Genomic DNA, 72,089 nt, shown 5'->3' on the forward strand with positions numbered 1-72,089 from the left:
TTTTGGGTTTTCATTTTCTTTTCTTTGTAAGGCAAATTGGTGGGATTGACCTGCCTATAGCAGGATCGACCCACCCTATGCAAACATCAATGGAACATTCAAGTTCCTACAATTTTTGATTTCGTTATTTGCTTTTATTCAATATTTTACAATTCATTATGGTTATTTAATCATCAATCTGTATATTCTCATCTATAGATAACTTCATCTTCTGATTTCTTCCGATTTTCAATGTTATGCTGGTATTCCGATTCATGTTGCCTTTTTACTGCTTTTATTAATCAAGATATCTCATTCCATTAGCGTGATTTCATTGTTGCAATAGATATTATTTGATGTTCATTCTGATTTACCATATTGCCTACTGTTTTGTGTTTTGAGCCCTTTAATTTTAGCATTTGTGATAGTCAGAATATTGTAAAAGCATCTTCCACCCTGCAGTTACCTATGGAATTTTGAGGGCCGGACAGTTTGATGCTCTTCCAAACCTGAATGTTACTTTTGTAATCTTTGGGTCTTTGAAGGACTTCACGGTAAGGATGTTACTGTACTTAGTTGAAGTTGCTTGTGATGCTAATTCATACTTATGATAATGCTTTGTGAATCAAACCCTGGCCGTATCATATGCACCTTGACCACTGGGGTTCACACCTCATAAAAAAAAAATCATCATAAACAATGAGACCATCTGCTTGCTGCTTGCTGCTCGACATGGATAAGAATAGTTAATATATTTCTCATATATCAGTTCATGGTCATTTAGGTGGTGACATTTCTTCTTGGACAGCAGCTACAGGTTGCCACCGATTTGAGCTACAAAGTTTTTTTTTTCTTCCACTATAGTAAAAGCTACAGTAGATCTAACAAACACATTAAATTTTGTATGTTATCATGGACAAGGATATTAAGCCAATGCATTCTATTGAAAGGGTATATGTACATGCCCACAGGTAATGTGACTTTGTTCCTTTTAATGTTTCTCATGACAGTTATATGACCCCATTACATCAATTTTGTATTAATTTGCACCTACTTATTGTGAATTGATGTTTCTTTCTTCTAATTTATCGTCTGTATATCATTGGTGTACCTGCTTCTTCTTTATGGCACAATATCAATTTTCCATCCATCAGGTTTCATTTGCATAAAACCATGTTTAAACCGGCCATAGTTACTTTTTTTTTTTTATCAAACCATTGCTTCACATCTGGGTGCTTATGTATATCATTGTTGGTAATTTGCCAAAAACCTCGAGGAATCAACTTTCAGTGGGTAAGTTCAAGTCGGTTTACTCAGGTGACTTACTGCTCGATCTGTACAAATGGTTAAAATATATGCAGGTGGTGTTCCTCGTCAATAGCAGAGGTTGAACTTTTTGACCTCTCTTACTGGGAATATTTGATCATTTTTTGTATGATTCTCTTGCAGTTCTTTAACCCAAAAGGTTTAAAGATGCTGGAAATCATTCCTACTATGGATACATTGGTCAAAAGAGAGGATAAAGTGTTCAATATTCGAAAGTGGTGAGTATGATTCTCTCATATACATAGTGCATTCTTGACATGAAGCAAATTGCTCAAATTAATCTCCCCTGAATCTTCTCTTAAGTTGCTTTTAGTATTCCTGTCAATAAATATCTTGATCAAAAAGCTATGTGTTAATGTCAAACATCGCTCATATGGCCATTCAAATTGTTGTAACTCAGAAGATTGATCATGATGACCTCTGACCTTAGCAAAGTATAAATATAAGCATCATCGGTTGGGCATTGGATTTTGAATAATCTTATAAACCTTTTCGGAAAGGTGTATGCTCTCATTCAATTATATTCATACTGATTTTATCAGTAATTTCCATTGGGTTTGATATGCTCAATTCTGGTAGTTTTTATGCTGAAAGTCCAACAGAGGTGATCAACCATATTGTGCTTTGAGGTAGCATTAGTATCTCTTGAAGGGATTCCATCGATGGCAGAAAGGCGTTGTTTCCTTCTCTTGCTTATCAGGGTTGGAAGTTGTGAAAAGTCCAGTTTGCTGAACAGATGTTAGAGGCCTTGTCTCAGTTATCATTGTGTCTGGCTATGTGCATATATTCATATATCAGATTCTAGAAGGTAGACCCTTTCCCCTATCAACTGCGCCCAGGTATGTCAGAATATTTTTACATGTGTAGTTTTGCATTCAGATTTTGAGATAGTTGTTTCCTTAACATTAAAAGATTCACAATCTATGATTTCAACTATAAAAGCCATTTGCTCATCATTTCGTAAACATCCAGTCCACGTCGTATATTTGCTATTAGACAACTTTTCTTTCTTATGAGACTGTTTATCTGTAGTTCATTACCCTGAATACCATTACTTTACAGAAAATCACCTTTCACAGCACATTTACAGCACTATTGCATTCTTTACGCACAAATTACCACCTTCCTGTTCAGCATTTCTGCATATCTTTTCCCTTGTTTTCTGAGTTCAAGAGGCCCACCTGGAGTTGCAGTTAGTCCTGCGTGGATTCATGGATTTTCAACAGTCTTGCCAGGATTGAGTCTGTTTGTTCTGAGCCATCGTTTTGTTGATGGATTCCTGCTGATGATGCCAGAGTTGTGACACAGCATTTGTTAGTCCATCTTGCAAGAAAGGTAATCCTTTATTAAGGCAGGCCTCAAGCGCAGGGAGGTTTTTTGTTTGTAATGCCTTCCAGTTTGTTGATTAGAGAGTCAAACTCGGGATAGCCAACTGTGGCTATACCCAACCTTCAACCATTATCTATAGCCTTCACATTCACATACTCCAACATTACCCGCACCTCCACAGCCATCACATAGTCTCAGCACTGCTGCAACTATTTGCATATCTATAACAGTGCCCATGCACTGCTATGATTCATACATCCACCACCGAGGCCCAGGCCTCTTCTCTAATGCTTGCAACATTTGCTAAATTTTTGCTGAACCACTGTGTGTGTGCACGGTATGCCATTCACCACACAGTAAACAAACTGTGTAAAAATACATTTTCTCATTTACTTCCAAGGCAAAATTTTGAATCCCTTTTTCACATGTGACTTCTCATGTGATGTTCTATATCCATGTACAAATGTATATATATGTCCATATCCATATGTATATGTGTATATATATGTATATATATATATACATATATATCCATGTATACCTCTATATATTTTCCAAATTATTAATATACATATTTCTACCTATACGTATATACACCCATATGTATATGTACGTATGTATTTACATATATGTGCCATTTTCCATCCTTTTTACCATACATATATTTTCATCATTTGATTTTCATATATATATGATCTTCCTTCTCTTTTCATTACTAACCTGGTTGTTTTTTCAGGAAATATGGAAAAAATATCATTACTTGGGGTTGTACATTTGATTTTATCTATTGTAATAGTTAGATTTGGATGAGAATTTACATTTCCTGCTTTAGGTAGAATGAATGAGCATTATAAAATATCATGAATTGCTTGTTTTCATGCATTTTTGCCTTTATTTCTCAAAATTCTCACAATGGTGAAGCACGAATGGCACATGCACCATTTCGTAAGAGATAATAAATACTAAGTTGATGATCCACATCAATGGCCATAGTCAGGGTGTGGACAAAACTTAGCATTTTTATCTTTTACAAAATAACACTGGATCCACACTGGATCCATTTTCAAAATTCATCATATTTTTCCAAAATATTTTCTTCTTTTATCAGAATTTAACTTAAAATTAACTCAAAATATATACCAATGGCCATAGTCAGGGTATATTGAGGGTTCATTTCATTTTAAATTCTATAAAAGCACAAAAATGTATTTCATTCTTCTCTTGAATTTAAATATAGATTACTATATAATACATTCAATGACCATAGTCAAGGATGTATTATATCTTCAATCTTATTTTAATTCATCTGAGGAATGAAATAGCTTTTCAAATCCAATTTCAAAGTTATTTAAAATTCATTCATCATTTAGAATAGAATTACATCATGTTTAAAAAAAAAAAACTCTTTTTCAAAAACCCAAGTGATTTTTTTTGAACATCTTTCCTATTCCAATTCTACCTCAATTTCAAAGTCCAATTTGACTTTGAAACCATTTTATTAAAACTCCAAAAATTCTAATTCAATTCAAAAATTCAATTTCAAAGTTCCATTTAAACTTTGAAATTCTTGATTCATTCTCAAAATCAAGTTCATCTTCTTATCTTCAAAATTCAAAAACCACAGTTTGAGATTGATGTTGAATCTCAAAAACTTGACCTTTCCTAAATTTTAAATTCAATTTGGGTTTTCAAAAACCCAGATCCATATTCAAAAGTCCCATTTAGACTTTCAAAGCCCAAACCCAAAGTTAAATCTCAACTTGGATCCAAATTTCCAAGTATGAATCCAACTTCCCCTTTGGATCTTAGACCTCAGATCCACATTTCATCTTGGATTCCAAACCTTGGATCAAATCCATTCTAGGATCCAGAACCCAATTCTACATTGGATCTCAGGCTTCAGATCCAAATCCATCTTAGGATCCAGAATCCAATTCTACTGTGGATCTAAGACTTTAGATCCAAATCCATTCTAGGATCCAGAACCCAATTCTACTTTGGGTCTCAGATTCAGATCCAAATTCCAATTCTTAGGATCCATAACCTAATTCTATATTGGATCTCAGACTTCAGATCCAAATCCATTCTAGGATCCAGAATCCAATTCTACTTTGGACCTCAGATTCAATTCCATCTTAAGATCCAGAGTTCAGCTCTATCTTGGATCTCAGATTTCAGATCCAAATACCATCTTGGATTCCAAGTCTTGAACCCAATTCCCCTCAAAATTCCAAATCCAGATCCCACCTTAAATTCCAAAACCAATTCCATTTCATTCCAGATTTCAAATCAAGTTCTCATCTTAAATTCAAAACTCAACTTTGAACTCTGTTCAGAATCCAGATCTTGGATTTAGATTTCATCTTGAAATTTCAAATCAATTCTATCCATGTTCCAATTATATTCAGATTTCCCAATACTATCTTTCTTCGGATTCAATTCTATTTTCATTCCTATTTTGATTCAAAGTCCATTTATGACTTTGAAAATTCCTTTTACCTCAAAACTTCAAAATCATTTTTCAAAAATCCAGATTTATTTTCCCAAGCTCATGATTATTCTAAAGACTTAGAACTTTAATCATAAGTTCTAAGTTAGAAATCATTTCTTCACTTTATCAGATTCACTTGGGAATTTTTCAAAATATTTCCAAAAAGAGCATACATTTGCACAAGCATGATTATTTGTGCATTTAGACTTAGAATAATTTCTTAGATAATTTCTTAGCAAAGCAAAAGGCATTAATTCGACCCTTGGTTCGATTACCCCTGGTAAAGGCGCCAGGAACAGTCGAACCTCGTACCGATGAGCGAATCTCGTCTCTCTAGTTTTTCCGCAAATATTTCAAAACGGAGGCGAGTTATTTCAAAATATTTTCAAAATTAAGGTCAAGTGAGACCCGCAAAAGAGTTCTTCTCCTTCTTTTCTCTTCTTTTCCTCTTCTCTCTTTTCTTTCTGTCTTTTATCTTTCTTCCTTCAAAAAGGAGGAAAATAAGAGGTTGGAAAGGAAAAGAGAAGGAAGAGAGAGAATATTACGAGAGGAAAAAATTTGCGATGATCACAGTTTTGGCGACCGTGATGGGACTCGTCTTCGTCCGGTTGAATCTATGCCTTTTCTTTTGCTTTGATATTATCTAAGTCTTTATTTTTCATATGTCAGCTTCATTTTCATGCAAACCTTAGGAAGCCTAGATTCTGTCCTAAGCTGACATCATTTGCATATAGGATTTAAGTATGGTTTGGTAGGACCATATTGAGGAGATTATTCCATGCTCACATTAGACTTAGGTCTTAAATACAACTCTCCTCAATTCTAAGGATTGAATGCAAAACAATGTATGCAAGTGTATGCTTCTCTTCATTTTAACCTATCTCTTTAGGACTTGCATTAGAGCCATCTGATTTCTTGCATGTTGCACATATTTTGAAAACCTCCTTACCTATATTGTCCTGGTCTTCACGTTGCTGGGCTGTCTCACTGAACCATAGTTCGGGAGAGAGCCTCACAACTGGACCACTTATTTGGGTTCGCGCCCCCCTACCACGTACCTAAGGGCCATAGTCCGAGGTATATCGGTAGGTGCTCAAGGATGTTGGGAAGCCATTACCTTAGAACCGGAGGAATATTTCTATGCCACGTGCTTCGAGCGTCAGCTTGAGTATATCGGCGTATCTTGATTGGAATCAGATGATCTGAACCCTAGAGTTAGGATTAAGGTCCTACAAGCTATTTCAAAATATTGCATTTAGAGTCAGCCTCTAGGGATTGTTGTTTGTGCATCCTTGTTTGTATATCTATGATTATATGATTTTATATTCCCTATATTTTCCAAAACCCTCGGTATATATTATTCAAAATTTCCTCCTTATTTTTAAACCCAGGTGTATTTTCCTTTTCTTCTCTTGATTTCTTCTAATTCTTTTTATCCTGCCTGCAATTCTTTTCTATATTTTTGTTCCTTACCCTCATTTACAATAAGACATCTTTTGTCAGGATATGTCCTTTTCAAAACTTATCTTTACTTGTCTATCTTTTTTTCAGAAAAACAGTGCGGTTGTCGCAAATTTTGGTGACAACCCGATCCCTCGTAATGGGATGTTTTCATTTGTTCAGATTATAATTTCCTCCTTTATTAAAATTTCTTTCTAGATCTTTTCTAAAAAGACCCATTTATGCTCTACAGAGAGTATCAGCGTTATCAGTTGAGACAGGCAAAGCTCAGGAGATTACACTGCTCTAACATCCCAGTTATAAGCAGAAAGAGTAAGGAATGGATTCTCAAAAGTTTGTCAAAAGAGGGGTTCAGGACAGCAAAAGTGAGATCGATCCCGCGATATATCAATTATTCAAAAAGATGATGGTTGAGATCTTGTCTGAACAAGCTGAAGCCAATTGCGGAAAAGCTCCCACAGAAGGAAAGGCACCCGTCACTTTCCCCATGAATAAGCGCATCAATATCGATATAGGAAATTCCAAAGCCAGCAGGGGCAGCCATCAAGGCAACCAGGGCAGCTACTTGGGAGAACATAAAAGCCAGATTGGGAAATATTGTGAAAACCATGATAGACCTCTTCAATACAGTCCTCAGCAAAAAGGCAAGAAGCAAGAAGAACCAAAACGCAACGATTGGAGCAGGGATCGAGATTTCACTCCTTTGGATGAGCCGCTCGACCAAATCCTCGAAAACATGATGGCCAACGGATTACTCAGGCTCCCAAAAGCCGCCAGCCCTTCCACAGTCATGGGAAAATATATAGACCAGTTCTGCGGATACCATCAAGTAATAGGGCATGACACTGAACATTGCTTCGTCTTCAAGAATATCGTCCAGGACTGCCTCGATAAAAATCTCTTTGTCCAAAATAAAGGAGAAAAGCATCCGGATCTCCTGAACATGCAAGATCAGTCCAGCTACCAGGCAAGGGTCAGTGCTTAGCAGAAGCCAAACAAGCCGAAGAAAGCAAAGCATGAAGGCTGGGGTTATGATCGTCAGTTTACCCCTCTAGGTCAGCCGATTGAAGAAGTTCTCCAATACCTGCTCGAGAAAGAAATGATCAAGATCCCAAAGCAGGATGATCCCTCTGTCACCAAAGGAAAATGGAAGAATCGCTTTTGCAAATTTCATCGAGCAAGGGGGCATGACACGGAGAGCTGCTTCGTCCTCAAAAACATTGTGCAGGATTACATTGATAAAGAGCTTCTGGTACCAGAAGAAGGAGAAGAGCAGCTTGCAGTTTCAGCCGGACCTTTTTCAGACCAATCAGAGAATTGAGAATGTCAAGAATTTTTCGCTTTCATCCCTTTCTGTTAGTCACTTTGTAGGGGCAAGTCAGCCCAGTCTTTGTGATTTCTTTCTAGTTAAAATACTTGTAAATATTCAGTTCTGTCATCAACTTTTGCTTATCAATGAAATGTTGATTTTCTTTATATCTTTGATATTCAATACTTTCTTCTTTTTGCTATATTGGGGCATTAAATTCTTTTTCTTTTTCAAAAATACGGGACAATCCTGACATCATTCGTGAGAGAAATGATATTACCTATGAGGGTCTTTCAAAAACCATGAAAATTTTAGTTCAAATATTTTATTACAACCCATTTCAAAGATCAATCCTTGTGTTGATCTCATCAACCCTTGTGTTGATCATATTGATTTCGAATTATTACATTTCAAAGATCGACCTTGGTGTTGATCATATTTTCTAAAAATTTGGTTTTCAAAACATTACATTTCAAAAGATCAATCCTTATGATGATCATACTGATTCTGAACCATTGCATTCAAACATCAACCCTTGTGGTGATCATATTTTCCAAAAAATTAGTTTCAAACCATTACATTCAAAGATCCAGCCTCGTGTTGATCTCATTTTCCAAAGTTTGATTTCATTACATTCAAACATCAACCCTTGTGTTGATCATATTTTCCAAAAAATTAGTTTCAAACCATTACATTCAAAGATCAACCCTTGTGTTGATCTCATTTTCCAAAATTTGATTTCATTACATTCAAACATCAACTCTTGTGTTGATCATATTTTCCTAAAAATTGATTTCAAATCATTTGCATTCAAAGATCAACCCTGGTGCTGATCTCATTTTTCCAAAAATTTGATTTTATTGCATTCAAAGATCAATCCTGGTGTTGATTATGTTTTCTAAAAAATTGATTTCAAATCATTACATTCAAAGATCAACCCCTGTGTTGATCATATTTTCTAAAAATTGATTTTGAATCATTGCATTCCAATATCAACCCTCGTATTGATCATATTTTCTACAAATTAGTTTACAAATCATTGCTTCAAAAAAATTAACCCTCATGATGATCTCTCATGAATGATCCCCTTTCAAAGATTAGCTCTCGTGGTTAATCTTTCTTTCCAAAAATGATTTTCTCATCTTCTTCTCTCATTTTAAAGATCCCACATGCAGGCAGGATCAAACTCTTTTTCTCAACTTTTATCAACCTTTTGTTTATCCATCTTTATCAGTTTTATCAATTTTATTTATTTTTTTAATTATTCATCCATTTTATTAATTCTTCTTGATTCTTATTTCAAAAAATACCCCTTCAGGTTAAGGGATAAACCTGATGCCTCTTTCCCATGAGGTATTTCTTTTTCCTTCTTTTCTTTCTTTCTCCCCCTTTCAGGTTAAGGGATAAACCTGAAACCTCATCTTACGAGGTCCTTCTTTCTTCAGGATAAGGGATAGTCCTGAATGTCTTTCTTCCTCTTTTTAAGCTTCATTAATCTCTGCCAAATCTTTTTCTTTATCTCATTTTATCAATTTTATTTTTTTTTTGTCGATTCTTTATTAATTCTTGCCAAACTTTTATTCCCTTCCCATTCAGGATAAGGGATAATCTTGAAACCCCTCATAGGAGCAACAATGCTACCTGTGAGAATTATTTCCATAAAAATTCCTTGATTCTTCTCTTTCGTCAAATCTCCCATCAATTTCTATCTCTTCTCATTTGTTCTTTTAAATTTTATTTTCTCTCTAATCAAGATAAGGGGGCAATCAGATCATTCAGTCCCCTAAATGGTCATTCTCAATCCCAGGTCCGGTCCTCGCACTGGCAAATTTCCAAAACTCAATCTCTTGTCAAAAACCCGAGTTTTCACTCGGGCTTCTCCCTTTATTCTTTCATTCGAAGTTCTGAGTTCCGACCAGGACTTCCTTTTGAATCCAATCCTCGCATTGGAAATCCTTCATTCCTTTAGAAATCCGAGTTCCAACTCGGGTTTTTCCTTTATTTTTCGTTTGAAGTTCTGAGTTCCGACCAGGACTTCCTTCTGAATCCAATCCTCGCATTGGAAATCCATCATCTCCTTGAAAATCCGAGTTCCAGCTCGGGTTTTTCTTCTATTATTTTCAGTCGAAGTTCTAAGTTCCGACCAGGACTTCCTTTTGAATCCAATCCTCGCATTGAAAATCCTTCATTCCTTTGGAAATCCGAGTTCCAGCTTGGGTTTTTCCTTTATTATTTTCAGTCGAAGTTCTGAGTTTCGACCAGGACTTCCTTTTGAATCCAATCCTTGCATTGGAAATCCTTCATTCTTTTAGAAATCCGAGTTCCAACTCGGGTTTTTCCTTTATTTTTCGTTCGAAGTTTTGAGTTCCGACCAGGACTTCCTTTTGAATCCAATCCTCGCATTGAAAATCCTTCATTCCTTTGGAAATTCGAGTTCCAGCTTGGGTTTTTCCTTTATTATTTTCAGTCGAAGTTCTGAGTTCCGACCAGGACTTCCTTTTGAATCTAATCCTCGCATTGGAAATCCATCGTTTCTTCTTCCCCTTCAGGTTAAGGGATAAAACCTGATATCTCCTGCTAACGAGGTATTTCTTTCCTTCCTTCCCCGTTCATGATAAGGAGATAAATCCTGAAAACGGACCACCACGCAGTTAGGATGTGACGGTCCATTGAATTCAGAATCTTTCATCAAAATTTTGCTTTCCTAGCTCATCTTCCCAATCCAGTCCTCGCACTAGGTTATTTCTCAAATTTTCAATCACATATTGAGCTCATTTTCTGGCCCTCGCACCGATAACTTTCTACATTCAATCTTTTTGATCAAAATCCTTTCTTCTACAAAATTCAAGTTCTGATTTAAAATCTCCCAAAAGCTGATGTATTTCAAACGTCCCAGTTTTTACTGGTCAGGTATTTCAAACGTCCCAGTTTTTACTGGTCAGATATTTCAAATGTCCCAGTTTTTACTGGTCAGGTATTTCCGAAAAAGATCCAACACTCGTTGGTCATGTATTCCAAACGTTCCAGCATCTTGCTGGTCAGGTATTTCAAACGTTCCAGCTTTTGCTGGTCAGGTATTTCAAAAGATCCAACACCCGTTGGGCATGTATTTCAAACGTTCCAGCTTCTTGCTAGTCAGGTATTTCAAACGTTCCAGCTTTTGCTGGTCAGGTATTCCAAAAGATCCAACGCTCGTTGGTCATGTATTTCAAACGTTCCAGCATCTTGCTGGTCAGGTATTTCAAACGTCCCAGCTTTTGCTGGTCAGGTATTTCAAAAGATCCAACACTCGTTGGGCATGTATTTCAAACGTTCCAGCTTCTCGTTGGTCAGGTATTTCAAACGTTCCAACTCTTTGCTGGTCAGATCCAACACTCGTTGGTCATATATTTCAAACGTTCCAGCTTCTCGCTGGTCAGGTATTTCAAACGTCCCAGCTTTTGCTGGTCAGGTATTTCAAAAGATCCAACACCCGTTGGGCATGTATTTCAAACGTTCCAGCTTCTTGCTGGTCAGGTATTTCAAACGTTCCAGCTTTTGCTGGTCAGGTATTTCCAAAAAAAAGATCCAACGCTCATTGGTCATGTATTTCAAACGTTCCAGCTTTTCGCTGGTCAGGTATTTCAAACATTCCAGCTTTTCACTGGTCACGCATTTCAAACGTTCCAGCTTTGCTGGTCATCTATTCCCAAAAAGGACTCAGCTTTTGGTCGTGTATTTTCAAAAGACCCAGCTCTCGCTAGTCATATATCTCAAAAGGTCCCAGCTCACAATTGTCGAGCTCCCAAATCAACCCATTTCCACAAATCAAACCTTCAGGGTGAGATTCCTCCATTCTCTCATTTCCAAACCTACGGTTTTCAAATCTCTCAAATCTATCATTTCTAAAGCCTTCATATCTCCAAAATCTCTCAAATCTATCAATTCTCCAACCTCTGGGTGCAATATCTTCAAAATTTTATCATTTTCTCAACCCTCGGGTTATAAATCTCCCAATTTCGATCATTCTCAAAACCTTCAGAACCTTTTTTTTTTCATAACCAGTCATGTATTTCCCAAAAGATCCAACACCCGTTGGTCATGTATTTCCAAAATGTTCCAGCATTCTGCTGGTCAGGTATTTCAAAAGTTCCAGTTTTTGCTGGTCATGTATTTCAAAGGTTTCAGCTTTCGCTGGTCGGGTATTTCAAACGTTCCAGCTTTCGCTGGTCAGGTATTTCAAAAAGATTCCAACATTTATTGGTCATGCATTTCAAACTATCCAGCTTCTGCTGGTCATGTATTTCAAAGGTTCCAGCTTTTTGTTGGTCATGTATTTCTAAAATCGAAGATTGCAACTCAAGATCTCATCAAAATCTGTATTGAGTGATTATTTCACAAAGAATTCGTGAAAACTTTGCCAATTTGCTAAAAGCATTTTGTTGATTCCAAATACTCTTGCTACACAAAAGGATTTTCTCAGATTACCTCTAATATTTCTTTCCAAAAGGGTGAAACTTTTTGCGAAAAGAGGTAAAATTCAAATCTTTTTCTGTTGATCAACCAAAAGGATGTAAGAAATGTCCTCGATACAATCAATGAAAGAAATATTCAATGATGTTGAAAAGCCAGAAGCAAATTGATATTGATCGTGGCTATGGCGCATGTTTTAAAATGACTTTCTGGCAATCAGGCAGTGGAAATATCTTGAGCTACAAAAAGAACCCACTTAATCCATATCTTCTCATTCTAAAGTTGCAATCAAATATCCGCAAAAGGGATCTCTCAATTGTCATCAAGATGAAGGCGAATTAAGCGAGTAGACCCCCGGGGCCAAAGAAGATTTGAAACATCTCCAAGATGACGGAGTTTGTGACGGATCCTTCCAGGAAAAGTTTAGATCACCGTCGAGATGAAGGCGAGTGTGATGAACCTAACGACAAACCCTAAAAGATATTTGATTTCTGCTATCTAAAACCCCTTTTAAGCCAATACCATCAATAGAATCCCTGAGATAAAAGAAGGATCAGAGCATCTTCAAGATGAAGGAGTTTGTGACGTACCCTTCCCTGAAAAAGAGAGAAAAGTGAGGACTCATCCAAATGAAGGATGATGTAAAAGCCCGAGAAAGCCCAATGACTCAAAAAGAGTGCAAAAAGATCATCATGGGAAAACACCCAGATATCAAACTGCCAAAGTTGCCAGAAGTCATCTTTTTGCTCATGCAAAATTCTTTTATCAATATCTCTTCATTTTTTTGCTTTTATGAAATTAAGAACATTTCTTCTATTCTCATATCAGGGAAATTGATAGCTTCCTTGAAGAAAATCATCAGCGCTAAATTTTTGAATTTGACTCTTAAAACTGAGGAGTTAACCTTGATGTCTTCTTTTAAATCGTTGTAATTTTGAAAAGATTTTTATATGAAAAGCATGTGAAAACCAGACATCAAATAATAAAAACCGGTTCTCACTAGTGGATGAGACTGGGTCGAACTCAGGGAACGGGAATATTTCGTATTCAAGTACACAAATCTAAACTATTCTTTATTGTCGAATTATTGAAATGTAAAATGTTTCAAAAGAGGTAAAAACAACTAACTATTACAACAAATGAATACCCTTCGCAGAGGGCGTAAAGTGCAATATTTACAAACCCAATTAAAATTCTAATTCTAAATTTAAAAGTAAAAATCTTCTAATCTTGCATCTCGTATGTCATGTAGTCACTTCTGCTCCTCTTCTGTGCGATCCTGCACAATTCAAAAGGACACGAGCAGTACAAGAAAAAGAAGTAGAAAATCTACTAAACAGAACATCCAGATTAACTAATTGCTAATACTAAAAAAAAACTAAAATATAGTATGAAAGAACTCTACACTACAAACCAAGATATGCTAATCAGTTAACTAAGCTAATTACAAAACAATTAACAATGAACTCATTACTTAACTAATCATTTAACTAATTTGATTAAAACAGTTAGCAATAGCAATTTCAACAATGAAAAATCATAGTTAAATCATCCAACATACTTTGTATTTCAAGCATCCAAGTCACATTGAAAATCAAACTCTCAAGTTGCAAAAATCCAGCGAATTTTCAAATGAATGTAATCTGTCTTACTTAGAGAATTTCAGACTATAGGATTTAACTATTCATAACCGGCTGGAATAGATCCAGTTCTTCAATCACTGCTGGAATTCAATCACCATTTACAACTCAACATTACAAAGATCAACTACATTAACTTCAATGGATGGCTATCAGAAGTCAGTGACAGCCAACAGAGATCTGTCAAGCACAATCTTCAATCTAATTTCAAACAGTCGATCACTAAAAAAAACAATCAGAGAAAAAAAATCAGTCACCGGAAAAACATTCCAGTAATCAAACTAATTACAAATCAGTTTCTCTAACACTCACATTGAAATCAATTTTTCCAATACTCATTTGAATTTTTAAACAACACTCACATTTACCAGAAACTTCAATAAAATCGGTTTGAAATAACACTCGTGAAATGAAATTTAATTCCAGATAAAGCAGGGGATAACAATCGTGAAATACATTTCACGGTGGCTCAAGAATGAAACCACCGGATTCACCTCTTCACGGTAATCGTGAAGTTGTTCCAGTTAAATCAGGAGATTCTGGCAAGAGGAGTTCATTCAGGCAGAAGCATCACCGGATTAGTATTCCGACAGGCTGGATTTCAATCCAGACCTCCTCTGATCGGTCGATATTAGAGAATCTATCGATGGATTTAGGCGTTACAAAGGGGATTCCGGCAGAAGAACAACAGAAGAAGCACCGGAAGAGGCACTGGCAGATTCCGGCAGAATTTTTTTAGTCTTGCAGATCTAGAATCTCACGGCAGGCTAAGGAGAGTTCCGGCGGCTGAAGCAAGAAATTCCGGCAATGTCATCTGGCCGATCTATATAAAAAAACACAGTTCCGGCAGATCCTATTCCAACAGAGGCAATTGATCCAAACTTCTGATCGATTTAGAAATCAGATCCAATTCATTTTGAAAACAATAATCGTTATGAGTAATAGTAGTTCAATCATATTTCTTCATTTCTTTGCTGGAAACAGTAAACACTTCAATAAAGCAATTTTGATCGATTTAAACCTTTGATTGATCAGACTTCATATAGTCGATCCATCCGATCTGGCTATTCAATCATCCGATTTCAATTACTAGTTGATCAGATGATCAACTAGTCTTTTCCAAAACCATCAGATGATCAAATTCCAACTATTAACCTCTGCTGATGTTTATGCTGAGGCTTTTGCAAAAACTGAATTGCTGCTACTACTACTTTGCAGAAATGATGCTAGATCTTAAAGTACTTACTCTACTATTAATGAAAAACTAATTACTTCAGAAATTAAAAGATGAAAAGAAAACACATGAATGCTATGTAATATATGCTACCTGAAAAACAAGATATAATGCATAAAAAAATTGATCCAAACACTACGGGATATCAAAAAGAAGAAAGAATAAGGAACAAAGAAGAGAAGAGGGAGGAAGGAGAGAGAAAGAGAGAACTTACAGTTTTGGTTGAGAAAAGAAGTTGGAATCCTCTCTCTTGCTTCAGCCTTTGTTGGAATTCTCCACCGGAAAGAAGATGAGAAGAAGAAGGGAAAATAGGGAGAAGAAGAAGAAGAGGTAAGAAGAGGTGGAGAGGAAGGGGAAGAAGAGAGGGATTGGGCAAAAGAGAGAAGACAAGCCTCTCTTCCCTCTACGTATCATATTTAAAGATTTGAACTTTTCTCCATAAGTCCCTCTTCTTTGTAAAATTTCATTTCAAAAACCTCTCTTCAAAAAGTTATTTACAAAATACATCAAAATGACTATGTTTTAGAAAATACAAAACTAAGTCTATTTTAACTCTAATTTTTTTATGATTTTCAAAAAACTAAACTACTACAATTATGTCAAACACTAAAATAGGCATTAAAATGTAAAATAAAACTATTTTTCATGCATTTTCTATTTTTAAATCATTTTAGCACATTTACTCGAAACTAACATAAAATTGGGTTTTTAAATCATTTTCTCATGAAATCATGCATATTTTTATATGAAAAATCCCTAAAATATATGCATGATCAAACCTCATTGGAGGAAATACTCTAGGTAAAAGAGAGAATATCTTAGAACATACGTGCACATTTAGAAGCGTTTGAATCTACTACGATTTTATCTTATTGGCAAATTTTTTTAGCTATTTCAAGAATGAAATACACATTCAATATCCATTTTTGATGCAACCTAGCGTTGTTTATATTTCCCAAAAAGGGTTGCCTTTGAAGAAAGTATCTCTTCCTGTCCCATTACGGCTTTCTCATTGAAAAAATTTCGTATGGACGACCCACTCAGGATAAGGGTCAAACCTGAACCATTTGTGAAAGATTCTTTGATTTCAAAAGCTATTTCAGTCTCAGCAATGAGACGCCCAATTTATTCCCCCTTTTCAAAGCTTTAGGGACTCTATATTTTCTCCTTTCGCAAAAAACCCCTCTCGAATTTGTTCGTCCAAATTCCGAAGGTCCCATCGTGCTTTCTCCACTTTTGAGAAACCTGTATGGTAGATTTTCCCCACTCAGGATAAGGGACAAACCTGAACCATTTGCGAAAGATTCTTTGATTTCAAAAGCTATTTCAGTCTCAGCAATGAGACGCCCAATTTCTTCCCCCTTTTCAAAGCTTTAGGGACTCTATATTTCCTCCTTTCGCAAAAACCCCTCTCGGATTTGTTCGTCCAAATTCCGAAGGTCCCATCGTGCTTTCTCCACATTTGAGAAACATGTATGGTAGATTTCCCCCACTCAGGATAAGGGACAAACCTGAACCATTTGCGAAAGATTCTTTGATTTCAAAAGTTATTTCAGTCTCAGCAATGAGACGCCCAATTTCTTCCCCCTTTTCAAAGCTTTAGGGACTCTATATTTTCTCCTTTCGCAAAAAACCCCTCTCGAATTTGTTCGTCCAAATTCCGAAGGTCCCATCGTGCTTTCTCCACTTTTGAGAAACCTGTATGGTAGATTTTCCCCACTCAGGATAAGGGACAAACCTGAACCATTTGCGAAAGATTCTTTGATTTCAAAAGCTATTTCAGTCTCAGCAATGAGACGCCCAATTTCTTCCCCCTTTTCAAAGCTTTAGGGACTCTATATTTCCTCCTTTCGCAAAAACCCCTCTCGGATTTGTTCGTCCAAATTCCGAAGTTCCCATCGTGCTTTCTCCACTTTTGAGAAACATGTATGGTAGATTTCCCCCACTCAGGATAAGGGACAAACCTGAACCATTTGCGAAAGATTCTTTGATTTCAAAAGCTATTTCAGTCTCAGCAATGAGACGCCCAATTTCTTCCCCCTTTTCAAAGCTTTAGGGACTCTATATTTTCTCCTTTCGCAAAAAACCCCTCTCGAATTTGTTCGTCCAAATTCCGAAGGTCCCATCGTGCTTTCTCCACTTTTGAGAAACCTGTATGGTAGATTTTCTCCACTCAGGATAAGGGACAAACCTGAACCATTTGCGAAAGATTCTTTGATTTAAAAGCTATTTCAGTCTCAGCAATGAGACGCCCAATTTCTTCCCCCTTTTCAAAGCTTTAGGGACTCTATATTTCCTCCTTTCGCAAAAACCCCTCTCGGATTTGTTCGTCCAAATTCCGAAGGTCCCATCGTGCTTTCTCCACTTTTGAGAAACATGTATGGTAGATTTCCCCCACTCAGGATAAGGGACAAACCTGAACCATTTGCAAAAGATTCTTTGATTTCAAAAGCTATTTCAGTCTCAGCAATGAGACGCCCAATTTCTTCCCCCTTTTCAAAGCTTTAGGGACTCTATATTTCCTCCTTTCGTAAAAACCCCTCTCGGATTTGTTCGTCCAAATTCCGAAGGTCCCATCGAGCTTTCTCCATTTTTGAGAAACCTGTATGGTAGATTTCCCCACTCAGGATAAGGGTCAAACCTGAACCATTTGTGAAAGATCATTTAATTTCAAAACCTATTTTAGTCTCAGCAATGAGACGCCCAATTTCTTCCCCCTTTTCAAAGCTTTAGGGACTCTATATTTCCTCCTTTCGCAAAAAACCCCTCTCGGATTTGTTTGTCCAAATTCCGAAGGTCCCAACGTGCTTTCTCCACTTTTGAGAAACCTGTATGGTAGATTTCCCCCACTCAGGATAAGGGACAAACCTGAACCATTTGCGAAAGATTCTTTGATTTCAAAGGCTATTTCAGTCTCAGCAAAGAGTCGCCCAATTTCTTCCCCCTTTTCAAAGCTTTAGGGACTCTATATTTCCTCCTTTCGCAAAAACCGCGCTCGGATTTGTTCGTCCAAATTCCGAAGGTCCCATCGTGCTTTCTCCATTTTGAGAAACCTGTATGGTAGATTTCCCCCACTCAGGATAAGGGTCAAACCTGAACCATTTGCGAAAGATCATTGATTTCAAAAGCTATTTCAGTCTCAGCAATGAGACGCCCAATTTCTTTCCCTTTTCAAAAGCTTTAGGGACTCTATATTTCCTCTTTTCGCAAAAAACCCTCCCGGATTTGTTCGTCCAAATTCTGAATGTCCCATTATGCTTTCTTCATTTTGAGAAACCTGTATGGTAGATTTCCCCCACTCAGGATAAGGGACAAACCTGAACCATTTGCGAAAGATTCTTTGATTTCAAAAGTTATTTCAGTCTCAGCAATGAGACGCCCAATTTCTTCCCCCTTTTCAAAGCTTTAGGGACTCTATACTTCCTACTTTGGCAAAAACCCCTCTCGGATTTGTTCATCCAAATTCCGAAGGTCCCATCGTGCTTTCTCCACTTTTGAGAAACTTGTATGGTAGATTTCCCCCACTCAGAATAAGGGTCAAACCTGAACCATTTGCGAAAGATCATTTAATTTCAAAAGCAATTTCAGTCTCAGCAATGAGACGCCCAATTTCTTCCCCCTTTTCAAAGCTTTATGGACTCTATATTTCCTCCTTTCGCAAAAAAACCCTCTCGGATTTGTTCATCCAAATTCCGAAGGTCCCATCGTGTTTTCTCCATTTTTGAGAAACCTGTATGGTAGATTTCCCCCACTCAGGATAAGGGTCAAACCTGAACCATTTGCGAAAGATCATTTAATTTCAAAAGCTATTTCAGTCTCAGCAATGAGACGCCTAATTTCTTCCCATTTTCAAAGCTTTAGGGACTCTATATTTCCTCCTTTCGCAAAAACCCCTCTCGGATTTGTTCGTCCAAATTCCGAAGGTCCCATTGTACTTTCTCCATTTTGAGAAACCTGTATGGTAGATTTCCCCCACTCAGGATAAGGGTCAAACCTGAACCATTTGCGAAAGATCATTTAATTTCAAAAGCTATTTCAATCTCAGCAATGAGACGCCCAATCTCTTCCCATTTTCAAAAGCTTTAGGGACTCTATATTTTCTCCTTTCGCAAAAACCCCTCTCGGATTTGTTCGTCCAAATTCCGAAGGTCCCATCGTGCTTTCTCCACTTTTGAGAAACATGTATGGTAGATTTCCCTCACTCAGGATAAGGGACAAACCTGAACCATTTGCAAAAGATTCTTTGATTTCAAAAGCTATTTCAGTCTCAGCAATGAGACGCCCAATTTCTTCTCCCTTTTCAAAGCTGTAGGGACTCTATATTTCCTCCTTTCGCAAAAAAACCCTCTCGGATTTGTTCGTCAAAATTCCGAAGGTCCCATCGTGCTTTCTCCACTTTTGAGAAACCTGTATGGTAGATTTTCCCCACTCAGGATAAGGGACAAACCTGAACCATTTGCGAAAGATTCTTTGATTTCAAAAGCTATTTCAGTCTCAGCAATGAGACGCCCAATTTCTTCCCCCTTTTCAAAGCTTTAGGGACTCTATATTTCCTCCTTTCGCAAAAACCCCTCTCGGATTTGTTCGTCCAAATTCCGAAGGTCCCATCGTGCTTTCTTCACTTTTGAGAAACATGTATGGTAGATTTCCCCCACTCAGGATAAGGGACAAACCTGAACCATTTGCGAAAGATTCTTTGATTTCAAAAGCTATTTCAGTCTCAGCAATGAGTCGCCCAATTTCTTCCCCCTTTTCAAAGCTTTAGGGACTCTATATTTCCTCCTTTCGCAAAAACCGCTCTCGGATTTGTTCGTCTAAATTCCGAAGGTCCCATCGTGCTTTCTCCACTTTTGAGAAACCTGTATGGTAGATTTCCCCCACTCAGGATAAGGGACAAACCTGAACCATTTGCGAAAGATTCTTTGATTTCAAAAGCTATTTCAGTCTCAGCAATGAGTCACCCAATTTCTTCCCCCTTTTCAAAGCTTTAGGGACTCTATATTTCCTCCTTTCGCAACAACCGCTCTCGGATTTGTTCGTCCAAATTCCGAAGGTCCCATCGTGCTTTCTCCAATTTGAGAAACCTGTATGGTAGATTTCCCCCACTCAGGATAAGGGACAAACCTGAACCATTTGCGAAAGATTCTTTGATTTCAAAAGCTATTTCAGTCTCAGCAATGAGACGCCCAATTTCTTCCCCCTTTTCAAAGCTTTAGGGACTCTATATTTCCTCCTTTCGCAAAAAAGCCCTCTCGGATTTGTTCATCCAAATTCCGAAGGTCCCATCGTGTTTTCTCTATTTTTGAGAAACCTGTATGGTAGATTTCCCCCACTCAGGATAAGGGTCAAACCTAAACCATTTGCGAAAGATCATTTAATTTCAAAAGCTATTTCAGTCTCAGCAATGAGACGCCCAATTTCTTCCCATTTTCAAAGCTTTAGGGACTCTATATTTCCTCCTTTCGCAAAAACCCCTCTCGGATTTGTTCGTCCAAATTCCGAAGGTCCCATTGTACTTTCTCCATTTTGAGAAACTTGTATGGTAGATTTCCCCCACTGAGGATATGGGTCAAACCTGAACCATTTGCGAAAGATCATTTAATTTCAAAAGCTATTTCAATCTCAGCAATGAGACGCCCAATCTCTTCCCCTTTTCAAAAGCTTTAGGGACTCTATATTTTCTCCTTTCGCAAAAACCCCTCTCGGATTTGTTCGTCCAAATTCCGAAGGTCCCATCGTGCTTTCTCCATTTTAAGAAACCTGTATGGTAGATTTCCCCCACTCAGGATAAGGGACAAACCTGAACCATTTGCGAAAGATTCTTTGATTTCAAAAGCTATTTCAGTCTCAGCAGTGAGACGCCCAGTTTCTTCCCCCTTTTCAAAGCTGTAGGGACTCTATATTTCCTCCTTTCGTAAAAAAACCCTCTCGGATTTGTTCGTCAAAATTCCGAAGGTCCCATCGTGCTTTCTCCACTTTTGAGAAACTCGTATGGTAGATTTCCTATCCAGATCAGGAGTTAACCTGGAACCTCGCTTCGCGAGGTATCTTCCTTTTAGGTTTGGGTTAAACCTGAGTCTCGTTCCAACGAGATTTCTCGTTCTAACGAGATGTTTTCTTCCAAGTCCCACCATGGTTCTTCCCATCAAGGAACCCATGCTTCATATATTCCTCCAAGAAAGGATTATACTCGAGCTTCATTTCACAAGGCCTTTCCCAAAATGTCCCATCAAGGTCCTCATGTATTTCTTTCCTCATTTCCAAATTCATTTTTGATATATCTTCGTCCCATCCAGGCTAAGGGCTAAAACCTGAATCATTCCGATAAGAGTATCTTGTCTCACCCACGATACCTGATCAAAATTCTCATTTCCCACCATTTCGGAATTTCCATCTAAAGTCCCATCACGATTTTCTCATCTTTTACTCAATCATATCATTTCGAGGATTTCGTCTCCCCAAAACCATTCAGGATAAGGTTCTAAGCCTGAAAAGCCATATTTTCAAAATAATTCTTCCACACCCAGTTCAGACCTGCTGACTGGGGCATTTTCAAAATTTGGAGTGTTGTCTTTGCCAGTAAGCTCGGCTCTCAACCGGCTTAGTAACAAAGAGGGGCATCTGTGAACACCCCAAATTTTTCAAAGTTTTGTAAAATGACCCTTTTGCCCCTAACCCCGTTTTCTGAAAAAATCAAGTCATTTCTTCAGATTCTCTGAATTAAATTCCATAAAGCTATATTCAAAATTAATTCTGGATCTGAATCCAGCACTTTAAATCCATATTTCCTCCAAAAATCTGGATCAAAACCCATTTCTAAAGAAATTTCCTCAAAATAGCTTTTAAATTCTCAGAAAAACTCTCTTTTTGTAAACATTTTACAAAAACACAAAAATTAGTTTTGACCTTTTGTTTTGTCGTAAAAATCTAGGATTTTTATTCTAAAAATACAAAAAAATGGAGAAATAACGCAAAAAACCAAAAAAAATGGAAAATTTACGAAAAAAAAAATTAGTTTAAGCTTTCTAAATCAATTTTGCTAACAAAATCAATTTAAAACCATTTTTATGAAAAATCTTTTACACGGAGCCTCTTTTTGGAAAAACCAATTTTTTTTTATAAAAGAACCCTTTTTAGGGTTTCTCTTCGATAGACCTTGGGAAAAAGGATGGATGGCCGCCCCCCTCCATTTCTCCCTTCACTCTCTCTCTCCTGATTCTTTTCTTCACGAAACCCTACATCTCCCAAAATCTCTCCTCCATCTTTCCTCCCGAACCACCCATCTCTAACAACCGCAAACCCTAAACCCCCTTCACGAACTTTCCTCTCCTTCCTTAAAAGGAGGGACGCAGGGTTCCTTCTTCCCATCCATCTTCACCCCAGCATCCTTCTTTCATACTTCTCTCCTTCTTTTCCTCTACCTCCCTCTTCCGCTTTCTGTCGGTTGAAGAAGAAGGTGGCCTACATCTCCAAGATCTCGGCGGAAGCACACACCACAGCAATTCCTCCCTCTGGTTCCCTTCTCCGTTAGTTGAAGGGACCAAAACCTCCGCACAAAGGGCTACAGGATAGGTTTCATCTTCACATCAAGAAAGAGTGTTGATACTCAATCGACAAACTAAAGCCCTCTTTTCCTTCCCGGAAGCCTCCCTTTTAAGTGACTGAAGCCGACTATGAGACACCCGCAATTACAGGTAAGTGACTCCTGTATCTTTGATCTTAGAAATCCTCTTTCCCCTTTACAGCATCGTCTGGTTTTCTTTTGGGTTTTCATTTTCTTTTCTTTGTAAGGCAAATTGGTGGGATCGACCTGCCTATAGCAGGATCGACCCACCCTATGCAAACATCAATGGAACATTCAAGTTCCTACAAATTTTGATTTCGTTATTTGCTTTTATTTAATATTTTACAATTCATTATGGTTATTTAATCATCAATCTGTATATTCTCATCTATAGATAACTTCATCTTCTGATTTCTTCCGATTTTCAATGTTATGCTGGTATTCCGATTCATGTTGCCTTTTTACTGCTTTTATTAATCAAGATATCTCATTCCATTAGCGTGATTTCATTGTTGCAATAGATATTATTTGATGTTCATTCTGATTTACCATATTGCCTACTGTTCTGTGTTTTGAGCCCTTTAATTTTAGCATTTGTGATAGTCAGAATATTGTAAAAGCATCTTCCACCCTGCAGTTACCTATGGAATTTTGAGGGCCGGACAGTTTGATGCTCTTCCAAACCTGAATGTTACTTTTGTAATCTTTGGGTCTTTGAAGGACTTCACGGTAAGGATGTTACTGTACTTAGTTGAAGTTGCTTGTGATGCTAATTCATACTTATGATAATGCTTTGTGAATCAAACCCCGGCCGTATCATATGCACCTTGACCACTGGGGTTCACACCTCATAAAAAAAAATCATCATAAACAATGAGACCATCTGCTTGCTGCTTGCTGCTTGCTGCTCGACATGGATAAGAATAGTTAATATATTTCTCATATATCAGTTCATGGTCATTTAGGTGGTGACATTTCTTCTTGGACAGCAGCTACAGGTTGCCACCGATTTGAGCTACAAAGTTTTTTTTTTCTTCCACTATAGTAAAAGCTACAGTAGATCTAACAAACACATTAAATTTTGTATGTTATCATGGACAAGGATATTAAGCCAATGCATTCTATTGAAAGGGTATATGTACATGCCCACAGGTAATGTGACTTTGTTCCTTTTAATGTTTCTCATGACAGTTATATGACCCCATTACATCAATTTCGTATTAATTTGCACCTACTTATTGTGAATTGATGTTTCTTTCTTCTAATTTATCGTCTGTATATCACTGGTGTACCTGCTTCTTCTTTATGGCACAATATCAATTTTCCATCCATCAGGTTTCATTTGCATAAAACCATGTTTAAACCGGCCATAGTTACTTTTTTTTTTTTTATCAAACCATTGCTTCACATCTGGGTGCTTATGTATATCATTGTTGGTAATTTGCCAAAAACCTTGAGGAATCAACTTTCAGTGGGTAAGTTCAACTCGGTTTACTCAGGTGACTTACTGCTCGATCTGTACAAATGGTTAAAATATATGCAGGTGGTGTTCCTCGTCAATAGCAGAGGTTGAACTTTTTGACCTCTCTTACTGGGAATATTTGATAATTTTTTGTATGATTCTCTTGCAGTCCTTTAACCCAAAAGGTTTAAAGATGCTGGAAATCATTCCTACTATGGATACATTGGTCAAAAGAGAGGATAGAGTGTTCAATATTCGAAAGTGGTGAGTATGATTCTCTCATATACATAGTGCATTCTTGACATGAAGCAAATTGCTCAAATTAATCTCCCCTGAATCTTCTCTTAAGTTGCTTTTAGTATTCCTGTCAATAAATATCTTGATCAAAAAGCTATGTGTTAATGGCAAACATAGCTCATATGGCCATTCAAATTGCTGTAACTCAGAAGATTGATCATGATGACCTCTGACCTTAGCAAAGGATAAATATAAGCATCATCGGTTGGGCATTTGATTTTGAATAATCTTATAAACCTTTTCGGAAAGGTGTATGCTCTCATTCAATTATATTCATACTGATTTTATCAGTAATTTCCATTGGGTTTGATATGCTCAATTCTGGTAGTTTTTATGCTGAAAGTCCAACAGAGGTGATCAACCATATTGTGCTTTGAGGTAGCATTAGTATCTCTTGAAGGGATTCCATCGATGGCAGAAAGGCGTTGTTTCCTTCTCTTGCTTATCAGGGTTGGAAGTTGTGAAAAGTCCAATTTGCTGAACAGATGTTAGAGGCCTTGTCTCAATTATCATTGTGTCTGGCTATGTGCATATATTCATATATCGGATTCTAGAAGGTAGACCCTTTCCCCTATCAACTGCGCCCAGGTATGTCAGAATATTTTTATCTGTGTAGTTTTGCATTCAGATTTTGAGATAGTTGTTTCCTTAACATTAAAAGATTCACAATCTATGATTTCAACTATAAAAGCCATTTGCTCATCATTTCGTAAACATCCAGTCCACGTCGTATACTTGCTATTAGACAACTTTTCTTTCTTATGAGACTGTTTATCTGTAGTCCATTACCCTGAATACCATTACTTTACAGAAAATCACCTTTCACAGCACATTTACAGCACTATTGCATTCTTTACGCACAAATTACCACCTTCCTGTTCAGCATTTCTGCATATCTTTTCCCTTGTTTTCTGAGTTCAAGAGGCCCACCTGGGGTTGCAGTTAGTCCTGCGTGGATTCATGGATTTTCAACAGTCTTGCCAGGATTGAGTCTGTTTGTTCTTAGCCATCGTTTTGTTGCTGGATTCCTGCTGATGACGCCCAGAGTTGTGACACAGCATTTGTTAGTCCATCTTGCAAGAAAGGTAATCCTTTATTAAGGCAGGCCTCAAGCGCAGGGAGGTTTTTTGTTTGTAATGCCTTCTAGTTTGTTGATTAGAGAGTCAAACTCGGGATAGCCAACTGTGGCTATACCCAACCTTCAGCCATTATCTGTAGCCTTCACATTCATATACTCCAACATTACCCGCACCTCCACAGCCATCACATAGTCTCAGCACTGTTGCAACTATTTGCATATCTATAACAGTGCCCATGCACTGCTATGATTCATACATCCACCACCGAGGCCCAGGCCCCTTCTCTAATGCTTGCACATTTGCTAAATTTTTGCTGAACCACTGTGTGTGTGCACAGTATGCCATTCACCACACAGTAAACAAACTGTGTAAAAATACATTTTCTCATTTACTTCCAAGGCAAAATTCTGAATCCCTTTTTCACATGTGACTTCTCATGTGATGTTCTATATCCATGTACAAATGTATATATATGTCCATATCCATATGTATATGTGTATAATTATGTATATATATATATATATATATATATATATATATACATATATATCCATGTATACCTCTATATATTTTCCAAATTATTAATATACATATATCTACCTATACGTATATACACCCATATGTATATGTACGTATGTATTTACATATATGTGCCATTTTCCATCCTTTTAACCATACATATATTTTCATCATTTGATTTTCATATATATATGATCTTCCTTCTCTTTTCATTACTAACCTGGTTGTTTTTTCAGGAAATATGGAAAAGATATCATTACTTGGGGTTGTACATTTGATTTTATCTATTGTAATAGTTAGATTTGGATGAGAATTTACATTTGCTGCTTTAGGTAGAATGAATGAGCATTATAAAATATCATGAATTGTTTGTTTTCATGCATTTTTGCCTTTATTTCTCAAAATTCTTACAATGGTGAAGCACGAATGGCACATGCACCATTTCGTAAGAGATAATAAATACTAAGTTGATGATCCACATCAATGGCCATAGTCAGGGTGTGGACATAACTTAGCATTTTTATCTTTTACAAAATAACACTGGATCCACACTGGATCCATTTTCAAAATTCATCATATTTTTCCAAAATATTTTCTTCTTTTATCAGAATTTAACTTAAAATTAACTCAAAATATATACCAATGGCCATAGTCAGGGTATATTGAGGGTTCATTTCATTTTAAATTCTATAAAAGCACAAAAATGTATTTCATTCTTCTCTTGAATTTAAATATAGATTACTATATAATACATTCAATGACCATAGTTAAGGATGTATTATATCTTCAATCTTATTTTAATTCATCTGAGGAATGGAATAGCTTTTCAAATCCAATTTCAAAGTTATTTAAAATTCATTCATCATTTAGAATAGAATTACATCATGTTTTCAAAAAAAAAAAAAAACTCTTTTTCAAAAACCCAAGTGATTTTTTTTTAACATCTTTCCTATTCCAATTCTACCTCAATTTCAAAGTCCAATTTGACTTTGAAACCATTTTATTAAAACTCCAAAAATTGTAATTCAATTCAAAAATTCAATTTCAAAGTTCCATTTAAACTTTGAAATTCTTGATTCATTCTCAAAATCAAGTTCATCTTCTTATCTTCAAAATTCAAAAACCACAGTTTGAGATTGATGCTGAATCTCAAAAACTTGACCTTTCCTAAATTTTAAATTCAATCTGGGTTTTCAAAAACCCAGATCCATATTCAAAAGTCCCATTTGGACTTTCAAAGCCCAAACCCAAAGTTAAATCTCAACTTGGATCCAGATTTCCAAGTATGAATCCAACTTCCCCTTTGGATCTTAGACCTCAGATCCACATTTCATCTTGGATTCCAAACCTTGGATCAAATCCATTCTAGGATCCAGAACCCAATTCTACATTGGATCTCAGGCTTCAGATCCAAATCCATCTTAGGATCCAGAACCAATTCTACTGTGGATCTAAGACTTTAGATCCAAATCCATTCTAAGATCTAGAACCCAATTCTACTTTGGGTCTCAGATTCAGATCTAAATTCCAATTCTTAGGATCCAGAACCTAATTCTACATTGGATCTCAGACTTCAGATCCAAATCCATTCTAGGATTCAGAATCCAATTCTACTTTGGACCTCAGATTCAATTCCATCTTAAGATCCAGAGTTCAGCTCTATCTTGGATTTCAGATTTCAGATCCAAATACCATCTTGGATTCCAAGTCTTGAACCCAATTCCCCTCAAAATTCCAAATCCAGATCCCACCTTAAATTCCAAAACCAATTCCATTTCATTCCAGATTTCAAATCAAGTTCTCATCTTAAATTCAAAACTCAACTTTGAACTCTGTTCAGAATCCAGATCTTGGATTCAGATTTCATCTTGAAATTTCAAATCAATTCTATCCATGTTCCAATTATATTCAGATTTCCCAATACTATCTTTCTTCGGATTCAATTCTATTTTCATTCCTATTTTGATTCAAAGTCCATTTATGACTTTGAAAATTCCTTTTACCTCAAAACTTCAAAATCATTTTTCAAAAATCCAGATTTATTTTCCCAAGCTCATGATTATTCTAAAGACTTAGAACTTTAATCTTAAGTTCTAAGTTAGAAATCATTTCTTTACTTTATCAGATTCACTTGGGAATTTTTCAAAACATTTCCAAAAAGAGCATACATTTGCACAAGCATGATTCTTTGTGCATTTAGACTTAGAATAATTTCTTAGCAAAGCAAAAGGTATTAATTCGACCCTTGGTTCGATTACCCCTGGTAAAGGCACCAGGAACGGTCGAACCTCGTACCGACGAGCGAATCCCGTCTCTCCAGTTTTTCCGCAAATATTTCAAAACGGAGGCGAGTTATTTCAAAATATTTTCAAAATTAAGGTCAAGTGAGACCCGCAAAAGAGTTCTTCTCCTTCTTTTCTCTTCTTTTCCTCTTCTCTCTTTTCTTTCTGTCTTTTATCTTTCTCCCTTCAAAAAGGAGGAAAATAAGAGGTTGGAAAGGAAAAGAGAAGGAAGAGAGAGAATATTACGAGAGGAAAAATTTTGCGATGATCACACGCACCTCATAGGAGATGTGACCCTCAGGAAAAACAGAATCAAGTTGACTGGATGCCATTGGACTGAAATATAGGAATATTGGAATTAGACATTGGAAAAATACAAGAATTTTGAAAATTGCAGGCAGGATAAAAAGCTAAAAATTTGAAGTCTAGAGGAACGAAAGAATGAAAAATCTCCTGGAGTTTTGAAGAAAAGGTGGATAATTTGAATAAAAATCATTCAGGTTTTTTTTTGAGAAAAAGGAGATATTTCACAAAAGATGGAAAATGAGGTATTTTTGGAAAATTGTCTGATATTTTGGAAAATTGGGAAAAATATAAGAAAATAAGATGAAAATGAATATCATATATTCAATCACAAACAATTATGCACATACAACATTCCCTAAAAAGCTGACTCTAAATGCATCAATTTTGAAAGAGCTTTAGGACTCTAATCCTGACTCTAGGCTCAGATCAGCTGTGTCCAATCATGCTATGCCGATATACTCGAACCGAGGCTCAATGTACGTGGCATAAAAGTTCATCTCCGGTTCTAGGCTTGTGTTTTTCCAACATCCTTGAGCACCTGCCGATATACGTTGGACTATGGCCCTTGGTACGTGGCAGGGGGGTGTAAACACCCCAAATTTTCCTCATCAATTCTCAAACAACCCTCCTCGTGCAGTGCCAACCCTGTTAGGACAATGTAGGAGTCAAACCCCGAGTCAGTTTTAGAAAATCACCATTTTACCCATTTTCATTAGGAAAATTACCATTTTACCCTTAGGTCATCCCGAACCCTAGTCAGTCGGAGTCAACCAAGCTCACTGGTCAGTTCAGAACATTTAGAATATCAATCATTCCAAGCTCATCTGAGCTCACAGTGAGAAGACCATTTTCATTTCTGACCATTCCTTCCAAAATGGGATCATTTCTTCAGGAATGAGCTCATTTCTCACTCAAATCCAAGCCAATTGCCTCTGAGTCAGTCATTCATAGTCAGTCATACTCCCCAGAGTCTAGCTTGAGCTCACCAGGAGTTGGAGTGCTCCCTTTTCAGTTCAAAACCATTTCTAAGTGTCCAAGAGCCCATTTTAGTCCATTTCAGCTCTTTTAGCTAAAATTGAGCTGAGTTCAGTCAATTGAGCTAGTGTTCAAGCTTTGATTTTAGTTCATGTCAGTATTACTGACTTTTTTTCTAGCTCAAACCTAGCTCTGGTCCGTAATTCACTTCAATCCAATGACCATTCCGTACCATTTCTCTAAAAATGACAGCTTTTCTTGAAAATTTAGTCGGAAAGGTCAGTTGAGTCAGTGTCTGGTCAGTTCATTTGAGTTCTAAAACTCTAAAACCTAGCTCAGTCCAGTTCATTTCAGTTTAATCCAGTTCAAACCCTAATTTCCAGTGTCACTCTAGCTTGGCAGAGCTCGAAAATCATTTCTTCAACCATTTTTGCAAATTTTGTCAATTTTAACACTTTTTGAACTGGTACAAGTGTCAATCGGGGTCTAACATCCAAAATTCTTCATTCAGGGTTAGCATTTCGCATAGCCTTTCATGTCATTTCTCATCATTTCATATCATTTCTCAGCATTTCATAACATTTCATCACATTTCATTCCATTTTCGAAGTCCAGAACTTCAGTTTTATAAATTTCAATCCAGATTGAGTTTTAAAAGTTTTCATAAATCAATTTCAAACCTCGGGTTTCCAAAATTGAGATTTTTACCCCCAGGATTCTAAATTTGGAAATATTTTCTTGAGAAAAATAATCTGGATTTATTTCAAACTCAACTTTTTTAATTCTACACTAGATTTGCTTCGCAACGAGGTATTGAACTTCAAAATCTGAGCTCGTTTCAAAAATTGCCAAAAATAGCTCGTTTCGTTTGGAAATATTTTCTCAAGAAAAACAATCTGGATTTCTTTCAAAAACAAATTTTCAAATTCTATATTGGATTTGCTTCGCAACGAGGTATTGAACTTCAAAATCCGAGCTCGTTTCAAAAACTGCCAAAAATAGCCCGTTTCGTGTGGAAATTTTTTGAAAAGGCTATTTTACCCCTTTAATCGTCAAAATGAATTTCAAAAGTGGAATTTGGACCCGCTCTGAGATGGCCCATCCATTTGCATTTTATTGTTTTAATTTATAAGAAAAGAAAAAAAAATTATCTTTTTCTTTATTTTTTGTTTGTTTTATTTTGTTTTTATTTTATTTTCTTATTTTATTTTTCCTAAGGTGGGACCCACAAGGGGGTCAACCACTCTAGCCCTCAATCCAGCCCACTTCCTTTCTTTTTTCTATTTTCTTTTCTTTCCTTCTTTCTTTCTTTTCTTTCTTTCTTCTTCCTTTTTCTTTCTTTTTCCTCCTTTTTCTTTCCCCTCTCTCCACTTACGTAAGCTTCTTTTCCAGCCCCTTCTCTCTTCCTCTTTCCCCCTCCTTTCTTTCTTCTTTTCCTTTTCCTTTTTCCCTTCTTCTTTCCTTTTCCTTCCCTTCCTTCTTTCCCCTTTCTTCCTTACTCCCTTCATATTTCCTCCAAGGTGATATGGCTGAAGCCATTCACGTAGAGTCAATAATCAAAGCCATTGCACACTATTAGAAACTTAGGGTTTTATGTGATTAAAACCTAAGTTGTAAAAAAAAAGAGAAAGACGGCTGCCTCCCAACTCTTAACGCCTATCTCTCTTTCTTCCGGCTCTCTCTCTTTTTCCCTCTCTCTCATCACCCTATCTTCTCCCATTAGCTTCAGCCATCTTCAACACATCAAGGGGCAGCTGCTTCTTCCTCACACAGTTTCATCATCACAGCAAAGGCCACCCTTTGCTCCAGCCGATCCAGTTACTTCCTCTCTTTTGTTGCAGTCATAACCAGCTTCTTCCAAGTAGCTGACTAGTCCCAGCCATCTCCTTCCACCAGTACAGTCACCTGCAGCGTCCAACACCTCTAGTACAGCTACTGCATCCTTCAAGATCTCCAGCAAAAGGAAGCAGTTGCCTGCTTCAGCCCATCTCCTTCAACACCTTCAGCAACAAGCCCTCCTCTCCGATCAAGGTGACAGCCACAACAACAAATCTCCACCTGCTTCAACAGTCCAGCATCTCCACCAAGGTAGCCCTCCTCTCCGATCAAAGTGACAGCCACAGCAACAAGTCTCCTTCAAGGTAAAGTAAGAAATAAAAAAAAAGAAGCAAAAAGAAAAACTCTGTCTCAAGGTGCAATGAAAATTTTTCATATGATGTTTACATAGATCTAACACGAATACAGTTTAAAACTGGATTCACGAGTTTCTTTATGAAGATTGAATGATGTGAAACGGTCGTCGCCCATGTCAACGCTATGCATGTAAGATGATCCATTCGGAAGATGAATCAGATCTCTTATGTCAAAAGCCAACAACAATCAATTTCATATCCCCTTTTTTTTATTTTTTTATTTATTATTATTTTATGTTATTTTAATCATCATTTTAGTGAAAATCATATGCCTTAGGCGTTTAGCTTAATTAGTTATTGTTTTTTTCTTTTTTTCTTTTATTAGTTTCATTAATACATGTCTATTGCTTTATCATTTTTTTTTTAATTCATGTATAGAGTCTAGTTGTTATCTCATGTATGAATCTTTGTTGATAAATCCTAAAAATTTTGTATTAGACATTCTTGCGTGTTATTGATATCCTGCAAAAATTCTAGATTGGTTTGAGGTCAGAAATTTCATTTCAAAAGTCAAGAACCGAATCAAGTTTTGAACTCTCCAAAAATTTCAATCTCTGATTTAGCAGAAAATAACCTTCGGATTCATCCTTGTGGAGAATTCGTATTTTCCCCTAAAAATCACAGTGGATTCATGATTGAATCTACTAATGATCTGGAAATTTTTAGGTTTTTCCAAGCAGTTTTGATCTCTGTAAAAAATCGGATTTCTCAGACCCCTGGGAAAATATCGATTTTCTTTCGTCAGGGTATAGACAGACCCTAATGCACCAAGTTCACCCAATCTGTAATCCTTATGCAAACACTTTCAACATGAAAGTTTTTCCTAACATAATTTCCTGTCATTTTCCAAAATTTGAAATTTTTTTGATCTGTTTCATTATTTTTCCCGGATTTTCTCTTTCTGTCTAACAGATTCCAATGTCCAGAAATTCCAGAGATTTAGGTCTCTGATAACAGTGTGGCATTTTCCAAACCGTAACCCGAATGCCAATAGTGTCAAAAGATCAAATATTCCTATGTTTGTCAGGGACATTTTACCACAATTTCAGTCATTTTCTCATCTGTCTGTCATTTTTCCCACATTTTCTACCGAAACCTGTCTGTTTCCTTCATTTACTAGAGTCACCGGATTCCGATCCGACTTGCCGGAGTGGTACAGATCCGACCATAGGTCAAAACCAGAAAGTGTAAAAGGAAAAAATCCTTGAATTACTGTCCTCTATCACCCCATAAAATTTGGGAAATTTTTATGGAAGTTTGATATCCTAAATCTCCTTTAGAATCAACATTTTAGGCAAAAATCACAAAATTTAGGGTTTTTACTTGAATTTCTATATTTAAAAATACAAAAAAAATAGATTTTCGAGCTCCATTCTGTTTTTAGGGTTATTTTAGGGGTCCATGCCAAATTTGGTTTAATTCCAAGTTCATTTGCTCCATGTGTTAGTTTATCTTTAAGTTCAGAAGCAAAAATCAAGCGAAAATCAGGTTAAATTTGATATTTTATGATATTTTCGCCATTTTAGGGTTTTTATCATGTACATAAGCATTTAGAATCATTATAGGGTTAATTTAAATCTCCTTTGCAATTTATATTTTTCAATTTTGCAAAATTTATTTCAGAAAACCCTGGTTTCAAGGCCATAGTCTTGTTATCGGGGGTATTTTGGTCATTTTTACCTAAATTTCGAAATTTCAATTTCCAATTCTCCAAAATTTCATGCATATCATCATATTTCATCATATTATGTTTGATTTATTTCATTTGATTTTCAAAATTCCAAAATTTACAAAAATTCTTTCTGAAAACCCTGATTTCAAGGTCATCAGGGGTATTTTGGTCATTTTGACCACAATTTCGAATTTTCAAGTTTATTTTCAAAATTTATTCATTATTTCTCATGTTTATATCAAAGGGGGTATGATTATGGGTTTATATCTGAATAATATCCGATAATTTTCCATATTTTCGGAAAAATTCAGAAAAACCTACATTTTTGTGCTAACTTTGTTTTCCAGTTTTGCAGGAATATTAAAGAAGAAGACTTAGCCATTTTATTTATTTATTTTATTTAATTCAATGTAAAAATCAATGTAATATTTGGAATAAGAGTTACTTTTTCTGCTTAGAATAGGGCTGCATTGCATATAGTTTAATTTATGCAAATTTTAATATGTGATGTATGATTCATGCACATTATTTCAAATTCACTATGATTTACACGAATGGCACGTGCACAAGCTTTTATGGAGTTTATAAACTCGGTGGGATTCGTATTTATGGCCATAGTCAGAATACGAAGAAAACCAAGATTTATGATCTTTATATCAGTCACATTCAGCCTACACTCTTAGGCTAACTTAAAAAATGCACTGCATTTCTCAAAGTTTCAAAAGAATTTCTCAATTCCTCAATGAAATTCCCTTTTCAAATTCATGTTCATTCATTCATATAATTCAAATTGCATTATTTTCAAATTCATTTTCCAATTTCAATTTAAAAAAAAATCAGTTTTCTCAAGAATTTCCAAGTCTTTCTCAGGATCTGATTTTCTCAAAATCCTAAGTTTTCAAATGACATTTCAAAGCATTTCCCAGGTTCAAATCAAGATTTTCCTATGTTTTCAAATTCTCAAATTTCAAAATCCGAAGTTTTCAGAAATCGATTTTCTCATATTTTCCAGTTTTCCTGAGAATCCATTTTCCATTTCAAAAATCCTTTTCCAATAAATTTCTTAGATTTTCATAGAATTCTCAAATCCATTTTCTCAGAAAAGCAATTCCAAATTTCAAAATCGATTTTCCAAAGTTCAAATTTTCCTGAGAAATCATTTTACAATGCAAATTTCTGACTTTCAATGAAGTTCAATGATTTTCCCAGGAATTTAATTTTCAAGCACTTTTCCTATCAATTTTCAAGCATATGTCAAACTTTCCAAAGTAAACATCATTTTTTTCTCAAACATTGCATTATTTTCAAAATTTCATAGCACAAGTCTGATTCTTTGTGCATTTTAGGAAAAATAGAGCATAATTTAGATATTTGAGTCAAGTTAAAGCATGTAATTGATCCTTGGTTCAATTACCCCTGGTAAAGGCGCCAGGAACGGTTGAACCTCGTACCGACAGGCGGATCCCATTCCACGGAATTTTCCCGCAAATTTTCAAAACGGAGGCGAGTAAATTTTTAAAATCATTTTTAAAACTTTGGTCGAGTTTGACTCGCGAAATTCGTTTCTCTCTCGCAAGGGAGGGGAAAAATTTTGCGATGATAACAGGTTTGGCGACCGTGATGGGACCTGTCTTCGTCTGATCAATTATGTGCTTTGACTTAGCTCAATTATCAAAATCATGCTCTTTGAACTGTCAGCTTTTAATTTCTGATATCATGTGAACCTAGGAGCCTAGACTTGAACCCAGCTGACATGGATTGCATATAGACTAGGCATGGTTTGATAGGACCATATTGAGGAGAATTATGCATGCTCACTTAGACTTAGGTCTGAAATACAACACTCCTCAATCTAGGACTTGTATGAAAACAATGTTTGCTTCTTCAAAAAATTTCAAAATTCTATCTCTTTAGGACTTAGAGCCCTCTGTTTGCCTGCATGTGATCATATTTCAAAAACCACCCCACCTATGTCTACCCGGTCTTCACGTTGCTGGGCTCTCTTCCAGAACCATAGTTCGGGACAGAGCCTCACAACTGGGCCACTTATTTGGGCTAACGCCCCCCTGCCACGTACCAAGGGCCATAGTCCAACGTATATCGGCAGGCACTCAAGGATGTTGGGAAAACACAAGCCTAGACCCGGAGATGAGTTTTATGCCACGTACATCGAGCCTCGGCTCGAGTATATCGGCATAGCATGATTGGACACAGTTGATCTGAGCCTAGAGTCAGGATTAGGGTCCTAAAGCTCTTTCAAAATCGATGCATTTAGAGTCAGCTTCTTAGGAAATGTTGTATGTGCATAATTGTTTGTAATTGAATGTATGATATTCATTTTCGCCTTATTTTCTTATATTTTTCCCAATTTTTCCAAAATACCAAACAATTTTCCAAAATACCACATTTTTCATCTTTTATAAAATATCTCCTTTTTCTCAAAAAACCTAGACGATTTTTTTTCAAATTATCCACCTTTTCTTCAAAACTCCAGGAGATTTTCCATTCTTTCATTCCTCTGGACTTCGAATTTCCAGCTTTCATTTTATCCTGTCTGCAATTTTCAAAATTCTTGTATTTTTCCAAAGTCTAATTCCAGTCTTCTTGTCTTTCAGTCCAATGGCATCCAGTCGGTTCGATTCTGTTTTTCCTGAGGGTCACATCTCCTACGAGGTGCGACAAAGTCTTCCTGAGCATCGATCTCTTAGCACCGGACCCTTCTTCCCCCGGTGGTACTATGTCTGGTTCAAAAACTTCTCTCGTATGTTTCCGGACCACTTGAGCGATTGCGGGTTGGAATTGGCATCTGCAGTGGGAAAGTTGACAGTCAACGGCAATCTGATTCATGCACTGGCAGAGCGGTGGAATCCGCGCACTTGCACGTTCTGGTTCCCGTGGGGCGAGATAACACTATTGATGGATGAATTTTCAGAGATTATGGGACTGCCTGAGCCAGTCGGTCAGCCTGGAGATCCATTAGAGCAGCAATTTCTGATCAATGTCAAGGGTCTGGACCCCAAAGATGTCGTAGCTCGCATGACAGGGGGCAAGTCTTGGCCACTGATTGAAGAAAACGGGAATGAGTATGTGAGCCTAATCGAGATCTACCGGCAGTATGGAGAATTCGCAGAAGTCAGGTCGTTGTTCAGGACAGCTCAAGAGAGAATTCAACATGCGATGGTTTTGTGTACTGTGGGACTTGCTTTCTTTCCAGATGGACAGAATTATGTAGATGTCAGAATAGTGTAGTTTTTGAGAAGATGGGGAAGTCGACAGACCAGCCATCTCTTGATAGCCATGGCCGCGCTTGCTTTTCTATACAGAGGACTGACCCGCTTCACACTTGGAGAGTCCATCCTAGTCGAGGGATGTACCTATGCTCTTCAGTCTTGGTTCCTTCAGCATGTGCCGACTAGAGCTAGTTTGTTCAGATACAATGGCAAGGAACTTCTTCCAATTGCGCGGTACCGATTCATGATCGATTATCTGTAGGAAGAAGAAGTGGTGTGGGACTACTTTGATCAAGAATTATCACCTCCCAGATACACCTATGCATATGGCAAGAGATTCAAGCTACTTGGCCCATTTTCCTGTACCTACTACTATCCAGAGTGATGCATCAGACAATTCTCTCAGAGACAAAAGCGCGTAGAAGCTCGGCTACTATCAGGGGTTATGCCAAAGTTTGACCTTACATTAGCACAATGGTCTGAAACATACCATTCTGCCATATATGGCTGGGATTCTTTCATCATTCTCACTCTTTTCCTTGGTCCTCGTGTCTCTGTTGATCATTAAGAGTGGTGACAGACTGTCTATATACTCCCTCTTTCTCAAGTCCACTATTGATGCAATCATATTTTTCCTTCAATAAAGAAAAAAAAATCCTTCAATTTTCATTCTATCATGGTTTGATAACCTCGCCTAGGTGACAAGGCATATTTGCAGTTGTTCGTTCTCCTTGCAAAGAATGACAACATAATTGTCGTGACTCCAGCGGCGACCCAATCCCTAGTAATGGGATGTTCTTTCAATTATCTATCAAATTCTCATCAAATATTTTTACTATATTCATTTATATCTTGAATCTTCATCATCGAAATTTAATCATAGGATAAAGGTTGGGTGGATGAAATGGAAAAGTGCTACTGGAGTGCTGTGCGATCGTAGAATGCCATTGCGGTTGAAGGGAAAGTTTTATAGGATGACTATTAGACCCGCTTTACTATATGGTACGGAATGTTGGGCTGCCAAGAGACATCATATTCAAAAAATGAGTGTAGCTGAGATGCGGATGCTTAGATGGATGTGTGGAAATACAATAAAAGATAAGATTCGGAACGAAGAGATACGTAAGAAGGTAGGTGTTGCACCCATTGAAAATAAGATGCGAGAGAATCGTTTACGGTGGTTTGGACATATTCGGCGAAGGCCTAATGATGCTCCAGTTAGAAGGTTGGAGAAATGGGAAAATATATTAGTTAAAAGAGGTCGGGGTAGGCCTAGGAAGACTTGGATGAAGATGATAGGAAAGGATATGAATGCTTTGAACCTCACCGAGGACATGGCGTTGGATAGAAATGATTGGAGGAAAAGGATTCATGTGGAAGACCCAAAATGAATTTCTTTTTTGGTTCATATCGCTGACCCCAATTGTTTTGGGATGAAGGCGTAGTTGTTGTTGTTGTTGTTGTTGTATTCTACAAAGAGCATCAGTATTCCCAAGTGGTTCAGATCAGATCAAGCAAGAAGACACCACTGTATCAGGGCATCAGTGATTTTAGAAGCAGGCAAGAAGAAATGGATTCTCCAAGATCTGCCAGAAGACAGAGTTTGAATGATAGGGATGACATTGATCCTACTACATATCAGATGTTCAAGAAAATGATGATTAGGATGATGTCTGAGCAAGCTAAGGACTGTTTCAGAAAGGCTCCCATCAAAAAAGAAGACATCTGTCTCCTTCTCTTAGAATATCACTGGTAAGAGTAACGAGCGATTTGGCATGTGTCTGCCCGATATTTTATTATTGCCGATGTCCTCTATCATCGTGGATTCAGTTCTAAATATTTCAGATGCCTAGACGAAGATGAAGCCAAAGAAGTTGTCCAGGAGGTACACGAAGGCATTTGCAGTAGACTCATCGGCTACCAAACTCTTATCAAGCAAATCATTCAGGCATGATCTTATTGGAAGACTATGCAGCAAGATTGCTACCATTTTGTGAAGAAGTGTACTCTATGCCAGATACATGCACCTTCTATTCATGCGCCAACTACATATTTGCGAATCGCCATCTCTCCATGGCTATTTTCTATGTGGGCCTTTGATGTTGTGGGCCCCATCACTCCTGCTTCAAACAACTACAAATATTTTCTTGCCGCAACAAAATATTTCACTAAATGGGTCGAAGCTATCACTTTGCGTATAATAGAAGGTCGACACATGGTCTTATTCATCCACAAGAATATTGTTGTTTCGGCATACCGCACGATATCGTGTCAGACAATGAGAGTCATTTCAAGAATAAGAGAATGAGGACATTTGACTTAAAGTTCAGAATTCAGCATCGTTTCTCCGCTCCTTATTATCCTCAAAGGAATGGTCAGGCAGAGGCCACCAATAAGATTCTGATTCGAATCCTGGAGCGAACCTTGGAAACAGGCCATAATTGGCATGAGAAGATCCATGATGCATTATGGGCATACAGAACCACCATTTGTACTCCAACTAATGCTACTCCGTCAGAACTTGTCTACGGAACTGAAGTAGTACTGCCTCTACATATTCAGAAACCTGCCTTGAAGTTCGCATCACTGCTGGAGTTATCGCTTGATCAGTATTAGCAGCAGCGACTGGTACAACTTGATTTGCTCAATGAAAGAAGACTCAGAGCAACAGAGCACGCTCAATCATATCATCAGAGGATAGCCAAACAATATGCAAAATTTGTCATTCAAAGAAAATCTTGAGTCAATGATCTAGTGCTCAGATCAATGGCCTATCTCAAGCACCGTCTGGGTGGCAAATGGTCGCTGAATTGGGAAGGTCCCTATGTTGTTGAGGAAGCATTACTCTGCAATTCATATCTGCTCATCAATGCTGATGGTGTGGAATTATTAGACCCCATCAATGATCAACATTTGAAAATTTTTTATACTTAAATCCTCTATTCCATCCTTTGTAATTCCTCAATATATTTTCCTCAATAATGGTCAAATCCTTCTTTCCCAGTTACACTGGGGCATTATTTTAAAATTTGTCTTCAAAACATTATGTATGCAGGCAGGATCAAACAAATCTCTCATTTTGCATACATGTGCATTCATTTACATCATTTTGCATACATTTGCATTCATTTACATTTACATGCATTCATTTGCATCCATTTACATTCATTTGCATCAAATTCACTTCCCCTTCAGGTTGAGGGATAAATCCTGAGACCCCGACAGTTGTCTAAGTCGTCGTGAGGGTGAAGACTGAAAATCTTCTATCAAAATCAATTAGTAAATTCTCAAAAATCCAGTGTTCGTGCTGGAAAGATTTTCAAAATCCAAGGTTCGTGCTGGTAAAAATTTTCTAAATCTAGTGTTCGTGCTGGTAAATTTTCAAAAATCCAGTATTCATGCTGGTAAGATTTTCAAAATCCAAGGTTCGTGCTGGTACATTCTTCTAAATCCAGTGCTCGTATTGGTAATCTCTCAAAATCCAGTGCTCGTATTGGTAATCTCCCAAAATCCAGCGCTCGTACTGGTAATCTTCCAAAACCCAGTATTCGTACTGGTAATCTTTCAAAACATAATGCTTGTACTGGTACGTTTTCAAAATCCAGTGCTCGTACTGGTACCCTTTAAAAATCTAACACTCGTGTTGGTGTCTTGCCCATTGGTCGCGTTATTCGATCTCTTAGGTGCAGTCTTCACGCTGACCTTTCATCAGAATTCAAGTTCAATATTAATTATGTCAATTTCGACCTTCGGGTCATCCAATTTCTATCCCCGTTCAGGATAAGGGGATAATCCTGAAACCGTTCATAGAAGCAATCCAAGTCTATATAATAGTCCTCGTTCTTCATTAAACTGATAGTGTTCCGAGTGAACTGATAGTCGTTCTTCATCGAACTGATAGTGTTCCAAGCGAACTGATAGTCGTTCTTCATCGAACTGATAGTGTTCCAAGCGAACTGATAGTCGTTCTTCATTGAACTGATAATATTCCAAGCAAACTGATAGTCGTTCTTCATTGAACGGATAGTGTTCCAAGTGAACTGATAGTCGTTCTTCATTGAACTGATAGTGTTCCAAATGAACCAATGTCGTTCGTAGGCTGAATACCTATCGAACCCATGTCGTTCCTAGTGAACCAATGTCGTTCTTAATTGAACCAATGTCGTTTGTAGGCTGAATACCTATCGAACCCATGTCGTTCCTAGTGAACCAATGTCGTTCTCAATTGAACCAATGTTGTTCGTAGGCTGAATACCTATCAAACCCATGTTGTTCCTAGTGAACCAATGTCGTTCTCAATTGAACCAATGTCGTTCGTAGGCTGAATACCTATCGAACCCATGTCGTTCCTAGTGAACCAATGTCGTTCTCAATTGAACCAATGTTGTTCGTAGGCTGAATACCTATCGAACCCATGTTGTTCCTAGTGAACCAATGTCGTTCTCAATTGAACCAATGTTGTTCATAGGCTGAATACCTATCGAACCCATGTTGTTCCTAGTGAACCAATGTCGTTCTCAATTGAACCAATGTCGTTCTTAGGCTGAATCCCTATCGAACCCATGCTGTTCCTAGTGAACCAATGTCGTTCTCAATTGAACCAATGTCGTTCTTAGGCTGAATCCCTATTGAACCCAGGTCGAACCCCTGCGAAACCAATGCCGTTCTCAATAGAACCAATGTCGTTCTTAGGATGAATCCCTATAGAACCCATGTCATTCTCAGTAAACCAATTCACAATTTTGACCTTTTTAGCCAATCAATTTCCAATTTCCAATTTCCAATTTCCAATTTCCAATTTCCAATTTCCAATTTCCAATTTCCAATTTCCAATTTCCAATTTCAAATATCAAATTTCAAAATTCCAATTTCCAAAATTTGACCCTTTTGGTCATCCAATACCAATTCCAATAAATTTCTCTTGCGAGAGACCCTTTTTATAGGGAGAGTTCGAGGGAGCTCGTTCTTTTCGCATGCTATCCAATTTGTTCACTTAGCCCCTTTTCAAGGAGAGTTTGAAGGGACTCGTGTCTTTGTGAACCGTTTGCAAAACAAAATTCCAATTTCACACAAGGAACCCTTAGTTCAGGGAGAGCTTCGACGAAAGTTCGCTTTCCTTGTGACCATAATTTCGTACTAGGCCATTTCATCGTGAAGGACCCTCTTTTCAGGGAGAGTGTGATGGACTCGTTCCTTCATGACCGATTCACCGACCTCATCATTACCGGCCCCCTTTCCATAAGAGAAGCCTAATGTTAGGAAGTTTTGACGAAAGCTTAATTTCTCTTCGAAAGTTCGTTTTGCAAACACCTCCTCTTCAGGGAAGAGAGGAGTAATTCCTATTTCCAATTTCTGAATCTTCTCCTTTGGGGAAAGGAGAAGAAAATTTTTGTCATGGGTGCGTTGCGTTGTGCTTCAGATGCTTGCTCTCACCAAGGATTTCAAGAACATTTTGCCAATTTGTCATTAAATATTTGTTGATTTCAAAATTTTTATTGTACAAAAACATTACTTCAGAATACCTTCAGTATTACTTTCGAAAGGACAAAGCTTTCGCGAAGAAGGATTCAAAATTCAAAATTTTTCTATTGGCCAACCAAAAGGATGAAGAATAAATCCCCGATATGGCCAGCAAAGGAAATTCAATATTGTTGCAAAGCCATAAGTGATCGGTATTGATCGCAGTCAATGGCACATTTTTAAAGATCATTCTTGGAAAATAAAGCAGTCGAAATATCCTGGGTGATACAGAAAAATCCATTCAATCCCTACATCTCCTCAATCACCTAAAGCTGCAATTAAATATCTGCAAAAGGGATCTCTCAACTGTTGTCAAGATGAAGGCGAATTAGGCGAGTAGATCCCCGGGGCCAAAGAAGATTCGAATCATCTCCAAGATGGCGGAGTTTGTGACGAATCCTTCCAGGGAAAGTTCAGAGCACCGTCAAGATGAAGGCGACTGCGATGGGCCTCCCGACAAACCCTAAAGGATATTTAACTTCTGCTATCATCAAGAGATTTTTAACCAAAGAGCCAATAACCGTCAATATAATCCCTGAGAGAAAAGAAGGATCGGAGCATCTCTGAGATGAAGGAGTTTGTGACGTACCCTTCTAAAAAAAAAAAAAAGAGAGAGAGAAAAGTCAGGACATCTCCAAAATGAAGGATGATGTAATAAAATCCCCAAAAAAATCCAAGAGAGCTTCAATTCTGCCAAAAAAGAAAAAAGTGAACAGAAAGATAATCATGAGGAAAGAATCCCAGGATATCAGACCGCCAAATTTGCCAAAGAATCCTCTTTAAATTTTGTGAAATTCTATTATCAATATTCTTTCACCAATTGCTTTCACAATGTCAAGAATACTCTCTTTTCTGCTCATATCAAGGAAATTGATAGCTTCCTTGAAAGAAAGTCAATTGCAAGAAATCTGAATTCGAATCTTGATTCTACGGAGTTAAGCCCAATCGAAGGTAATACTTCAGGTAGAAAAGAGGGATTATTTTCAAAACAATGTGCATCATTTTAAATTATTTTGAATCAACAATAATTTTCAAACATTCTGACAATATTTTCTAGCCATCCAGACGTGAAGCGCGAGTTTGAGGTTCATCTTTGGCGCACCCTGACATCAGTTGTTATCCCTTTTAAGGACTTGATAACGGGAGTTTTCAAGATTTCTTTCCTTCTGTTGGTATAATCTGAGCGCATGGGCTCTCAGATTCGCACACTTCCCTGTGTCCCCGCTGTCCCACCATAGACAGTCCAATTTCGGCTTGAGGTTAAGCCACCAATAATTTTCTCGCAAAAGGTCATCAATTTCAAAAGTTATTTAGTCTCAGCAATGAGGCACCCAAAATCAAATCCCTTTTCAAGCTTTAGGGACCCCAATTTCATCCTTTTGCAAAACCCCTATCGGACTCATTGTGCGGAGATCCGAAGGTTCCATCATGGTTTCTTCCTTCGAGGATTCCATTCATTTTCCGCCCAATCAGGATAAAGGTACAAACCTGAGCCTCCTTTGATGAGGTATTTCATTTTTCGCCCAATCAGGATAAGGGTAAAAACCTGAGCCTCCTTTGATGAGGTATTTCATTTTCCGCCCAATCAGGATAAGGGTACAAACCTGAGCCTCCTTTGATGAGGTATTTCATTTTCCGCCCAATCAGGATAAGGGTACAAACCTGAGCCTCCTTTGATGAGGTATTTCATTTTCCCCCCAATCAGGATAAGGGTACAAACCTGAGCCTTCTTTGATGAGGTATTTCATTTTCCGCCCAATCAGGATAAGGGTACAAACCTGAGCCTCCTTTGATGAGGTATTTCATTTTTCGCCCAATCAGGATAAGGGTACAAACCTGAGCCTCCTTTGATGAGGTATTTCATTTTCCGCCCAATCAGGATAAGGGTACAAACCTGAGCCTCCTTTGATGAGGTATTTCATTTCCCGGTCAGGTTAAGGGTACAAACCTAAGCCTCATTTTAATGAGGTATTTCATTTCCCGGTCAGGTTAAGGGTACAAACCTGAGCCTCATTCTGATGAGGTATTTCATTTCCCTGTCAGGTTAAGGGTACAAACCTGAGCCTCATTCTGATGAGGTATTTCATTCCCCGGTCAGTTTAAGGGTCAAACCTGAGCTTCGTTTCTACACGAGGAATTTTCCGTCCCATCCAGGTTAAGGGCAAAACCTGAATCTCACTTCTTTTGAGGTAAAAGTTTTCTTCTTTATTCTCCATTGCATATCTACCATTTTCATCAGGGCTAATATTTTCATATCCAGTCAGATCCTTCTAACTGGGGCATTTTTATAGCCCAAATTTGGTGTGTTTTTCTTTGCCACTAAGCTCGTCTTCAAGCCGGCTTAGTAGCAAAGAGGGGCATCTGTAAACACTCCAAATTTTCCTCATCCATTCTCAAACAACCCTCTTCGTGCAGTGACAACCCTGTTAGGACAATGTAGGAGTCAAACCCCGAGTCAGTTTTAGAAAATCACCATTTTACCCATTTTCATTAGGAAAATTACCATTTTACCCTTAGGTCATCCCGAACCCTAGTCAGTCGGAGTCAACCAAGCTCACTGGTCAGTTTAGAACATTTAGAATATCAATCATTCCAAGCTCATCTGAGCTCACAGTGAGAAGACCATTTTCATTTCTGACCATTCCTGCCAAAATGGGATCATTTCTTCGGGAATGAGCTTATTTCTCACTCAAATCCAAGCAAATTGCCACCGAGTCAGTCATTCATAGTCAGTCATATTCCTCAGAGTCTAACTTGAGCTAACCAGGAGTTCAAGTGCTCCAATTTCAGTTCAAAACCATTTCTAAGTGTTCAGGAGCCCATTTTAGTCCATTTCAGCTCTTTCAGCTGAAATTGAGCCGAGTTCAGTCAGTTGAGTTAGTGTTTGAGACTTGATTTTAGTTCATCTCAGTATTACTGACCTTTGTTTTAGCTCAAACCCAGTTCAGGTTCGTAATTCACTTCATTCCAATGACCATTCCATACCATTTCTCTAAAAATGGCAGCTTTTCTTGAAAATTCAGTTGGAAAAGTCAGTTGAGTCAGTGTCCGTTGAGTTCATTTGAGTTCTGAAACTCTAAAACCCAGCTCAATCCAGTTCATTTCAGTTGAATCCAGCTCAAACCCTAATTTTCAGTGTTACTCTAGCTTGGCAGAGCTCGAAAATCATTTCTTCAACCATTTTTGCAAATTTTGTCAATTTTAACACTTTTTGAACTGATACAAGTGTCAATCGGGGTCTAACATCCAAAATTCTTCATTCAGGGTTAGCATTTCGCATAGCATTTCATGTCATTTCTCATCATTTCATATCATTTCTCAGCATTTCATAACATTTCATCATATTTCATTTCATTTTCGAAGTCCAGAACTCCAGCTTTATAAATTTCAATCCAGATTGAGTTTTAAAAGTTTTCAGAAATCAATTTCAAACCTCGGGTTTCCAAAATTGACATTTTCACCCCGGGAGTCTAAATTTGGAAATATTTTCTCAAGAAAAATAATATGAATTTCTTTCAAAATCAAATTTTCAAGTTTTACACTGGATTTGCTTCGCAATGAGCTATTGAACTTCAAAATCTGAGCTCATTTCAAAAACTGCCAAAAATAGCTCGTTTTGTCTGAAAATAGATTTGGAAGCATTTTCTCAACAAAATCAAATTTGGATTTCTTTCAAAATTACATTTTTAAATTCTACATTGGATTTGCTTTGCAACGAGGTATTGAACTTCAAAATTCGAGCTCGTTTCAAAAACTGCCAAAAATAGCTCGTTTCATCTAGAAATTTTCTGAAAAGACTATTTTACCCCTTTAATCGTCAAAATGAATTTCAAAAGTGGAATTTGGACCCGCTCTGACATGGCCCATCCATTTGCATTTTCTGTTTTAATTTATAAAAAAAGAAAAAAAAATTACCTTTTTCTTTATTTTTTTTGTTTGTTTTATTTTTTTTTATTATTTTATTTTCCTAAGGTGGGACCCACAAGGGGGTCGACCACCCTAGCCCTCAATCCAGCCCATTTCCTTCCTTTCTTCCTCCATTTTCTTTTTTATTTTTATTTTTATTTTTATTTTTTTACTTTCCTTTTTCCTTTTTTTTCTTTCTTTTCTTTCTTTCTTCTTTCTTTTTCTTTCTTTTTCTTTCTTTCTTTCTTTCCTCCTTTCTTTCCTCTCCCAGCCACTCACGTATACCCTATCCAGCCCCTTCTCTTCCTCTTTCCCTCTCCTTTTCCTCCCTTTCTTTCCTTTTCTTTCTCCCCTCTTCTTTCCTTTTCCTTTTCCTTCTTCCCTTCCTTACTCCTTTCTTCCTCCAAAGCCATACGGCTGTAGCCTTGGGCATTACACAGCCTTCTTCATTAATCAATGGTAACTTAGGGAAAGATATCATCTTTCCTAAGTTACCAATCAAAAACAAAAGGAAAAAAAAGAACGGCTGGCCTCCCAAGCTCAATTCACGTCTCTCTCTTTCTCTCTCTCTCTATCTCCCTTGAGCTCTCTCCTTCTCTCTTGGCTGTTGCAGCCACAACAGCCATCCTCCTTGTAGCAGCTCCTCACCATTGCTGCAACATCCACAGCAGCTTCTCCACCTCTCTTTCCTTGACAGCACCACCTACACTTGATGCAGCCCATCTTTCACCACAGCACAGCAGCTTCATCTTCAACTTCCAGCAAGCTCCTCCCTAATCAAGGCAGCAGCAACATACTATCATCATTAGCTCCAACTTCCATCGTTGCAGCACCTTCAAACTTCAAGCTCTTTACAGCAGCAGCCTTCTCCAGCCACCTGTGTCAACCACACTTTGACAGCAACACAACCACCTTCACCAGCCGGACCTCCTTCCTCTAGCCATTCCTCCCAGCCAGTTCAGCCACCTTAAAGCCCAGCTCCCCCTTTGCTTCAGCCACATCAAGAGGCTCCTTGATCACCCTTTGCTACCATCCTCTCCTCCATAGTAGCATCAACTACTCTAGCCGGCAGCCACCAAGTGGCAGCTCCACCTCCTTTGCAGCAAGGCGCCACCACCAGTCGGACCTCCATCCAGCTACAATCCTCATTCACCACAGCCCAGCAACAGCCTCTGGGCGATCAGAATCTTCTCCCACTCCAGGTCTCCATTGCTCCAGCTTGCTACCTTCAGCCCCTCGTTTCAAGCCCCAACGCTCTTCCAAACTCCCACGCAGCCTCTTCAAGTCCAACTACCAATCCAAGCGAGCGCAAGGTAAGGCTATGTTCCCCATTTGTGTTGAACGATCTCCTCTAAAATATTTACCCCTTTAAGATGTTGAATCCCATATGAAAACACAGATTTTAGGACAGGTTTTGCGTGGTTGAAAGTTCTTATTTTCTATGATAAGGCTACATAGGTGAGATGATCCATCCCTTTGATGGACTGGATCTCTCACTAATAGCCAATATCAAGTCAACTTCGTACATCCCCGGTTTTTTTTTTTTTTCTTTATTTTAAACATTATATTTATGTTAAATATGCATTTTAGGCATCTCATTAATTTAGTTTTATTATTTTATTAGTAGTTTATTTAATGTCCTTAAGATTCGTATTAAACCTTGTAGATGTTAATTTCAGCATAAGTTGCAGTCATTATTTTACATAGATTTTCGTTTCAATAAATCCAAAAAAAAAATATTTGTAGTTAGGTTTATTTGTCCAAGATTTCATGTTAGAAATTTAGATCCGTTTGAGTTTTGGAACCTTATCAAAAAAATCAAATCCCAAGCTGGGATTTTGGACTTCTCTGAATTTTCAATTTCTGCTTTAGCAGACAAAAACCTCCGGCACCACCCTTGTGGAAGATTTGAATTGTCATTCAAAAATCACATTGGATTCATAATTGAATCTACTTATGATCTGGAAATTTTTAGGATTTTCCTGGCAGTTTTGATTTCTGTCAAAAATCAAATTTCTCAGCTCTTTGGGAAAATCTCAATTTTCCTTTGTTAGGTTATAGACAGACCCTAATTCACCGAGTCCATACAATCTGTAATCCGTCTGCAAAAACTTTCAACATAAAAGTTTTTCCTAACATAATTTCCTGTCATTTCCCAAAATTTGGGAATTTTTGGATCTGTTTCATTATTTTTCCCGGATTTTCTCTTTCTGTCTAACAGATTCCAATGTCCAGAAATTCCAGAGATTTAGGTCTCTGATAATAGTGTGGCCTTTTCCAAACCGTAACCTGAATCCCAATGGTGTCAAAAGATCAAATCTTCCTCTGTTTGTCAGAAACAGTCTCCCATAATTTCAGCCATTTTCCCATCTGTCTTCCATTTTTCCCACATTTTATACCGAAACCTGTCTGTTTCCTTCATTTACTAGAGTCGCCGGATTCCGATCCGACTTGCCGGAGTGGTACAGCTCCGACCATAGGTCAAAACCAGAAAGTGTAAAAGGAAAAAATACTTTTATCACTGTCCTCTGTCACCCCATAAAATTTGGGAAATTTTTATGGAAATTGGATATCCTAAATCCCCTTTAGAATCAACATTTTAGGCAAAAATCACAAAATTTAGGGTTTTTATTTGAATTTCCATATTTAAAAATACAAAAAAAATTAGATTTTCGAGCTCCATTATGTTTCTAGGGTTATTTTAGGTGTCCATGCCAAATTTGGTTTAATTCCAAGTTCATTTGCTCCATGTGTTAATTTATCTTTAAATTCAGAAGCGAAAATCAGGTTAAATTTGATATTTATGATATTTTCGCCATTTTAGGGTTTTTATCATGTACATAAGCATGTAGAATCATATTAGGGTTAATTTCAATGTCATTTTCATTTCATATTTTTCAATTTTACAAAATTTATTTCAGAAAATCCTGGTTTCAAGGCCATAGTCTTGTTATTGGGGGTATTTTGGTCATTTTGACCTAAATTTCGAAATTTCCATTTCTAATTCTCCAAAATTTCATGCATATCATCATATCTTATCATATTATGTTTGATTTATTTCATTTGATTTTCAAAATTCCAAAATTTACAAAAATTCTTTCTGAAAACCCTGATTTCAAGGTCATTAGGGGTATTTTGGTCATTTTGACCACAATTTCGAATTTTCAAGTTTATTTTCAAAATTTATTCATTATTTCTCATGTTTATATCAAAGGGGGTATGATTCTGGGTTTATATCTGAATAATATTCGATAATTTTCCATATTTTCGGATAAATTCAGAAAAAACCTACATTTTTGTGCTAACCTTGTTTTCTAGTTTTGCAGGAACATTCAAGAAGAAGACTTAGCTTTTATTTTTTTATTTCAATTCAATGTAACCTCAAATGTAATAATTTGGAATAAGAGTTACTTTTCTGCTTAGAATAGGGTTGCATTGCATATAGTTTAATTTCTGCAAAATTTTAATATGTGATGTATGATTCATGCACATTATTTCAAATTCACTATGGTTTACACGAATGGCACGTGCACAAGCTTTTATGGAGTTTATAAACTCGGTGGGATTCGTATTTATGGCCATAGTCAAAATACGAGGAAAACCAAGATTTATGATCTTCATATTAGCCACATTCAGCCTACACACTTAGGCTAACTTCAAAAATGCACTGCATTTTTCAAAAGTTCAAAAGAATTTCTCAATTCCTCAATGAAATTCCCTTTTCAAATTCATATTCATTCATTCATATTATTCAAATTGCATAGTTTTCAAATTCATTTTCCAATTTCAATTTAAAAAAAAATTCAGTTTACTCAAGAATTTCCAAGTCTTTCTCAGGATCTGATTTTCTCAAAATCCTAAGTTTTTAAATGACATTTCAAAGCATTTCCCAAGTTCAAATCAAGATTTTCCTGTGTTTTCAAATTCTCAAATTTCAAAATCCCAAGTTTTCAGAAATCGATTTTCTCATATTTTCCAATTTTCCTGAGAATTCATTTTCCATTTCAAAAGTCATTTTCCAATGAATTTCTTAGATTTTCTCAGAATTCTCAAATCCATTTTCTCAGAAAAGCAATTCCAAATTTCAAAATCGATTTTCCAAAGTTCAAGTTTCATGAGAAATCACTTTCCAATGCAAATTTCTGATTTCCAATAAAATTCAATGATTTTCTGAGGAATTCCATTTTCAAGCATTTTCCAGTCCTTTTCTAAATGCATTTCAATTTTCCAAAGCAAACATCATATTTTCTCAAACTTGCATTTTTCAAAATTCCATAGCACAAGCCTGATTTTTTGTGCATTCTAGGAAAAATAGAGCATAATTTAGATATTTGAGTCAAGTCAAAGCATGTAATTGATCCTTGGTTCAATTACCCCTGGTAAAGGCGCCAGGAACGGTTGAACCTCGTACCGACAAGCGGATCCCATTCCACGGAATTTTCCCGCAAATTTTCAAAACGGAGGCGAGTAAATTTTTAAAATCATTTTCAAAACTTTGGTCGAGTTTGACTCACGAAATTCGTTTCTCTCTCGCAAGGGAGGGGAAAAAATTTTGCGATGATAACAGGTTTGGCGACCGTGATGACTTGGCGGTAGAAATTGGATGACTTGGCGGTCGAAATTGAGAATTTTGGTAATTTGAAAATTGGAAATTGGATGACCCGGAGGTCGAAATTGAAGAATTATGGAAAATGATTCAGGTTTATCCCTTAACCTGAAGGGGAAGTTCAGGTTTATCCCTTAACCTGAAGGGGATGTTCAGGTTTATCCCGAAGGGGAAGTTCAGGTTTATCCCTTAACCTGAAGGGGATGTTCAGGTTTATCCCTTAACCTGAAGGGGATCGTACTGGTACCCTTTAAAAATCTAACACTCGTGTTGGTGTCTTGCCCATTGGTCGCGTTATTCGATCTCTTAGGTGCAGTCTTCACGCTGACCTTTCATCAGAATTCAAGTTCAATATTAATTATGTCAATTTCGACCTTCGGGTCATCCAATTTCTATCCCCGTTCAGGATAAGGGGATAATCCTGAAACCGTTCATAGAAGCAATCCAAGTCTATATAATAGTCCTCGTTCTTCATTGAACTGATAGTGTTCCTAGTGAACTGATAGTCGTTCTTCATCGAACTGATAGTGTTCCAAGCGAACTGATAGTCGTTCTTCATCAAACTGATAGTGTTCCAAGCGAACTGATAGTCGTTCTTCATTGAACTGATAATATTTCAAGCAAACTGATAGTCGTTCTTCATTGAACGGATAGTGTTCCAAGTGAACTGATAGTCGTTCTTCATTGAACTGATAGTGTTCCAAATGAACCAATGTCGTTCGTAGGCTGAATATGTAACGCCCCGGATTTCCAAAACAAAGCTAAGTTAAAATTTTCATGAATTTCTTTTTTTTTTTTTCTTTTCTTTGCAGCGGAACTTAGAAAAGCTTTTAGCAGCGGAATAAGACGATAATGAGTCGTCAGTTTTAGAAAACCCCGAGCACGTTGCAGGTATGTGGCCAAGCAACTCATTGACCACCAAAGTGTTCCATTTTATCGAAAACCACTTGTTTATTACAACATCACTGCTTAGAAAAGCAGTATATGTTCAATAAAAAGGAAGCAGTACAACCCTGGAACTCGATGCCGCCTTGCTCCGCATATCGCCACGCAGGTTCAACACCTGAAATCCCCATAAAACGGGGTCAGAACCACTGATGGTCTGGTAAGTAGGCAACCACCTATCTATTCAACTCAAGTAAATGCATAGACCACTCAGGGTCGCAGTTCGTAATACGACGCTCAAGCCTCCATGACTTAGCGTATATCGCAAAAGCCTCATCAGGGCTATGAGTTGAACATCCACGCAAGTCGTCATGACTTCGCATAAGCCTCTTCAGGGCTGTGAGTTAGAATAACCTCTTAAGTCTTTACGACTTAGCCTTGACTTCCTCAGAGTCACGAATGGATGTCTAGCTCAAGCCTTTATGCTTGGCACATCCGTATCCTACGAATCTAAGGATAGCTCTCCGAGCTTCACTTAGTCGTACGGATATCAATGGGGTTCTTTCCCAATCGGTCCAGCAGTATACCGACCATGACACCTTCACAAAGGTTATGCAGGACTGACTCAACAACGTCATTCACTCATACATTCAAAGTAGCGTTGTACCTAAGCTAATGCTTTGTTTCGATAATTGCACCTCCCCCTGAGCTTAGGGTACTCATATCTGGGCGACAACGCGACGATCTGGGGGTTGATTATTCTATGTATTTTAGATACCCCAGAGGCCTGTTGACCCCATCCCCCTAGTAGGACGGTACAGCATACCGGAACAGATCCTTACTAGGTATCCGAATGCATTCTGCTACTGCAGTAGTTGAGTTCAATCCTTAGATATTTAAGGATAACCACGACCTCCATACCTCTGAGTGACGAAGGCCATCAATGAACTCTATCAGGTTCGGGTGAAATATATGTCACTCAAGATTGCGCCATCACCGTCTTCCTCGGTGAGAAATTCTGAAAGGGGCCTGCCGGTCTTACAATTACTTGACGAACATTGCATGCCTATAGGGCAGCCTTTGAGAAGTATGTACCCCACCCCAATCAACCACACGGTTTTCACCGTGGAACAAAGGTTTTATTCATATGCATGCTTAACTCTGCTCTCGGCACTTCGGCCTTGACGAGCACTTCACTTCTTTCGGTGGAAACAACACACTCCGGCTCAGCGGCCCTTACGAGTCTGGTTGTCTAATAGTTCTTAATGAGCATGCACATGACTCGATCTCTACGGATCGGCTACTCGGCGTATTTTTACGCAACGAGCTCAGGACCTTGTCAAGGCGCTACCACTACTTTGGCGCAACGGCTCTTACAAGTATGATGCCCTTGCAGGTGTCAGGGAGACGAGTCATTCTGACATCGTTCCAACAAAGGACATCATTGTGCCACTTAACTGGTTCTGGCAGCTCTTCTGCCAACCATTTTGTCAACACCTTCTCTGCTCTACCGGCAGTGGTGCGACGAACCTTTCTACATCGTAGAAGGCGTTCCATAACTGGGTAGCACTTCTGCTACGTTCTTTCTAAGCCATTCTTAGCTCCTTCAGGAATTTCAGCAGCACTTCCTCTCTTTTACGGAGAAAGCGTGCGTTTCTTTTATCCATTTCAGCGGCATCTCCCCTCTTTGGTGGGAAATCGCTACGCTTAACTCGGGAAATGGATGCGCACCGTTGTGCGTACTTTGCATCCATCAAGGTTGCAGGAACCTTGGGCCATAGCCAGGCCATACGTAATTGATTTAGTCTTTACGTAAAGAGCATTTTGCCAAAAAGGCGAAGCCTTTCCAATAGGGGCTTCATTCGTCAAGCAGAATCTTGCACGAGGAGCGGTAAGGGAATCGCATGGGCGATTTTGGAGTTGATCTCCATTTGAACGCTCACTTACGCGCCATATATGTAATATAAGCAGAAGCCTGTGCTTTATACAGCGGCGGCGTAAAGGAAATGGATATACTATTGTTCAGGGTGTGTAACTGAACGAAATATTCTACATATATAACAAAACAGGAGCCTTGGCATCGTTCGACGCGATGGCGTAAGTAAATACATTGCAGAAAGCAGGAGCCTTGACATCGTTCGACGCGACGGCGTAAGTAAATGCATAATCGGAAGTGCAGTAATCGTTAATTGCAGAAAGCAGGAGCCTTGGCATCATACGACGCGACGGCAAAGGTAAATTACATGGCCTGTGCGATATAAGACGCGTCGGCAGTATCAGCAGATATACACCTAGATCTGTATCCAACGATAGTTACGAGGCGAGCGAGTGAACACCGAAGTGTCCTAGAGGGCTCAACCAAGAACTAGGGTGAGATACTATTTTGAAGAACGCATATACTGCGTATTCGAACATATATATCCGACGATAGTTACGAGGCGAGCGCGTGAACACCGAAGTGTCCTAGAGGGCTCAACCAAGAACTAAAGCAAGATACTACTTCAGAAAGTATATGCTATATACAAACAATCAAATACTTGAGAGAGATGGTTTAATGAAGCGAACTTACTTCAAATCGTGGAAGAAACGGCTCCGGGTTGCTTCTTTGGCTTCGAGCCTTCCTTCGAGAGGTCAGACTAAGTCAGATGAAGCTGACTTAGTTGAGAAAGAGGTAGAGCTGGTCAAGCTACTCAACCTAAGTGGTTTGAACCAAACAGGGTTCGATCCAAGTCAACTGGGTTCAGCAGGTTCGAACTCAGCTCAAGTAGGCTAAGTCTGGGTTCAGAAATCCAAACCAAAAGCTGGACCAAAAAGGACTTTGACTTTGACTTCAAACCCAACTAGGTTCAAGTCAAGTCAACTGGGTTTGAGCTAGGTCAGGTGGGTTCAGACCTAGGTCAGGTGGGTTAGGACCAGGTCAGGCAGGCTCAGGCTAAGTCAGGCAGGCTCAGACCAGGTCAGGTGGGCTCAGGTGGGCTAGGCTAGGTAGGGGAGGTTTGGAAAAGGAGGAGAGAGAGAGGGGTTGGCGATTTTTAAAGAGAGGGGGGCTCCTTTATTTATAGATTCTGAAACTTGGGCCCCAAGTTTCAGAATCTCCTCTTTACCCCTTGGCTTTTCAGAAATCCCTTCCATGGAAGGTGCTGGAAGGAGCTGGAAGGCTCTGGAAGGTGCTGGAATATTCTAGAATCTTCTAGAATATTTTCTGAGAAATATTTCTGTGGGTCTCACCCATATTTCTGTGGGTCCCGCAAGAATTTCGGGTTTTCGGCGATTTTTTTTCGAAAAATTCTGAGTACGCCATTATCTTCGTATTGATGCCACTAAGAAAGTTGGCTCGCAGGAATCCTTTGATTTTGTTCAGATAGGAAGTTATGGCTTCCAGAGTGTTTGAGCATATATTCGCGATTCGACGAATATACTAAGTGTAACTGGCTCGCAGGAATTGATTCGTTTCGCATTCTGAGAAAATGCCATTTTTACCGGTAAATGCCTCATGAATTTTATTCAGATATTTTCTGAAAAATTGCGGGTCTTACAGAATACCTATCGAACTCATGTCGTTCCTAGTGAACCAATGTCGTTCTTAATTGAACCAATGTCTTTCGTAGGCTGAATACCTATCGAACCCATGTCGTTCCTAGTGAACCAATGTCGTTCTCAATTGAACCAATGTTGTTCGTAGGCTGAATACCTATCGAACCCATGTTGTTCCTAGTGAACCAATGTCGTTCTCAATTGAACCAATGTCGTTCGTAGGTTGAATACCTATCGAACCCATGTCGTTCCTAGTGAACCAATGTCGTTCTCAATTGAACCAATGTTGTTCGTAGGCTGAATACCTATCGAACCCATGTTGTTCCTAGTGAACCAATGTCGTTCTCAATTGAACCAATGTTGTTCGTAGGCTGAATACCTATCGAACCCATGTTGTTCCTAGTGAACCAATGTCGTTCTCAATTGAACCAATGTCGTTCTTAGGCTGAATCCCTATCGAACCCATGTCGTTCCTAGTGAACCAATGTCGTTCTCAATTGAACCAATGTCGTTCTTAGGCTGAATCCCTATTGAACCCAGGTCGAACCCCTGCGAAACCAATGTCGTTCTCAATAGAACCAATGTCGTTCTTAGGATGAATCCCTATAGAACCCATGTCATTCTCAGTAAAGCAATTCACAATTTTGACCTTTTTAGCCAATCAATTTCCAATTTCCAATTTCCAATTTCCAATTTCCAATTTCCAATTTCCAATTTCCAATTTCCAATTTCCAATTTCCAATTTCCAATTTCCAATTTCCAATTATCAATTTCCAATTTCCAATTTCAAATATCAAATTTCAAAATTCCAATTTCCAAAATTTGACCCTTTTGGTCATCCAATACCAATTTCAATAAATTTCTCTTGCGAGAGACCCTTTTTATAGGGAGAGTTCGAGGGAGCTCGTTCTTTTCGCATGCTATCCAATTCATTCACTTAGCCCCTTTTCAGGGAGAGTTTGAAGGGACTCGTGTCTTTGTGAACCGTTTGCAAAACAAAATTCCAATTTCACACAAGGAACCCTTAGTTCAGGGAAAGCTTCGACGAAAGTTCACTTTCCTTGTGACCATAATTTCGTACTAGGCCATTTCATCGTGAAGGACCCTCTTTTCAGGAAGAGTGTGATGGACTCGTTCCTTCATGACCGATTCACCGACCTCATCATTACCGGCCCCCTTTCCATAAGAGAAGCCTAATGTTAGGAAGTTTTGACGAAAGCTTAATTTCTCTTCGAAAGTTTGTTTTGCAAACACCTCCTCTTCAGGGAAGAGAGGAGTAATTCCTATTTCCAATTTCTGAATCTTCTCCTTTGGGGAAAGGAGAAGAAAATTTTTGTCATGGGTGCGTTGCGTTGTGCTTCAGATGCTTGCTCTCACCAAGGATTTCAAGAATATTTAGCCAATTTGTCATTAAATATTTGTTGATTTCAAAATTTTTATTGTACAAAAACATTACTTCAGAATACCTTCAGTATTACTTTCGAAAGGACAAAGCTTTCGCGAAGAAGGATTCAAAATTCAAAATTTTTCTATTGGCCAACCAAAAGGATGAAGAATAAATCCCCGATATGGCCAGCAAAGGAAATTCAATATTGTTGCAAAGCCATAAGTGATCGGTATTGATCGCAGTCAATGGCACATTTTTAAAGATCATTCTTGGAAAATAAAGCAGTCGAAATATCCTGGGTGATACAGAAAAATCCATTCAATCCCTACATCTCCTCAATCACCTAAAGCTGCAATTAAATATCTGCAAAAGGGATCTCTCAACTGTTGTCAAGATGAAGGCGAATTAGGCGAGTAGATCCCCGGGGCCAAAGAAGATTCGAATCATCTCCAAGATGGCGGAGTTTGTGACGGATCCTCCCAGGGAAAGTTCAGAGCACCGTCAAGATGAAGGCGACTGCAATGGGCCTCCCGACAAACCCTAAAGGATATTTAATTTCTGCTATCATCAAGAGATTTTCAACCAAAGAGCCAATAACCGTCAATATAATCCCTGAGAGAAAAGAAGGATCGGAGCATCTCTGAGATGAAGGAGTTTGTGACGTACCCTTCTAAAAAAAAAAAAAAGAGAGAGAGAAAAGTCAGGACATCTCCAAAATGAAGGATGATGTAATAAAATCCCCAAAAAAATCCAAGAGAGCTTCAATTCTGCCAAAAAAGAAAAAAGTGGACAGAAAGATAATCATGAGGAAAGAATCCCAAGATATCAGACCTCCAAATTTGCCAAAGAATCCTCTTTAAATTTTGTGAAATTCTATTATCAATATTCTTTCACCAATTGCTTTCACAATGTCAAGAATACTCTCTTTTCTGCTCATATCAAGGAAATTGATAGCTTCCTTGAAAGAAAGTCAATTGCAAGAAATCTGAATTCGAATCTTGATTCTACGGAGTTAAGCCCAGTCGAAGGTAATACTTCAGGTAGAAAAGAGGGATTATTTTCAAAACAATGTGCATCATTTTAAATTATTTTGAATCAATAATAATTTTCAAACATTCTGACAATATTTTCTAGCCAACCTGACGTGAAGCGCGAGTTTGAGGTTCATCTTTGGCGCACCCTAACATCAGTTGTTATCCCTTTTAAGGACTTGATAACGGGAGTTTTCAAGATTCCTTCCCTTCTGTTGGTATAATTTGAGCGCATGGGCTCTCAGATTCGCACACTTCCCTGTGTCCCCACTGTCCCACCATAGACAGTCCAATTTCGGCTTGAGGTTAAGCCACCAATAATTTTCTCGCAAAAGGTCATCAATTTCAAAAGTTATTTAGTCTCAGCAATGAGGCGCCCAAAATCAAACCCCTTTTCAAGCTTTAGGGACCCCAATTTCATCCTTTTGCAAAACCCCTATCGGACTCATTGTGCGGAGATCCGAAGGTTCTATCATGGTTTCTTCCTTCGAGGATTCCATTCATTTTCCGCCCAATCAGGATAAGGGTACAAACCTGAGCCTCCTTTGATGAGGTATTTCATTTCCCAATCAGGATAAGGGTACAAACCTGAGCCTCCTTTGATGAGGTATTTCATTTTCCGCCCAATCAGGATAAGGGTACAAACCTGAGCCTCCTTTGATGAGGTATTTCATTTTCTGCCCAATCAGGATAAGGGTACAAACCTGAGCCTCCTTTGATGAGGTATTTCATTTTCCGCCCAATCAGGATAAGGGTACAAACCTGAGCCTCCTTTGATGAGGTATTTCATTTTCCGCCCAATCAGGATAAGGGTACAAACCTGAGCCTCCTTTGATGAGGTATTTCATTTTCCGCCCAATCAGGATAAGGGTACAAGCCTGAGCCTCCTTTGATGAGGTATTTCATTTCCTGCCCAATCAGTATAAGGGTACAAACCTGAGCCTCATTCTGATGAGGTATCTCATTTCCCGGTCAAGTTAAGGGTACAAACCTGAGCCTCATTTTGATGAGGTATTTAATTTCCCGATCAGGTTAAGGGTTAAGCCTGAGCTTCGTTTCTACACGAGGTATTTCCTGTCCCATCCAGGTTAATGGCAAAACCTGAATCTCACTTCTTTTGAAGTAAATTTTTTTTTCTTTATTCTCCATTTCATATCTACCATTTTCATCAGGGCTAATATTTTCATATCCAGTCAGATCCTTCTAACTGGGGCATTTTTATAGCCCAAATTTGGTGTGTTTTTCTTTGCCACTAAGCTCGTCTTCAAGCCGGCTTAGTAGCAAAGAGGGGCATCTGTAAACACACCAAAATTTCCTCATCAATTCTCAAACAACCCTCCTCGTGCAGTGCCAACCCTGTTAGGACAATGTAGGAGTCAAAACCTGAGTCAGTTTTAGAAAATCATCATTTTACCCATTTTCATTAGGAAAATTACCATTTTACCCTTAGGTCATCCCGAACCCTAGTCAGTCGGAGTCAACCAAGCTCACTGGTCAGTTCAGAACATTTAGAATATCAATCATTCCAAGCTCATCTGAGCTCACAGTGAGAAGACCATTTTCATTTCTGACCATTCCTGCCAAAATGGGATCATTTCTTCGGGAATGAGCTCATTTCTCACTCAAATCCAAGCCAATTGTCTCTGAGTCAGTCATTCATAGTCAGTCATACTCCCCAGAGTCTAGCTTGAGCTCACCAGGAGTTGGAGTGCTCCCTTTTCAGTTCAAAACCATTTCTAAGTGTCCAAGAGCCCATTTTAGTCCATTTCAGCTCTTTTAGCTAAAATTGAGCTGAGTTCAGTCAATTGAGCTAGTGTTCAAGCTTTGATTTTAGTTCATGTCAATATTACTGACTTTTTTTCTAGCTCAAACCCAGCTCTGGTCCGTAATTCACTTCAATCCAATGACCATTCCGTACCATTTCTCTAAAAATGACAGCTTTTCTTGAAAATTTAGTCGGAAAGGTCAGTTGAGTCAGTGTCTGGTCAGTTCATTTGAGTTCTAAAACTCTAAAACCCAGCATTTCAGTTTAATCCAGTTCAAACCCTAATTTCCAGTGTCACTGTAGCTTGGCAGAGCTCGAAAATCATTTCTTCAACCATTTTTGCAAATTTTGTCAATTTTAACACTTTTTGAACTGGTACAAGTGTCAATCGGGGTCTAACATCCAAAATTCTTCATTCAGATTGAGCCTTTCATGTCATTTCTCATCATTTCATATCATTTCTCAGCATTTCATAACATTTCATCACATTTCATTCCATTTTCGAAGTCCAGAACTCCAGTTTTATAAATTTCAATCCAGATTGAGTTTTAAAAGTTTTCAGAAATGAATTTCAAACCTCGGGTTTCCAAAATTGAGATTTTTACCCCCGGGATTCTAAATTTGGAAATATTTTCTTGAGAAAAATAATCTGGATTTATTTCAAACTCAATTTTTTTAATTCTACACTAGATTTGCTTCGCAACGAGGTATTGAACTTCAAAATCTGAGCTCGTTTCAAAAATTGCCAAAAATAGCTTGTTTCGTTTGGAAATATTTTCTCAAGAAAAACAATCTGGATTTCTTTCAAAATCAAATTTTCAAATTCTATATTGGATTTGCTTCGCAACGAGGTATTGAACTTCAAAATCCGAGCTCGTTTCAAAAACTGCCAAAAATAGCCCGTTTCGTGTGGAAATTTTTTGAAAAGGCTATTTTACCCCTTTAATCGTCAAAATGAATTTCAAAAGTGGAATTTGGACCCGCTCTGAGATGGCCCATCCATTTGCATTTTATTGTTATAATTTATAAGAAAAGAAAAAAAAATTATCTTTTTCTTTATTTTTTGTTTGTTTTATTTTGTTTTTATTTTATTTTCTTATTTTATTTTTCCTAAGGTGGGACCCACAAGGGGGTCAACCACCCTAGCCCTCAATCCAGCCCACTTCCTTTCTTTTTTCTATTTTCTTTTCTTTCCTTCTTTCTTTCTTTTCTTTCTTTCTTCTTCCTTTTTCTTTCTTTTTCCTCCTTTTTCTTTCCCCTCTCTCCACTTACGTAAGCTTCTTTTCCAGCCCCTTCTCGCTTCCTCTTTCCCCCTCCTTTCTTTCTTCTTTTCCTTTTCCTTTTTCCCTTCTTCTTTCCTTTTCCTTCCCTTCCTTCTTTCCCCTTTCTTCCTTACTCCCTTCATATTTCCTCCAAGGTGATATGGCTGAAGCCATTCACGTAGAGTCAATAATCAAAGCCATTGCACACTATTAGAAACTTAGGGTTTTATGTGATTAAAACCTAAGTTGTAAAAAAAAAGAGAAAGACGGCTGCCTCCCAACTCTTAACGCCTATCTCTCTTTCTTCCGGCTCTCTCTCTTTTTCCCTCTCTCTCATCACCCTATCTTCTCCCATTAGCTTCAGCCATCTTCAACACATTAAGGGGCAGCTGCTTCTTCCTCACACAGTTTCATCATCACAGCAAAGGCCACCCTTTGCTCCAGCTGATCCAGTTACTTCCTCTCTTTTGTTGCAGTCATAACCAGCTTCTTCCAAGTAGCTGACTAGTCCCAGCCATCTCCTTCCACCAGTACAGTCACCTGCAGCGTCCAACACCTCTAGTACAGCTACTGCATCCTTCAAGATCTCCAGCAAAAGGAAGCAGTTGCCTGCTTCAGCCCATCTCCTTCAACACCTTCAGCAACAAGCCCTCCTCTCCGATCAAGGTGACAGCCACAACAACAAATCTCCACCTGCTTCAACAGTCCAGCATCTCCACCAAGGTAGCCCTCCTCTCCGATCAAAGTGACAGCCACAGCAACAAGTCTCCTTCAAGGTAAAGTAAGAAATAAAAAAAAAAGAAGCAAAAAGAAAAACTCTGTCTCAAGGTGCAATGAAAATTTTTCATATGATGTTTACATAGATCTAACACGAATACAGTTTAAAACTAGATTCACGAGTTTCTTTATGAAGATTGAATGATGTGAAACGGTCGTCGCCCATGTCAACGCTATGCATGTAAGATGATCCATTCAGAAGATGAATCAGATCTCTTATGTCAAAAGCCAACAACAATCAATTTCATATCCCCTTTTTTTTATTTTTTTATTTATTATTATTTTATGTTATTTTAATCATCATTTTAGTGAAAATCATATGCCTTAGGCGTTTAGCTTAATTAGTTATTGTTTTTTTCTTTTTTTCTTTTATTAGTTTCATTAATACATGTCTATTGCTTTATCATTTTTTTTTAATTCATGTATAGAGTCTAGTTGTTATCTCATGTATGAATCTTCGTTGATAAATCCTAAAAATTTTGTATTAGACATTCTTGCGTGTTATTGATATCCTGCAAAAATTCTAGATTGGTTTGAGGTCATAAATTTCATTTCAAAAGTCAAGAACCGAATCAAGTTTTGAACTCTCCAAAAATTTCAATCTCTGATTTAGCAGAAAATAACCTTCGGATTCATCCTTGTGGAGAATTAGGATTTTCCCCTAAAAATCACAGTGGATTCATGATTGAATCTACTAATGATCTGGAAATTTTTAGGTTTTTCCAAGCAGTTTTGATCTCTGTAAAAAATCAGATTTCTCAGACCTATGGGAAAATATCGATTTTCTTTCGTCAGGGTATAGACAGACCCTAATGCACCAAGTTCACCCAATCTGTAATCTGTCTGCAAACACTTTCAACATGAAAGTTTTTTTTAACATAATTTACTGTCATTTTCCAAAATTTGAGAATTTTTTGATCTGTTTCATTATTTTTCCTGGATTTTCTCTTTCTGTCTAACAGATTCCAATGTCCAGAAATTCCAGAGATTTAGGTCTCTGATAACAGTGTGGCATTTTCCAAACCGTAACCCGAATGCCAATGGTGTCAAAATATAAAATCTTACTATATTTGTCAGGGACATTTTACCACAATTTCAGCCATTTTCCCATCTGTCTGTCATTTTTTCCACATTTTCTACCGAAACCTGTCTGTTTCCTTCATTTACTAGAGTCGCCGGATTCCGATCCGACTTGCTGGAGTGGTACAGATCCGACCATAGGTCAAAACCAGAAAGTGTAAAAGGAAAAAATCCTTGAATTACTGTCCTCTATAACCCCATAAAATTTGGGAAATTTTTATGGAAGTTTGATATCCTAAATCTACTTTAGAATCAACATTTTAGGCAAAAATCACAAAATTTAGGGTTTTTACTTGAATTTCTATATTTAAAAATACAAAAAAAATAGATTTTCGAGCTCCATTCTGTTTTTAGGGTTATTTTAGGGGTCCATGCCAAATTTGGTTTAATTCCAAGTTCATTTGCTCCATGTGTTAGTTTATCTTTAAGTTCAGAAGCGAAAATCAGGCGAAAATTAGGTTAAATTTGATATTTTATGATATTTTCGCCATTTTAGGGTTTTTATCATGTACATAAGCATTTAGAATCATTATAGGGTTAATTTAAATCTCCTTTGCAATTTATATTTTTCAATTTTGCAAAATTTATTTCAGAAAACCCTGGTTTCAAGGCCATAGTCTTGTTATCGGGGGTATTTTGGTCATTTTTACCTAAATTTCGAAATTTCAATTTCCAATTCTCCAAAATTTCATGCATATCATCATATTTCATCATATTATGTTTGATTTTTTTCATTTGATTTTCAAAATTCCAAAATTTACAAAAATTCTTTCTGAAAACCCTGATTTCAAGGTCATCAGGGGTATTTTGGTCATTTTGACCACAATTTCGAATTTTCAAGTTTATTTTCAAAATTTATTCATTATTTCTCATGTTTATATCAAAGGGGGTATGATTATGGGTTTATATCTGAATAATATCCGATAATTTTCCATATTTTCGGATAAATTCAGAAAAACCTACATTTTTGTGCTAACTTTGTTTTCCAGTTTTGCAGGAATATTAAAGAAGAAGACTTAGCCATTTTATTTATTTATTTTATTCAATTCAATGTAAAAATCAATGTAATATTTGGAATAAGAGTTACTTTTCTGCTTAGAATAGGGCTGCATTGCATATAGTTTAATTTATGCAAATTTTAATATGTGATGTATGATTCATGCACATTATTTCAAATTCACTATGATTTACACGAATGGCACGTGCACAAGCTTTTATGGAGTTTATAAACTCGGTGGGATTCGTATTTATGACCATAGTCAGAATACGAAGAAAACCAAGATTTATGATCTTTATATCAGTCACATTCAACCTACACTCTTAGGCTAACTTCAAAAATGCACTGCATTTCTCAAAGTTTCAAAAGAATTTCTCAATTCCTCAATGAAATTCCCTTTTCAAATTCATGTTCATTCATTCATATAATTCAAATTGCATTATTTTCAAATTCATTTTCCAATTTCAATTTAAAAAAAAAATCAGTTTTCTCAAGAATTTCCAAGTCTTTCTCAGGATCTGATTTTCTCAAAATCCTAAGTTTTCAAATGACATTTCAAAGCATTTCCCAGGTTCAAATCAAGATTTTCCTATGTTTTCAAATTCTCAAATTTCAAAATCCCAAGTTTTCAGAAATCGATTTTCTCATATTTTCCAGTTTTCCTGAGAATCCATTTTCCATTTCAAAAATCCTATTCCAATAAATTTCTTAGATTTTCATAGAATTCTCAAATCCATTTTCTCAGAAAAGCAATTCCAAATTTCAAAATCGATTTTCCAAAGTTCAAATTTTCCTGAGAAATCATTTTACAATGCAAATTTCTGACTTTCAATGAAATTCAATGATTTTCCCAGGAATTCAATTTTCAAGCACTTTTCCTATCAATTTTCAAGCATATTTCAAACTTTCCAAAGCAAACATCATTTTTTTCTCAAACATTGCATTATTTTCAAAATTTCATAGCACAAGCCTGATTCTTTGTGCATTTTAGGAAAAATAGAGCATAATTTAGATATTTGAGTCAAGTTAAAGCATGTAATTGATCCTTGGTTCAATTACCCCTGGTAAAGGCGTCAGGAACGGTTGAACCTCATACCGACAGGCGGATCCCATTCCACGGAATTTTCCCGCAAATTTTCAAAACGGAGGCGAGTAAATTTTTAAAATCATTTTCAAAACTTTGGTTTAGTTTGACTCGCGAAATTCGTTTCTCTCTCGCAAGGGAGGGGAAAAATTTTGCGATGATACTCTGGGTTGAAAATACAAAAATAATTAGCAAACTCAATCACAAATTTCTGAAATTTTAGGAGTAAATAGAAGACATAAAAATAATGAACCTTTTTTTTTACAGATCTTGAATCAGATCTACGGTCTGAGATCTATGATCAACACAAGTCAGATTAGGGTTTTGGTAAACCCTAACGAGTTTTAAATTTAAAATCTGACTCTCTGTCAGAGGAAAAATACTAAACAGAGGGTAAAAATTACCAAAATTTTACAGTAAATAGATCATCTCAACACAAATCCACAACATATTACAGATCTCAAATCGAATATCAGATGAGAAAAATATCATAACAACAAGTTACCCTTTTGATTTTAACAATGATTTTAAAGCTTGAAAATTCTGATTTGATGTCTGATTTTTCTGACAGGGTTCCCGAATCCCAAAACCTCTTATTTTTTTACAGTAGTTCATTTACATATCTATGTATCACATATAAAAAATCAGAAATTTACAATGAGTTCTTCAATCCGAAATAACTTCCTCTTTACTGCTCTAAACTAAAAACACACAGAAATTTGATAAAACCTAATAAATTATGCTTTAACTAATGAAAACAATAAAATAAACACTAAAATAGTAAAACAAAAATTATTTCTATGCTGTAAAACGTATAATAAACATGAAAAAACAAAGAAATAAATAAAACTTAGGGAATCAATGGCTGAGATTTGATTTTACCTTTAAAAACATGGATTTAACCCATTAAATGGGTAAATCACATGTTTTATTGGTTAATAATGTAAAAGCCAATGCTAAAATCGATTCTAATGGATTAGAATCCCTGTAAAAACACCAAAACAGAGTTATATCATCTTCGTGGACCGTTCTTGATGGTTCTTGAGGTTGAATAATGGTTGAATCCAAGGCTAAATTCATGTTTTAAATCATAAAAAGCATTAAATAAAAAACCAAAATTAGGGAAGATGATTACCTTGGAGTTGCAGCAATGGAGGAAGGGCTGGAGAGGAGAGAGAAGCTCCAAGATTTGCCAAAGGAGAGCTCTCTAAAATCGTCCCCCATAGGGGCTTTTTATAATAAAACAATTAGGTTTAAAAAATAACAATTTTGAAAATTTTGGACTCTAAAGGGGAGGGGGGGCGATTTTTTGGTAGAGTTACTATACTACCCCTAGCCTAAATTATCCTAAATAATGCCTAATTAACCCCTAGCTAATCCTAAAAAGTCCTCAAATGTGGAGCCACTTGGCATTTCGCACATTTGGGTTTTAAAGTTCTTTTAAAAACCTTTAAAAACAATGGTTTAAAACCACCTTTTAAAATACATTTTCAAAAGAGATTTTGACTCTTCTAACTCTCTAAAACTAACCAAGACACTGACTAACTCTGGACTAACCCTGACTTTCTCAAATGTGGCGCCACCTCGAGTGGGCCCTACTTGAGTTTTCCAAAAACGATTTTAAAACTTGAAATTGAGAGAGTTTTTAAAAGATTTTAAAAAGCAAACTTGAAATTAAAATTTTTGAAATGGCATAGAGTTCCAACTGGGTTAGAACTCCTCTGAATATGGTGCCAAGTGAGTGGGTCCATATTGAGTTTTGAAACTTTTGAAATAAATAATGAAAATAACTTTGAAGAAGGGTTAAAATCAACAATTGAAAGTCAAAATTTCTAAAAAAATGGAGTCTCAAGTGAACTGGAACTCCGGGTTAGAGTCTTGAACTCTTAGGACTTTGAAATTTTGGATTTTAAAGCCAAATGAAAGAATTTTTAAAAGAATTTATCAGAAAATGATGAAATAAGTCAGAAAATATAGTCAGGGTTAGACTCCTAACTCGACCGAAACTCCGAAATAGAGCCCTGAACTAACTGGACTCTGTAACACGCCCTAAAATTTGAAAACAAATGAAAAGAATGAAAATGGAAGTGAAACAGACTTCAAAACAGACTCTTGACTGGATCAAGACTCTGAGACAGAGTCCTGATCGGACTGAAACTCTCAAAATTTTGAGAAATTTGATAAATAAAGGAATCCAGAAGCGACACCACCTAAATGGGTCTCATCTGAGAATTGAAATCAATTAAAAATTGAGTTTAAAATGAATCCAGATTGTTTTCTGAGAAAACATTTCGAAATATAAGGTCCTGGGGGTTGAAAAATGACAGAATGTTGAATAAAAACCCAAGTTTTGAAATTGATTTCAAAAGAAAAGTTTTAAAATAGAATCTGGATTAAATATTTTGAAAACAGGAGTGCTGGATCTCGAAAATGGGATGCAATGACATGCAATGCTATGCAATGCAATGCAATGAAATGGTATGTCGAATTCATGCAGTGATATGCAATGACACAGGAAATGTAGACACTGAATAAGGATGAAAATTTGGGGTGTTTACAGATGCCCCTCTTTGCTACTAAGCCGGTTGTAAGCCGAGCTTACTGGCAAAAAAAACACACCAAATTCAGACTATAAAAATGCCCCAGTTAGATGAATCTGACTAGATATGAAGGAATTAATCCAAGTGATGATGGTAGATATGAAATGGAGAATAAGGAGAAAATTTTATTTCAAAAAGAAGTGAGATTCAAGTTTTGCCCTTAATCTGGATGGGACGAGAAATGGAATACCTCGTCAGAATGAGGCTCAGGTTTAACCCCTTGACCTGATTGGGTGGAAAATGAAATACCTCATCAAATGAGACTCAGGTTTATACCCTTAACCTGATCGGGCAGAAATGAACGAAATCCTCGAAAGAAGAGACCATGATGGAACCTTCGGATTTTGCATAATAAATCCAATAGGAGTTTTGCAAAAAGATGGAATTGGGGTCCCTAAAGTTTGAAAAGGGGTTTGATTTTGGGCACCTCATTGCTGAGACTAAATAACTTTTGAAATTGCCTTTTGCTGGAATTGGTGGCTTAACCTCAAGCCGAAATTGGACTGTCTATGGTGGGACAGTGGGGACACAGGGAAGTGTGTGAATCTGAGAGCCCATGCGCTCAGATTATACCAAAGAAGGGAAGGAATCTTGAAATCTCTTGTTATCAAGTCCTAAAAGGGATAACAACTGATGTCAGGATGCGCCAAAGATGAACCTCAAGCTCTCGCTTCACGCCAGGATAGCTAGAAAATATTGTCAAAATGTTGAAAATTATTATTGATTCAAAATAATTGAAAGTGATGCACATTGTTTTGAAAATATCTCCTCTTTTTTACCTGAAGTATTACCTCCGACTGAGCTTAACTCCGTAGAATCAGGATTCGAATTCAAATTGCTTGCAATTGGCTTTCTTTCAAGGAAGCTATCAATTTCCTTGATATGAGCAGAAAAGAGAGTATTCTTGATATTGTGAAAGCAATTATTGAAAGAATATTGATAAAAGAATTTCACAAAATTAAAAAGATTCTTGATAGATTCGACAGTCTGATATCCTGGGATTCTTTTCTCACGATGATCTTTCTGCACTCTCTTTTTAACAGAATTGGAGCTCTCTTGGATTTTTTGAGAATTACATCATCCTTCATTTTGGAGATGTCCTGACTTTTCTCTCTCTCTTTTTTTTTGGAAGGGTACGTCACAAACTCCTTCATCTCAGAGATGTTTCGATCCTTCTTTTCTCTCAGGGATTATCTTGACGATTATTAGCTCTTTGGTTAGAAATCTCTTGATGATAGCAGAAACTAAATATCCTTTAGGGTTTGACGGGAGGCTCATCGCATCTGCCTTCATCTCGACAGTGCTCTTGACTTTCCCTAGAAGGATCCGTCACAAACTCTGTCATCTTGGAGATGTTTCAAATCTTCTTTGGCCCCGGGGGTCTACTCGCTTAATTCGCCTTCATCTTGACGACAATTGAGAGATCCCTTTTGCAGATATTTAATTACAGCGTAGGCGATTGAGGAGATATGGAGATTGAGTGGATTTTTCTGTATCACCCAGGATATTTCAACTGCTTTATTTTCCAAGAATGATCTTTAAAAATGTGCCATTGACTGCGATCAATATCAATCACTCATGGCTTTGCAACAACATTGAATATTCTTTGCTAGCCATATCGCGGATTTATCCTTCATCCTTTTGGTTGGCCGATAGAAAGGTTTTGAACTTTGAATCCTTTTTCGCGAAAGCTTTGTCCTTTCAGAAGTAATACTGGAGGTATTTTGAAGTAACAAATTTTTGTGCAATAAGATTTTTGAAATCAACAAATATTCGACGACAAATTGACAAAATTTTCTTGAAATTCCTTGTGAAAGCGAGCATTTGAGGCACAACGCAACACATTCATGACAAAAATTCTCTTCTCCTTTCCCCAAAGGAGACGATTCAGAAATTGGAATTAGAAATTACTGTTCTCTTCCCTGAAGAGGAGGTGTTTGCAAAATGAACTTTCGAAGAGAAATTAAGCTTTCGTCAAAACTTCCTAACATTAGGCTTCTCTTATAGAAAGGGGGCCGGTATTGGTGAGGTCAGTGAATTGGTCATGAAGGAACGAGTCCATCATACTCTTCCCGAAAAGAGGGTCCTTCATGATGAAATGGTCTAGTCTGAAATTATGGTCACAAGGAAAGCGAACTTCCGTCGAAGCTCTCTCTAAACTAAGGGTTCCTTGTATGAAATTGGAATTTTGTTTTGCAAACGGTTCACAAAGACACGAGTCTCTTCAAACTCTCTCTGAAAAGAGGCTAAGTGAACGAATTGGATAGCATGCAAAAAGAACGAGCTCCCTCAAACTCTCCCTATAAAAAGGGTCTCTCGCAAGAGAAAATGATTGAAATTGGATATTGGGTGACCCAAAAGAGTCGAATTTGGAAATTGGAAATTTGAATTTTGGATTCTGAAATTTGGTATTTGAAAATGGAAGTTGGAAATCTGGAAATTGGAAATTTGAAAGTTTGAAATTCGAAATTTGAAATTGGAAATTGGAAATTGATTGACCTAAAGGTCGAAATTGAAAATTTGAAATTTGAAGTTTGAAGTTGGAAATTGATTGACTCGAAGGTCGAAATTGGAAATTTGGATTTTGAAATTTGAAAATTGAAAATTGAATGACTTGAAGGTCGAAATTGGAAATTTGGAATTTGAAATTTGGAAATTGAAAATTGAAAATTGGAATTTTGATGAGTGATCAGCATGAAGGTTGATCCCAAGAGGTTGACTGACACGACCAACCAGTGAGACACTGACCCGAGTGTTTAACTCTAAAAGAATACCAGTACGAATACCGGGTTTTGACAATGTGTCAATATGGACATTGGATTTTAAGGATGTACCAGTTCGAGTACTGGGTTTGAAATTGTACCAGTTCGAGCACTGGAGTTTGAAAACATACCTTGTTTTTAAATTGAAATTTGAATTTTTGAAAGAAACCGACGCTCTCAAAATACTTGGGGAATTATGCCGAGAATAATCGTTGGGGTCTCAGGATTATCCCTTATTATGAATGGGTAATGAACTGGTTGCAGATGCATGCCAATGAATACCAATATAAATGAATGTAGATGTATGCAAATGCGAAAATGCTATAAATGAATACACATATATGCAAAATGAGAGATTTGTTTATCCTGTCTGCATATAGGGTAGATAAAAACGAAATTTCAAAATGCCCCAGTATAACTGGGAAAGGAGAATTTGATCATTATTTGGAGAAAATTTGAGAGATTTACAAAGAATATGATATGATTTAAGTATAGAATTTTTTCAAATGTCGAGCATTGATGGGATCTGGTAATTCTACTCCATCGACATTGATGAGCCGATATGAATTGTGGGGTAGTGCCTCTTTGACGACATAGGGACCTTTCCAATTTGGTGACCACTTGTCACCTGGGCAGTGCTTGAGATAAGCCGTTGATCTGAGCACTAGATTGTTGACTCAAAATTTTCTCTCAATGACAGACTTTGCATATTGTTTGGCTATCCTTTGACGATATGACTAAGCATGCTCTGCTGCTCTGAGCCTTCTTTCATCGAGCAAATCCAGTTGTACCAGTCGTTGTTGCTGATACTGATCAAGAGGTAATTCTAGAAGTGATGCAAATTTTAGAGCAGGTTTCTGAACATGTAGAGGCAGTACTACTTCGGTTCCATAGACAAGTTCTGACGGAGTATGCCCATAATGCATCATGAATCTTCTCATGCCAGTCACGGCCCGTTTCTAAAGTTCGCTCCAGAATTCGAGTCAGAATCTTGTTGGTGGCCTCTGCTTGATCATTCCCTTGAGGGTAATAAGGAGCAGAGAAATGATGATGAATTCCGAACTTCGAGCAGAATGCTCTCATTCTCTCATTCTTGAAATGACTGCCATTGTCTGACAAAATATCATGTGGTATGCCGAAACAACAAAGGATATTCTTGTGGATTAATGAGACTACATGTCGACCTTCTACTATGCGTAGAGTGACTGCTTCTACCCATTTAGTGAAATACTCTGTTGCGGCAAGAAAATATTTGTGACCATTTGAGGCAGACGGAGTAATGGGGCCTACAACGTCAAAAGCCCACATGGAAAAAGGCCATGGCGAGATGACAGATTGCAAGTATATCGTTGGCACATGAATAGAAGATGCATGCATCTGACATTGAACACACTTCTTCACAAAACGATAACAATCTTGTTGCATAGTTTTCCAGTAATATCCTACTCAGATGATTTGTTTGACAAGAGTTTGATAGCCTACATGACCACCGCAAATACCTTCATGTGCTTCTTGCATAACTTTTTTGGCTTTTTCATCGTCCAAACATCTGGAATATTTAGAACTGAATCCACGACGATAAAGGACGTCGGCGAGAATAAAATATCGAGCAAACATGCGCTGAATTGCTCGCTGCTCTTTCTTTGAGAGTTCCGGAGGAAATTCGTCAGTTTTAATAAAATTCTTGATGTCATGATACCAGGGCTTCTTCTTTTGCTCAGCCTGGTTTATCTGCTCTACTGGCACAAAAGCAGGTTGAACAAGTCTACCAATTTCAAATGAGCGACAAGATTCTCCACCCTTGAAAGACATGATGGATCCCAGATTAGCTAAACTGTCTGCAACTTGATTGAAGTCTCTCTTGATATGGAAAAGTTGGAATTCTTCGAATTTGTCGGCAAGAGCTGAGACGATATTCTGATAAGGAAGTAATTTCTGATCCTTCACTTTCCATTCGGCTAGGACTTGATTTACGACGAGAAAAGAATCGCCATAAGCATGCACTCTTTTGACATTAAAGTCCTATAGAATTTTCAGACCTTGTATCAAAGCTTCATACTCGGCCATATTATGAGTGCACTGAAAATCTAATTT

The sequence above is a fragment of the Nuphar pumila genome, chromosome 17, assembly GCF_984573655.1.
Source record: "Nuphar pumila chromosome 17, dmNupPumi1.hap1.1, whole genome shotgun sequence".
Classification (NCBI taxonomy): Eukaryota; Viridiplantae; Streptophyta; class Magnoliopsida; order Nymphaeales; family Nymphaeaceae; genus Nuphar; species Nuphar pumila.